At 40.5% G+C, this 70684-nt stretch overlaps 6 protein-coding genes and 3 non-coding genes across 13 annotated transcripts in view; 8 read left to right on the forward strand and 1 right to left on the reverse strand.

The window, feature by feature from the left end:
- Window positions 1-1884, forward strand: part of LOC113021661 (rano class II histocompatibility antigen, A beta chain-like) — a 9245-nt gene extending 7361 nt beyond the window's left edge. For both annotated transcript variants that reach the window (XM_026166361.1, XM_026166360.1), the window contains one exon: window positions 1740-1884. In XM_026166361.1, the coding sequence (XP_026022146.1) occupies window positions 1740-1879 (140 nt within the window). In that variant the 3' untranslated portion in view covers window positions 1880-1884. The remainder of the gene's footprint in view (window positions 1-1739) is intronic.
- Window positions 1885-4052: 2168 nt separating this feature from the next.
- LOC113021662 (rano class II histocompatibility antigen, A beta chain-like) lies at window positions 4053-6825 on the forward strand. The gene is made up of 4 exons (XM_026166362.1): window positions 4053-4107; window positions 5388-5678; window positions 6206-6484; window positions 6612-6825. Exons 1-4 carry the CDS (start codon window positions 4053-4055, stop codon window positions 6749-6751), a joined length of 765 nt encoding a protein of 254 aa, XP_026022147.1. The 3' UTR covers window positions 6752-6825.
- A 3291-nt stretch (window positions 6826-10116) lies between these two features.
- LOC113021663 (uncharacterized protein C20orf85 homolog) lies at window positions 10117-11490 on the forward strand. The gene is made up of 4 exons (XM_026166363.1): window positions 10117-10229; window positions 10503-10584; window positions 11118-11216; window positions 11291-11490. The coding sequence occupies exons 1-4, from the start codon at window positions 10171-10173 to the stop codon at window positions 11423-11425; spliced, it is 375 nt and encodes a 124-aa protein (XP_026022148.1). The 5' UTR covers window positions 10117-10170; the 3' UTR covers window positions 11426-11490.
- A 1003-nt stretch (window positions 11491-12493) lies between these two features.
- Window positions 12494-30608, forward strand: chmp4ba (charged multivesicular body protein 4Ba). Its single transcript, XM_026167322.1, has 5 exons — window positions 12494-12878; window positions 26873-27050; window positions 27449-27563; window positions 28005-28125; window positions 28248-30608. Exons 1-5 carry the CDS (start codon window positions 12695-12697, stop codon window positions 28310-28312), a joined length of 663 nt encoding a protein of 220 aa, XP_026023107.1. The 5' UTR covers window positions 12494-12694; the 3' UTR covers window positions 28313-30608.
- On the reverse strand, window positions 12889-23893 carry LOC113022183 (uncharacterized). 4 transcript variants are annotated; one of them, XR_003272405.1, is made up of 2 exons: window positions 16289-23893; window positions 12889-16140 (listed from the first exon to the last, which is right to left on the reverse strand). XR_003272405.1 is itself a non-coding variant. In XM_026167320.1 (2 exons), the coding sequence occupies exon 2, from the start codon at window positions 19664-19666 to the stop codon at window positions 16598-16600; it is 3069 nt and encodes a 1022-aa protein (XP_026023105.1). In that variant the 5' UTR covers window positions 19667-23549; window positions 23698-23893; the 3' UTR covers window positions 12889-16597. The 4 variants fall into 4 exon arrangements, 2 of the variants coding, with proteins under 2 accessions (XP_026023105.1, XP_026023104.1); XR_003272404.1 differs by having other exon boundaries at window positions 12889-15845; window positions 16066-23893; XM_026167320.1 differs by having other exon boundaries at window positions 12889-23549; window positions 23698-23893.
- A 6070-nt stretch (window positions 30609-36678) lies between the features above and the next one.
- On the forward strand, window positions 36679-46769 carry ahcy (adenosylhomocysteinase). Its single transcript, XM_026167324.1, has 11 exons — window positions 36679-36814; window positions 39706-39896; window positions 41169-41244; window positions 41502-41654; window positions 42861-42973; window positions 43369-43576; window positions 43724-43811; window positions 43913-44030; window positions 44610-44732; window positions 44909-44980; window positions 45454-46769. The coding sequence occupies exons 1-11, from the start codon at window positions 36787-36789 to the stop codon at window positions 45583-45585; spliced, it is 1302 nt and encodes a 433-aa protein (XP_026023109.1). The 5' UTR covers window positions 36679-36786; the 3' UTR covers window positions 45586-46769.
- On the forward strand, window positions 40729-40861 carry LOC113023118 (small nucleolar RNA SNORA17). The gene has a single exon (XR_003272512.1). It is a non-coding gene; the product is annotated as a small nucleolar RNA SNORA17 (small nucleolar RNA).
- On the forward strand, window positions 42043-42174 carry LOC113023120 (small nucleolar RNA SNORA17). Its single transcript, XR_003272513.1, has one exon. It is a non-coding gene; the product is annotated as a small nucleolar RNA SNORA17 (small nucleolar RNA).
- Window positions 44283-44415, forward strand: LOC113023117 (small nucleolar RNA SNORA17). Its single transcript, XR_003272511.1, has one exon. It is a non-coding gene; the product is annotated as a small nucleolar RNA SNORA17 (small nucleolar RNA).
- Window positions 46770-70684: the final 23915 nt, after the last annotated feature.

Raw genomic sequence — 70684 nt, forward strand, 5'->3', positions numbered from 1 at the left:
GTGCTTTCGGTTCGGTACGCATATGTATCGAACAATACAACATTTGTAATTTATTTTATCAATTTTCCTTCCGACGATGCTGTCTGTGTTGAGCGCTCAGTGAATCTGTGTTCGACTACTCCGCCTAGGCTGCACTGTCGAGCGCAGATCCACTGAGCGCTCAACACAGACAGCATAGTCAGAAGGAAGAGTGCAGGGCAAGCTAGCGAGACAGAAGTTAAGCTCTACTTGCAACAGGCAAATTGAACCTCATTCAGATCTGGCGTTTGGAATTATTTTGGTTTTCATGTGACGTATGACCCTGAAGGTAAGCGAGTCATGGACTAAAGTAAAACAGTATGTTGGATGTGCCATGCAATGCTCAATTACATTGGTGTGAACTAGTGTGTTAGCGCAGTTAGCTCGTTAACGTGTTTGCTGTCTAGCCCCATGCACGGAGCGATCGGCGGTAGCTCGTTAAGGAGATTTGCCGTGTTGTGGCGTTAAGGTCATTTCAACGAGATTAACCTGAAAGCACTAGTGGGAACACAACGAATATGACTGCACATTTACGCCGACATCATCCTAGTGCAAAGACAAAAACAACAAGCATGCTACTAACTTTAGCCGAGTCATTTAGACAGCTGTTAGCACATGATTCTCCTTATGCTGCTGAGAATATAGCCCAGAAGAAGCGGATAGTATAGCTTTTATTTTGGAAAGAGCCATTTCTCTGTAATAAACTCTCTTTTCCAAAGATGAGTGATTCCTCAATCAGATACAGGGCTTGCAATATCGCTAGCCCGACGTCCTGGAGCTAGCGATTTTTTCAGTCGGGCTACCAAAATCTATCTCTTCCCTGCCCGTCGGGCTATTGTAGGAAAAATATATGTCAATGCTTTTGCATTCTTTCAGAAATGTAGCTGGGTAATTATGTCATTGGCATCGGTGAGCCACTGTCAATATGTGACATATTGAAGTCGCGTTTGAATTTGCGCTTGTTTTTTTGCTTTCACTTTGCAATCGTGCGAACTGTGTATAGAGAGCGACAGCACTGATCTGTGAGTGATGATAATTTGTGCACCAATTCCTCTGACATCGTCTTATTAATCGTTAGCTTACTATGCAAACATGACGCAGCAAGCTTAAACATGTGAGAGGTTGATCGCGCAGAGAATCGCTGAGCTTATGTGAGTGAGCGTGTAAAAGCATTTCAGTTCTGCTGAGCCAAATAAGACAGGTCAGGGTGAAGAAGTGACAGCCAAAGAAAAGCTTACCACAAAACGGAGAAGTTATGACAAATCAGACTATAAGGCAAAAAGAAAGTGCAGCTTTATGGTTTCATGGACAAAAGAATTTCTGTGGCTGCAATATGATGAGCTAAATAACCAGGGCTGCACATAAGTGGTCCGCAGGTGCGCATTCGCTGTCAAAATAAAAAACACGCACAAGGGTTAGGGTTAAATTTAAATACTGTACTTTTGAGTTAAAATATATATTTATAATTTTAATAAATGACAAATTAAAAATGCATGAACATTTTTTTGTATTGAAAAAATATCGAACCGTGACACCAAAGTATCGAACCGAACCGAACCGTGAATTTTGTGTATCGTTGCACCCCTAATATATATATATATATATATATATATATATATATATATATATATACACATACATACATACATACATACATACATACATATATAAGCACTGTATTATCAATCATTATGAATATGTGTCCTGGTGTTTTGTTGCAGATTCTTCCTTGAAACAGTCCGACGGGAGTTTTCTAACTGGAGGAGTTTGTGCTTTGCTCTTGGGAGCATTAATTTTGTCTTTGGGGCTGATCTATTACAGAAGAAAATCCTCTGATCCAACATTTTTAAATACTCTATAAACTAAATCTACATATAATGATTTAAAAAAACAAAGAGAAAATTAAAATCTCGCCTTTTTTAACTTTATTACAGATATGTTGTTACAGAGTTTTTGTGGGTTTTTTTGTTTTGCTTTGTTTTTTTATTTCTTGTGTGCAGCGCTCTGATGCATTTTTAAGGGAAGTTAAAAAAAAATTAAAAAATAAAGTAAAGATATTATAAGTGATGTAAAAGTACCCTTACTACCCTTAATAGTTATATGTTATGAATTGAATTTTATTTTATTACACACTGAATGATTTTGTGTTATGTCTGTGAAGGTTCTCAGTCATACAGGTCATCGTAGTCAAAGGAGCTTGCAAAGAAAAGCGGCTGGACTTCTTTAAGTTGCTTGAAGACGTTTCACCTCTCATCCAAGAAGCTTCTTCAGTTCAGATTTTGTGTTATAAAATACACCCCAATTTAATCACTGTCCATTTACATTTTTTTCTTTGCAATTTGAACTTTCTGTGAAAAAATGTTATGTACAACTTTCAAAGCACAAGAACAGATCTCGTTGTTTGTTTCATTAGTGTTTTCCATGTAGCTTCACAAACACTGACATTATATCACATTTAAGAGTTGATTATAAATGCATTTGCAAGATGGGCATAGCTTCTGAGCCTGAAGTGTCTGAAAACTGCATTCTTTTTAATGGACAGTAGGGGGCAGTCCATCAGCACAGGAAAAAGAATGTAATTTTGTCTTCTTCAAAGATAAGACAGATGATTATTGCAATAAAAAACTGATTGCATATTTAGATGCCTGACTGTTTTAAAGTTGCAAGCAAAGGCATCACGGTGATGCTTTCACGTAGTTTTTCTTTTGTCAGAGACACCCCAAAATTGCATAGCGTATACTGAGTTTAAAGACTGATTAATTCAGAAAAATTACCTCCACAATATGAATGAATCAAATCAACCGTACACCTCTTTCATAGTGTCTTTATATATGTACTGATATGCAGTACATGACTATGATATGCACTGATATTCTTTTGTCGACTTCCTCACATACTACCACACGTTCCTCTTTTGTCACCCTATCACATGCTTTCTTGAGATCCCAAAGACACAATGCAGTTTTCCATTAACAATCTCCAAACAAACAGCAGTAGGTTCATTCTTTTTCCCATGAATCCATGTTGCTGTTTGTTTATTGGCAACTTCTCTCTTACCGGTAAGCTAGTTTCAACAATTCCTGCCCATATTTTCATTGGATGGGTGAAGAACTTAATGCATCAGTAGATACTACAGCTTTAGGCATATCATTTTTTGTTTGTTTGTTTCATCTGTACCACTAAACCTCTTCTCCACCACTAAACTTGGTGAAATTGTGTCGAACAATCTAGTTAACCACACTTTCATAGATCCATACCTCCACAGGTACATCCTACACTGTCTTTACTCCATCAAATCTCCTCTTCCTCTCATTTTATTCATTCATCAGCTCCTCAAAATACCCTTTTCACCAACTCAACATGTTTCTCACTTGCAGTCCCATCTCTATCCCTAATCACCCAAACCAGTCTGATCCAGCCACACTGATCCAAATGTGATTTAACAAAGATTTTACACCAAATGTCCTTCATGGCACAACCCTCCACTTGTATCCCAGTTTAGGACCACTTATAGGAATACACTGGCTCGTTTTTTGTGCTTTCTTCTTTTACCCCGACAACTGCTGCTTTCAAATTGTTGTTACTGGTGGTTACAATGTGGTGTGAGACGTCTGAATGTTTTTCATGAACTGGTTCATCATAAGTTTGTAGTCAATGACTGCCTGTAAAAAAAAAAAAAAAACAATCACCATGAATGCCTCATTACAATTTTTAGCAGATAAAACTAAAAAAATGAATTAAATGCATATGAATTTCACTTTTTTTTTTAATTCTTCAGTGCAATTCTTCAAAGTACTTCAGTGTATTGTTATACATTTTTAAGGTTGTTAAACTGCTTGCACTGTTACACAGTAATGTTTATTAAAACAATTTTAGGAGAAATGTCTGGAAAGAAATAGTGAACAGAACAAAATGTGGATCGGAGTGAACTGAAACTCTAAGTGTAGCTGAAAGAACAGACTCGCTCAAAAACTGCACACAGGCTGGTTTGTAATTGAATTCGTGCCTCAGTCACGCCTCATTTTGGTTTCAACATGAACCGCTTCAGGTACCTGCTGCTGATATGTTTCCTCTCTCCACTTGTGGTGGGTGAGTAATTCTTTATTTTTATCTATAGATATCAAATCACATATACATTGTACGTCATTTTTAAGTGTTTTTCATTTCATGCAGTAGTAGTGACAGTTTCAACATCTGCACGGCCATTTGATAGATTTGTAAAATGTATAAACCTGTCCTTTAGCATTTTTGGATCACATTTAAAGGCATGCAATCAATAAGACTTTACACATATGCAGCTCTGAGGAACACATTAGTGCAGCATCAACGTAAAATAACTACGTGTTTAGCAGGTACAGTGTTTAAAACCCAAATTTTGATGGTAGTTCATTCAGTTATGGTGTATTTCAGTCTAAACCACTGGTGTCAAACTCACTGTCATTCACAAGGGACCAAATGCGATCTCTAATGGGCTGAATCTACAAAACAATTGCATGAAAACCCATTAAAATATTGTGCTTTTCCTTTTATCTTAAAAAATTTTATGAGTTTCAAAACACATAGAGGTCCGCTTAAGAAATATCAACAATGTGTCTCACGTTTTCCACATCCCATCATTATTCAGTATCCGAAGAAACTTTTTTGCACAGCTTCTTGGCTTAATAGTATTTCTTTGTTAGTGAGACGACTATGCAACTGACAGTGATTCAGGCCTCTCACTCAGACTGGGTTAAAAAATCATTGTCATGATGTGAAATGTTGCCGTTTCACACAAAGCTTCTCAGTACAAAGTGAAAAGTATATTTTATTTAAAAGTCCGGCTCAGGCAGTTACGTATGTTTTCTATGCCTTATTCAGATGCACACTGACAGACTTTTCCATAATTACCTTAAAGAGAAGCTGAATACAATGCCACTGTGTACAGGAATCTATAAAATGAGGAAACGGTCAGCCTCGTGATGTACGTTACATCAACATAAAGGGGTTTTGAGTGTGAAGATTTTCTAATTTCCTATTAAAACACAGAGGGAGCCTTGTTGTTGTTGTTGTTCTTATCAGACTTTCATTAATGAACATAATAAACTGAACAGAGTGTGACTTGGATTTAACCTGTTCTATCAAATGTGAGAATATCTGAGCACAGCAGCAAAAACCAGTTTTGAATCTCAGCTTTTCAAGGGCACAGATGCACCAGCTCACTGATAAGAAAGAGAACTTGTCTCTTCTTACAGGGAACACCACCAGGTTGATAACAGTTCAGATTTAAATACGAGGAAGCTGTTTTGGCTGGAAACTTTGTTGAGGGTTGGCTGAGCTTGAAAATCTTGATTGTAGTAAATTTCTACAGCACTTCTTTCTTTTCCTTTCAGATTGCTCTGTTGTTGAAGACGGCTACTTCATGTTTGCTGACTTTTGCTGTGTTATGCACTCCAGAGACCCGAAGACAGTGGAGTATCTGATCGATTGGTATTTTAACAAAGAGTTTACGATGCAGTACAACAGCACAGTCGGCAAGTGGACGGGCCTCACTCCAGCTGGATTAATCACAGCATCTCAGTTTAATGAAGACAAATTTGATGTTGAGCAGAGAAAAGCAGAGAAACAACTGACTTGTGTCAATAATGTTGATGCAGTATTCAACGCAGTTCAGGAAAACATAGGTAAATATTCAAACACATTAAATTAGATAGTACTGTTAGTACTGGAAGTGCAGAGTTTTCTTCAAAATCTAATGGAAAAAATGTGACCTCTGACAGACAGTTTGCAAAATGTGCGCATCAACAAAGACCCTTCGAGCAGATAGTCCAGTTCATACAAGCCTGCAGAAACTTCCCGTACTTTCCGTTACAAGATCTCTCAGAGCAGGCACAACACCATTCACTTCCTCTTGCAAAGCTTTTCACAATAAAACAAGATAGTTGTACAATGAATGCTATATAATGCAAATGCTCTTTTAAGGAATTTCAAAACATTTTCTAAATACATTAACCATCATTATTTCATATGGATTATTACTATTTGATATGGATTTCAATGTTTTTAATATTTCAAAACATTTTAATAGATGATATTTTTAACCTGGTTACAACCAAATACGTTGATTAACTAAAATAAATAACCAGTTATTTATCGCTGGTTTACAGAATGATGAATTTCATCATTAAAGCTGTTGACCTTCTGATTTCAGTTGCACCCAGCATGACTCTCCAGGAGGGAGACCACACTTCCAGCCATGACACAATACTCGTGTGCAGCGTTTATGACTTCTACCCCGAACACATCCTTGTGACTTGGTACCTGAATGGTCAGGAAGTGACTGAGGGTGTGACCATAAGTGAAGTGATGACAAATGGAGACTGTACCTATCAGGTTCACTCTTATCTGGAGTGCACACCTATCCCCAAGGACAGAGTCACCTGTACGGTAGAGCATGTTAGCCTAAAGGAGCCCAAGAGTTCTTACTGGGGTGAGGACAGACAAGATCATTTTAGTCATGTGCTGTTTGCATTTTTCTATAAATTCACAGAGTCCTTTTTTATTTAAGCACTGCATTATTAACAGTTATGAATATCTCTGTTGGTGTTTTGTTGCAGACTCTTGCTTGAGACCATCTGAAAGGAGTTATCTAGCTGGAGGAGTTTGTGCTTTGATCTTTGGAGCATTAACTTTGTCTTTGGGACTGATCTATTACAGGAGAAAAACCTCTGATCCAAACTTGTCTGGTTCTCTATAAACTAATCATCTTAAACTATAAACTATCATCTTTTAATAAATCATCTCTAATAGTTGTTACAAAACAAAATTAAATAACTCAACATAGAAGAAAACTTTGATAAGTATATTGTATATTTAAAAAGTAGCCTTGATCGATGAATCTTTAAAATTTTTACTTTATGTTTATGTAACATTACATTCAGTGACAGTTAATGTGACATAGTTAAATTCAGTTTTAATCACCATACAGCTGCATGTCACTTGTTTTATGTACGCAGCTACATAAAACAAGTGACACCATTACGGTGAATGTGAAAGTCACCTTGAAAAATTATGTCCAAATAGTTAAAGCTGTTAGGTAATTGTTCAGTAATGACTTTCTGACTTTGTGTAGTTAAATACACAGTTTAATTATTATTCTTTGCTGTATGAGCTTCTTGTTAAAAAGCTTCAGTGTATTTAATTGGTTCATATAAACCTTTGATTTGTTAGAATTTACCCCCATTAACCTATATTACACAATTACTTTAAAAGTTGTATAACACAGTTATGTTTATCCTTTATTGCACACAGATATGTGTTGCAGAATAGTTTGGGATTTAAACTGTGTGACAGCCAGTGGGCTGGCCTTGTGTTTTGGTTTTTCTGTTGCCTGTTTCTTGCAGGTAGGTGGAGCTGACCCAATTATAGACGCAGCACACCTGAGAAGGCCAGTCCCAGCATATAAAGACATCTTGACTAAACCATGGTGGGCTCTCTCTCTTCGCCTGGCATCCATCATGTTTATTTGAGGCTTCAGTTATGGCTTTTATATCATTTCAATTGTGTTTAAGTTTCTTCCCCTTATTTTCATTAAATATATCTTACAGCCTTTAAAAGCCTGTGTGTGGACTCCCATTTGCTTGTCACTTCCTTTGAGCCAGGTTGTGACAACTGTTACATTCAGACACTAACAAATATGACAGGGAGAAGCCTCTTCTCTGAGGAGTTTGCGGGGGAGTGTCTGCCTGGACTGGTGGTGGCACCAGACGGTACAAAACTTTAAGGCCAGACCAAAGCATGTCTATAAATTCAGGTGTTTTGGAGTTCTCTCTCTTTCCCCCCTCTTTCACCCTTCTCTGAGTCTACAGGCCAGACACCAACCTAGAATGGTGATGTGAGAAGTGCCATCTCCTTTTAGGGAGACAGGAGGGTGCAGGAGATGAAACGTGACCTAAAGTTTTCCTCCAACTTTAAATCTGTCATGTTAACATTCTGTTTCTGTCACACAAAGTAAAAGTGTTTACTGCCTGGGTGTGGCAGCCTTTGTCTCTCGGAGCATTGTGGAGAGGCGGGGGTCCATGGCACCATGTAAAACTCATCTGAAATTCTAACCGATTGATAATAAATTGTGAAAATTTATAGTCTGAGCATATTTGTTTTCTCTCTTATAAAAATGAACATGGCAGATGTTAAAAACAGAGTTCAACCCTGAAAGTAAAAACAGCATTGATGTCAGTGCAGTTTTACAAACACTAATATGTAAAACGAAGAAGAAGAAGCAGCTAGTTTTAGCTGTTCCTTTTCACGAGTAATCACCACAGCAGGTATTTGATTTGGCAGAACTTTATGCCAGATGTCCTTGCTGGTGCACCCCTGAGATTGAGACTTCATTATTGATACAATTAAATGTCACTGGCTGGAGTAAGAAATATTATATTATTATATTATAAAGAAATATTATCGAAGCTCTGTTATCACTACTGTAAAAGATGGCCATTAGAGTTGTTTCCAGGTCTGAGGTCTTACCACTCATTTTAACCATTTTCCTCAAGTTTCTTATAAAGCCTAATAAAAACCAGCATGATAAAATATTTGTATATTATGTGTGGTATCAGAAAGTCAACAGGCTTTGTGTACAGTTAGGGAACAGTTAAGGATAAGTTTGTAAACTGTGTGGGAATTTGAATTGTCAGAAGGCTTGTTAGTTTTTTAGTTGAGGCTAACTCCACAGTGATATAATGTTAAGGGATTAGTTTGTTGAACATGTTCATGATGATATGCTGTGTAGAGAGTTGAAACAGCGGATTCTTCAAACACCAGACATGTCCTTTATTACCCTTCAAGGTATTGCCCTTAGGTTAGCTGAGGCAAGCCCGCAGGGAAGGAAAACTAGGTCTCGAACCTAATCTTGTGATGACAACTGTCAGGTAGTACATGGAGTTAACATAAATACGCACGCATACCATGGATCCCATTATGAAGCATATTTCTGTCCATTTTTCACAGCCTTGTCAGACTGGAGAAACTCCCACACCTACCTCAATGAGGCACTTTTGTTTTCAGGCCAATGTCAAGCTAGTAGCTATATTTACACCCCCGGCTAAAAGGTATAGTGGTAATGTACAGATGTACATAGCCAGGTCATGGAAGGGGGGCTCTCGGTCCCTCTGGTGCAAAGAGTTGGGCATCTGGAAAGGGGTTTACAGACTTTTGGATACTGAGTCCTAAAGCCTTCCCCATTACACCACTACAGCACATTTAGAGTGCATCCCAGTTTTTCTACATGATAAAGAAGTCTGTTAGCATGACTCTTTGTATTTAAACTATAAGAGATAAATGGGTAAAAATTACAGAAAAGGTTTCTGGATGCTCAGACTGTCCTGTAATTATACAAACTGAAGGATTTTTAAAAAAATAATAATTTTTAAATAATTCATATGTATGTGTGTATATATATATATAGTACAGAGAGAAACACTTCAATTACACTATTATTTAATTACTTTGTTGTGGTATAAATGGCCATGGGGGCGGTCTTTATCAGCAGGAAAAGTTGTAAAACTTACAAAAATACAGTTATGTCCAATCCCCTTCTCCACATAGTCCAAAACTGCCCAGTGGACCAGATTGGATATTTTGCTGGGTAAATTCGGGGCCTTATGTTTGACACCTTTGCTCTAAACGTGACCTGCTCCCAACAAGTTATGTGTTCAGCATAAGTTACTTTAGTGATTAAGCCAGTTAAAACTTTCGTGACACAAAAAACGGTTACTTTAACTCCAACAGTAACTCACTAGCTTATTAATCTGGCTTCTTGGTAGACCCCTGGGGTCACTTTAGCTCTTTGCAAGAACAGCATTTTATTTGAGAATGTTAGCATGCTCATGTTAGGTACTTAGCAGCTTAACCTAGTATGATACTAAAAACGAAATTGTCTGAGCTTGCAGCAACCCTCCAAGGCTTCATCCATCCCACTGTCACCACGGTTACACACACACTCACACACAGCCGCACGCACACAGAGAAATCTGCAGAGGTATATGTGTCAGGGAAACCTGTCTCCATGACCACAGTAAACAGGCCTATCAGCAAGGCTTACACACAGATGAAACATTATCTGGACAGAGCGAAAGAAGCCACACAGTCTGACACACGAACACTCGCTGGTCAGGAGAGATGGCAGAGCCGCAGCGAACATCTGAACCCATCAACTATGTGCATCAGGATGAAATCTGGTAAATCATCACAGTATGTTATTTATGTTTGATTTTACTCAAATTTTATAAAAATATGTTCTTGCATATCTGCTGAGTTACTAGGAAGCTCTTCTTTGAGCAATGGCATGTAAAGCAGTCATCACTCTGACTGGAGTGAGACCTTCAGCTCTTTCTGGATTTGCAGACAGTGCTGAAACTGGAGGAACGACTTGTTTCTTTCCACTGGTGTATGATGCAGGGTACCACATATGATTAAAAAAAAACCCAAACGTATTTGTATTTGTGTGTTAGGAAAGCGCATGTAAAGGCTGAGAAACACTCGGCTGAAGTTTGGCCTAACAAGTGGGGCTTCCTGTCTGAAGCCTACAAGGAGGTAAAGACAGCCACAGATAGCACCACTCGTTTTACTGAATGAAGGGTGACCAGTGGAGCACAGGACCTTTAACACTTGTCCACTGGTTAGGGTACAATCATAGATCCCCTTCTAGTCCACAACATGTGGAAAAGAACTGACAGAAATTCCAAGAAATACTCCCTCAAGTCAGACATCAGTTAAATGGACATCAAATAAAACTAAAGTAAAGGGGCCCCTCTCCTTTGGTGTCAGATTGCATTCTCTCATTAGGCTTTTTTTTTTCAAGCTTGATTTCTCAGTCAGATCCATCTTTTAAAAACAAACACATACACACACACACACACACACACACACACAAACACATAGCTTGAAATATCACGGAAAGGGGGGTGACTTTTTAGTGCCTATGTCTATCTTTTATATACAGTTAATTATTACAAACAGTCCCACAAATTACAAATCAAATGTTTAAATAAACACAACATTCATATTGTTTAAGGTCTCCGGATTCCACATATGTGGATCTAACTTCTCTCTTATGTGTATTTTAGTATGAGGTGGAAAGTGTGAAGCTGAAGAAGGCAGTCAAAGTGGAGCTTCCCCAGCACCTGACTACACAACCTCTGACCCCTCCAGAAAAATACATACATGTATGACCTGGCTATCTATCTGTTTATCTGTCTTTCTCATGTATCTGACAGGTTTTGGGTTTTTTTCCCTTCAGGTTAGCCCCTCACCTCCTGTTCCTCAGACAACTCAGGGCATGATTGGTTGGCGTTCAGGTCACTCACATCTCCAGCTGGAAAAGTACAACACAGTGCGTCATAGGAGGCGTAGTTTTTTGAAGGATTTGTGCTGACCTTTTATAGCTTGTATTTGAGTACTTAAGTCCTCGGCCACTGTTGTCTCACCTAATAAATGACTAATGACTGGAGCATATTTGGCATATTTCATGGTCTCTTTGACACTATTCCACATTAATAAAACAAATAAATCTTTCACAACTCTGACTTCAGACTCAGCGTAGGGCATAAATTTCGCCAGTCGAAGATCAACTACCACAGATGATGAGATGACAAGTGGTTTACAAAACTGTCCATTAATTGTCCATTGAAAATGTCCTTGAAAAAAAAAACAATGTATTATTTATTCTTCTAATTTCAATAATGTCCATATACCACTTGCATCAAGCTCAAGTTTTGTATAGTCCATTTTCTTTAAACTATCCCAAAATGATCTAAGAAGACCATGCATGATGATTCTTCTTCTTTATATTTTTATTGGCGGTTGGCAAACAGCAAAATGGTGCAATACCGCCACCAACTGGTGTGGAGTGTATACATGATGATATCCACTCATTCACAATGATACAAGATTAAAAAAGAAAAAGAAAAAAAAAAAAAAAGAAAAAAAAAGAAACATTTGCCTCTGTCCCATCTCATCACAGCTGAGCACCACTGAACCTTGATTAAGTGGCTGTTGAGACAGTGCCAAGTGGCGTTACTACTCCCTCTTGTGTTGACAAGTTGCAATAGCATCAAAAACATAAAATGACTAACATAAAATCACTGATAAATCTACACCTGTGTCACAATACTGCCCCGCAAAGGCAGAATACTGTAACTACAAAATTAGCCAATATTACCAGAAGTAATGAGACGGAACGAAATTTTTCTTGTGTTTTGATTTTCTTACTACTCCATCGGCTCTTTCTGAGTACTTTGGATTCCTCTCTCGGTCCAAAGACCTACATGTTAGGTTAACTGATGATTTTAAATTGCCCATAAATGTGAATCTGATTCCGAATGACTCCCTGTCTCTATATGTTAACCACTCTTTTCCAATTACAGTGTTTTAAAACAGGTTATGTAACGTCTGACTGGTAATAACCACAATGAGCATTTATTAGTTTGCTCAACTGCGAAATTCCCCATAGTTCCACGCATGAGTCACGCTGACGTAATGACATCACGAGGCCTGCTTTGAAAGCGGAAGAGACAAAAACAACAACAGCCTCGGCAACAGGGAGGGACGCACATTTTATTTTTTTACCTGTGTGGTATCAGAAAGTCAGCGGACTTTATCTACGGTTAACCCACCAGCTAAAGTTTACATTTAAGCTAGAAACATGTCGCTATTTGGCAAGATATTCGGAAGCGGGGGTAAGGGTGGGAAAGCGCCGACACCCCAAGAGGCTATTCAGCGACTCAGAGAGACCGAGGAGATGTTGGCCAAAAAACAGGATTTCCTAGAGAAGAAAATTGAACAGGAGCTCGTGACGGCGAAGAAAAACGGCACGAAAAACAAACGAGGTGAGGAAAAGCTCTTAAACTGCGTCGGATTTAATGAAATTGTCAGAACGGCTAGTTAGTTTCTTAGTTAGCCTGAGGCTAACTCAACAGAAGGAAGAGGGAAGTTGTTAGTTGACACGCTGCTTACCTGAAAACAAGTCTGTCCACCCGGCTACAAGACTCCATATTTAAATGTCTAGTTTTTGGCTGGCACGTATAAAACAACTGAAGGGAAGAAACAAACTTTAAGAAATGAAATAAACAAGAGACAAAAAGTTTGTAACGTTTAGGTTCGAAGACTCAGGCAGCCAAATATTAAACTGATGTTTATGAGCGTAACTAAGTTTGCATGCATATATATCCAGGTATTGTTCTAAATATTTACAAAACCTAACATATTCATATTGTTCTCTCTTGACAGACAGTGTCTTTTTTTTAAACAACTGCTTAATAACACCAAACTTATAAAATGGAAGCTTTGCCTGGAGCTGTTTTTGGAACAGGTCATACCTTACAATTAATTTCTGTCCATTTTTTTTCTTAGCCCTGTGTCCTTTTTTAATCTACAGTATATCACCCTTCAGTCTTGGGCATGTAACGATATAAAGCGCATTGTCAGTCATAGATTCATTCCCATACTGCAGTATGCGCTGTTACAGTTTAAGTTATATCCACATTTTAAATACATTACTTTTTTTAAGACTAGTATCTTTATCTTCTCTGTAACCATCCTATTACAGTGACAGACTTGGACTTTTCACAGTTTTGTAAATTTATACTGTGGTTTTAAATACGTATATCAAATGGATGGATATTTGAAGGACAGAATTATTAGTGAGTGAGTGAATGTCTGTGCAGCCATTACACTTAAACTGTGTCAACCGCATGTGTGCCTGCTAAACTGAGTAGCAGCAGAACAGTTAGACAAATGACAGGTTGATCTGACTGTCATGGCGCAAAGACCCAAGCAGATCCTTACATGCTTGCAAATACAGAAAGTAGACTATTGGCTTAACACTAGTTACTATCACTGTGAGCTTGTCACCTAAAAGTAATTTTTAAAGTCTTAGTGTGATCTAAATCGGAAAAATCTTTCCATCTCCAAAACCTGATTTTCAACATAGTTCATCCCATAAGTCAGCCTCCGTCTATCTTTGGGGTGACTGATTATACACAATACATAAATTCCTCATGACAATATACCAACCCTGCTGTAATTTTGGCAGCTTCAAGATTCATGGTCTCTGTTTTCACTGCTTGGTTTTACTTTTTTTTTTTTTTTTACTGTACTTCAAGGAGGACCTCTGACTTTTTCTTCCACATTTTCTACTTTCTATTACTTCTTTATTTGGTTTACTGGCAGCCTACCACTAAATGGATGTTTCTACCTATTAACATTACTGAAGAATTAGTGATTTAATTCACCACGTCTCGTCTATAATACTCAGGATGTCGCTTTTCACACGGACACTTATGTTTTTTCATTGAAGTAGCCATAGACCAAAATGGACTCGACATTGTACTTGTTGCATGAAAACTGCTGATGGTCGCTAAAAAGGAGCAGAGTGGCAGGAAAAGCAAAACGTCACCCAATTAGAGCGACCTCTGAGACTGAAACATGGAGTCTGAATGCATTTCTGCAACCCACATAATGTGATAATGATTTGTGTGATGTTGGCTAATGATGTTATCAGTCTAGGAATAGGTCCGGCTGCTGATATAATCTGATCAAATGGAAACTGTCAGCTGCTGTCTGGCTGCTAGTGGAAAAGGCTAGGCACAAAGTAGATTGCTAAAGGTGTGCATGTGTGTGGATGTGGGTGTGTGTGTGTTGGTGGTATATGGCAGCTGTGGTCACGAAGCAAGGTTTAGTGGATTATAATTGACAGGCTTTTCAAAGAAAAGAGGTGGACAGGTGGTGAAATGTTCCTGTAAAATGTAGCCTTGCTGTCTGTGTGTCATATAATCAATTTTTGTATTCAAACCTACATAATTTGATTGCATACTATGAATAGTTCCTGTCTTGCTCTGAAGCTGTCCTCTCCCACTTTTTTCCCCCCAAAAGTGAGGAAATATTACATTCACATTTTGCATAAACTTCTAAATCTAGATTACTACCCATCATTATCATCATCATCAAAGTGTATCTCATGCAAAAGAGCCCATAAAACTAAATTGTCACATTAACAGTTATATGGTTTTAAAGTATGTTGACTGATTTACACTCCCAGTGCATTTATTAATGAATATGCAAGAAATATCCCCCTTTAAGCAGAGCCTTCATCTACTCTAATCTGTAAGTTAAGTAGTAAAGCTGTAAAGGTAACAGGTATTTTTCCCTTTTTCTTTTATTGTGAAACAACGATTAAAAGTATCTAGACACCAGCCCCACCTCTATCATATTTGGCTGTGGTATGTAAATGTGCTACCGTAGAAACAGTGGTCACGTAACCTTAGAAACAAACCACACCTTAATGCGTCATAGGTGCACTTCTGGAGTTAAATAATAATGTTTGCTGAAATTCATATGTCTTGACCAGTTCTCTTATCACATGGTTTTGTCATTTGTTTTTATTTTCCACAAAACAAAGTTGTGTTCTTCGAAGCCTCTTACATTTCTCTCATTGTTGTGTTGAAGAAAAATTCAAATGTTCTTAACCCTTTAACGGTTCATTCGTCAACCAACCCACTGCGTCCTCACTCTCAAACCACAAAAAGAAACAAGCAGTTTAATAATGACAAATCAAGAAAAGTTATTGTGGGGTAAATTTGATTTTTTTGGAATCCCAGATTACTGTTAGAATTGATTCTATGAGAAATATATGAAAATGTTGGTATTGTGCTAAATCTTGAGTATTGTACTAATTACTGTTTTATTTTGTATGTGTAGCTGCCCACTTGGAATTACCACTCGTGACGCAGAGAGCTTCGACTGATGCAACTTTATTCTCTCCTCTTTAAACCACCGACAATATGGCACCGTGAAAACTATAAAGATGCACAAACAAATACCATTAAACATTTACGTAAAAAGTGCAAAAATGTTCACATTTTACCATAGAAAATTATTTTGATTAACTCAAATAGTGACATTGACATAAATCAATAGTTTTTAAACTACTTATGTTACAGCATTTAATAAAATGAATTAACAACAACCATTCTGTCTCTTAAATACATAAACAATCATTTGCAATCATTAACCAACCTCTTTCTGCTTCCAAGGGTGCTAATCATGCTGAATCAGCTAGCCAACCTCCTCCATGCACATCTCTTAGCCAGTCTTTCCACACCACAAACAAATGACATGCATACACAATAAAAAACGAATTCAACCACATTGAGTAAACTTTCAAAGTTATAGCATGTGACAGATAAATAAAACACATAGTTTTGCATGAGTACCCTCAAAAACAAACGCTTTTACTCACTCTGAAGCAACGTGTTTGCGTCGCCTCACCGAGAACAGAACAGGAAGTCTGACACAATAAAAGAGGAAGTGCTAAGGTACTCTTCAAAATAAAGGTGCAAAGTAAAGTGGCTTTGCCGGCATTTACACTCCCACCAAATCCTGATACAATGAACGAACAAATTCACAAAGCAAGTGAGTTGTACAGGATTTCTTATACTAATAGATGGATGACTGAATTGAACTATTAGAGGTATACAGGTAAGTGTACTTTATGCATTGAGGTAGTGTATAAACATAACTATTATTGTCTTAACATATTTTGTTTTATTTAATTCTCAAGGAGTAGTACTAGTTTTTGGATTGGTCTCTCAATAATTGAAGGTTTAGAAGGGGCATCTTGCTTTCTTTGAGGCTTTCTCTCTCCAACTCGCACTTTAACTCGACGGACTAAGCCATCATTGTCTTGAAAGGTCTCCACAACTCGACCTAGTTGCCAATGGTTTCGTGGGAGATTGTCGTCCTTGATAACAACGATATCATTGACTTTGAGGTTACGCCGAGGTAAGTGCCATTTTTGCCTTGTTGATATGTTGAGCAGATACTCCCTTTTCCAACGGCCCCAGAACTGTTCAATAAGGTATTGGACTCTTCTCCATCTTTTTGTAGCATACAAATCTTCTTTCATGAACACTCCGGGGGGTGGAAGAGCAACCTTTGTTTTCATCGTGATGAGATGATTCGGCGTTAAAGGTTCCAGTGCATGAGGATCGTTGATTCCGTCAACTGATAATGGGCGACTGTTGACAATAGCCATGGCTTCATATAGCAGCGTTCTGAGGGAGGCATCATCAAGCCGACCTGGGCACTGTGCGAAGGTTGCATTCAACACATTCCTAACCGTTCTTATTTGCCTTTCCCAGACACCTCCTGCATGGCTGGCAGAAGGGGCGTTGAAGACAAATTCGCACTGTTTTTCAGATAAGAAGGTCTCCAATTGCTTGGCGTCGCATTGCTTAAGTGCTTCCTTGAATTCGTTCCTGGCACCAACAAAGTTAGAACCTTGGTCACAGTGTAATTGTTGGACAGCTCCTCTAAGACTGATGAAGCATCTCAATGCATTGATGAAAGAGTCTGTTGACAAATCTTCAAGCATCTCAATATGGACAGCTCTTGAATACAGACACGTGAAAATCAGACCATATCTTTTGTGTTCTTTGCGTGCTGTCTTCACAATGAACGGGCCAAAGCAGTCCATGCCGCTAAATGTGAAGGGTGCTGAGGCTTCAAGACGTTCTTTAGGGAGTTCAGCCATTCGCTGGCTCTCTGTAGGTCGTCGAAGTTTCCTGCAAAGCACACAGGTGTGTATCATTTTGGCCACCAGCTTGCTCCCACCAATGACCCAGAATCCATTTGCTCTAAGCTCCATTTGTGTCTGGCTTCGACCTTGATGGCATGTCTTAGCATGGTAGTGGGACACAATGAGCTTGGTTATATGACTGTTGCTTGGTACGATGAGTGGATGCTTCACTTTGTGGCAAAGAGACGACCACTTTAATCTCCCACCAACGCGCAAGAGTCCATCAGACCAGATGGGGTCAAGACTGAAGAGAGAGCTTGAGTTTGGAAGGTCACCTTTGGCTTGAAACGTTTTTATTTCATGAGGGAAGGCGTGCTGCTGTACGATCTTTATCACTGCTTCAGCAGCCTTCTCACGCTCCTCGATCGTCACATGTTCAGTATGCTTTTGTTGAGATCTCAGTCTTTTGATTCTTGCAACCACCTTTATGAGTTTTGTCCAAGATGAAAACTGATTCAGACGATCGAGAATATCATTGAAGGTACTGACGTCAGTTACGAGCACCTGAATTGTCTTGACTTCGGGATCACCAACAAGTAACTCAGCTGGAGTGCTAGGTGTTAGACGTAACTCACGTTCCCAGAGAAACTTTGGTCCTTGCAGCCAGTTTGTAGAGTGGATGTCTGAAACATGAAGCCCTCTGGATGCATGATCCGCTGGGTTTTCTGAGGTGTCCACATAATACCATTGATTGGGATTGCTGTTGTCTCTAATGAGTTGAACACGGTTTGCGACAAATATGTGGAACCTGCGAGCGTCATTGTTGATGTAACCAAGTACCACTTGGGAATCGGTCCAGAAGAACTCATCATCAATTTTCATGTCAAGCTCAGCCTTTAACAGGACGCTTACTTTTGCAGAAACCACCGCTGCTGCGAGTTCAAGCCTCGGGATACTTGTGACCTTTGAGGGTGCCACCCTTGCCTTTCCCATCACAAGGCTGCAATGAACCTCGTCTTTGTCATTTTTATATCTCAGGTAAGAACATGCACCATATCCTACACAGCTGGCGTCCGAAAAATGGTGTAGCTCTACTCTGACAATGTTTTGGAAGTCGTGTGGGTGGTAACATCTTGGAATTGAGACCTCCTTCAACTTGAAAAGACCATTTATCCATTTCTCCCACCGTGGCTTCACATCTTCTGGGAGTGGGTCGTCCCATCCAATGCCTCTGTGACAAAGCTCTTGTAGGATAAGTTTTCCACTTAGGCTGAATGGAGCGATAAATCCAAGTGGATCGTAGAGTGAGGCAATGACGGACAAACAACCACGGCGAGTCGAAGACTGATCTTTCAGGCTGATGTTAAAACTGAAGGTGTCGTCCTCTATCGACCACTGAATGCCAAGAGCGCGTTCTGAAGGGGATGGGTCAAACCCACGAGGTTCAATGGTTGCTGCTCTTTCAGAAGGGTCTAAGTTGGAGAGAGCAGCTTCTTCATTTGAGTTGAATTTGTGAAGGCGCAGGCCTCCTTTTCTGCACAACTCTTGTGACTGAATGATCAGTTCTTTGGCTTCCTCAACTGATGAAACGCTGGCTAATCCATCATCAACGTAGAAGTTTTTCTCCACAAAGGCTGATGCTAGAGGATAGTCGGTTTGATGTTGTCGTGCAAGATGCTTTAAACCGAAATTGGCGCATCCTGGAGATGATGCAGCTCCAAACAGATGAACTGCCATTCTGTACTCCTGAGGTTCTTTCTCCAAATCACCTTCTTTCCACCAGAGGAATTTCAGATAGTTTCTGGATTCAGGGGTGACAGCGAATTGATAGAACATTCTTTCAATGTCACAGATTACGGCCACGGCTTCTTTCCGAAATCTGCAAAGCACTCCAACCAGAGGGTTGATAAGATCAGGTCCAGTTAATAGGGTATCATTCAGAGAGACACCATGGGATTTGGCCGAACAATCAAAAACAACTCTTAGTTTGTCCGGCTTCCTGGGGTGATAGATTCCATGATGTGGTAGGTACCACTCGGTCTGCCCCTGAGATGCTGTTGGAGCAGGCTCTGCATCACCCCTGTTGATGGTTTCTTCCATGAATGTTCGGTACTGATCGTAGTATTGTTTGTTGGCCTTTAGTTTTTTTTTTGAGACACTGTAGACGTACCGTGGCTAACCTCTTGTTGTTTGGCAGGTTGGGTGGGCTGTTCCCTTTGAAAGGGAGAGGCATTTCATAATGTCCGTCTTTCCTTTGTGTGATGTGATTACTGAGGAACTGTATGAAATGGACATCTTCTTGGGACACATATTTGTTCTCATAGGTTCTCTCAGCAAAATCTGATTCCAGGGCTTTTAGAACATCTGTCGCTGATGGAACAGGCAACTCTTTTACTGTGAGCCGATGCACAAAGCTTTGGTTTCCTTGTCTGTCTAGGTGGGGGTTTGATGAGCCAATTATACTCCATCCTAGTTCTGACCTTTGTGCGAAGGGTTCATGCTTGTCACCTATGATGACTTCAAGAGGAGCCAGCGCAGATGGACAGTCATATCCAATCAGGAGCCCTACATCACAATCTTGGAGAGGCGGCAACTTTTCCGCCAAGCTTCTGAGATGAGGCCACAGTAATGCTGTTTCCTTTGTTGGGATGTACGACTTGTCCACTGGGATAAAGTCGCGGCTATAAGCCTGTTGTAGTTGGATACAACTCTCAGAGTGGAGTCCTCTAACTTGTAAACCATGAACACTCTTACTCGAGATGACTGTGTCAATAGCCGTCATGGTACTGAGTTTCAGTTTTACTGGTTGGACATCCACATTCAGCTTATCAAGTATGTCCTCCAAGACAAATGTTGAGTCACTTTGTGTGTCTAGCAATGCATAGGTGAGTATTTCTCTCTGTGGTTCTTGTACAGAAGACACAAAGACTGGGACAATACTTGAGGTAGCCGAAACGCGTTGTGTTGATGTATGAGACATGACCTTGTGTGTTTCCTGGTTTACAGGTTCTTCCTTGGGAGTGGAGCTATTTGTTACTGCTTCTGCAGGGTTTCGCTTTCTGTTTTCGTGCAAGCAGGTTGGATGACGACGTTCACAAATGTTGCACGTGTGTCGCCTTTTGCAATCTTTGGTGATATGACCTTTTCTTAAACATCCAAAGCAGAGCCGGTTTTCATGGATGAATGCCCTTTTATCTTCAACACTCTTAGCTGTAAAGATGGGACACTTTGAGATTCCATGAGTTTCACTTTTACAAACAGAACAAGGTGATTTTGGTTTACTAATGTTTGTGTCTTGTTTCTCCTGAGCGGAACTCTTTGGTTGCATGTTTGTGTTGAAGACTTTGGCTCTCTTTGGGATTCGATCATCTACAGGTTTGAAATTCATCAACAGTGGAGAAGCTATCGGGTTGCAAGCTATCCGTGCTTCTCTACTCAGGAAGTCTGTGAAGCATGCAAGATTTGGATATGTGCCACATTCGTCAAGTTCATCTACAACAATTCGACTCCACTTGCGCACGATCCATTCTGGCAGTTTTTTGAGCAATTTGTGATTTTCTTCACAATCGTTTAGGATAGCTAGTCCTTTGACGTGTGGGATTGCTTCAGAGCATCCTTTGAGGAAATCAGCAAACTCTCGTAGCGCTAGTGGGTCATTTGCACTGATTTTCGGCCATCTCATGAGTTTATCACGAAATGCTTTCTGTATAATGAATGGGTTCCCATATCTGTCCTCTAAGACCTTCCATGCTCCCTTGTATGCATTTTCTGAATCTTGGTAAAAGAAACCTTCTACCGCTTTGCGTGCTTCTCCTGCGAGATAATTTTTCAGATAAAACATCTTCTCGCTTGCTGGAAGGGGTTTTCGGTCAATCAGATTAATGAATGACATTTTCCAATCGGTGAACTGCAAAGGCTCCCCACTGAATGTGGCAGGCTCAGGAACTGGCAAGCGATTCATACTTAATGAGCTAGCGATTGCTTGTGCTAAGCTGACAGACTCCTGGGTCGTTGTCATTTCTGGAATTGCTTGGTGGGGTTGGAATGATGCGGCATTTGGATTCAGCTGAGGTTCAATTTGCCTTCTGTAGCAAGCAGAGCTAATTTTACTATCAATTTCCCCGTTGTGGTTCTCAAACCCTTCAAGGCTGTTGTACGCCTTCACGCGAGCTATTGCTATAGCAACTTCTTTGTCTGCTTGTAACTGCTGTAGTTTTGCTCTTTCTTGTTCCAACTGTTGTTGCATTTCCACCTCTTTTAGTTTAATTTCTGACAACATTTTTGCCTCTTTGAGTTTCCATTCACTTTCTAACTTGTGAAGATGTGCTTGCTGTGCTTGAATTTCTTCCATAGCCTTTGATTGCTCCAGCTTGGCAGCAAGCTCTGCTTCTGCATCTACTCTACTGTTGCGGGTACAGGATGAGCCAGAGTGACGGCTCAATTGCTCTGACAACTCTATAGAGCTTGCAGTTTCTGTCATGCTGTTGCCAAAAACAGACCCATATTCGTTCTTGCTTAACACTTCTCTTACTCTTTCTTTCTCAAGATGGTTATTATATTCCTCATGAACGGTCTTTAGACGGTCACTTATGAGGTTACATACCTCCTTTGTTAGCGTAACACAGGCGTCCATTTTGTTGACAATGTCAGGTGTGGTGTTACTGTTACGCAGGATAGGTTCATACTGTGAACTTACAGCGTCGTGCTTTGCTTCAATGTCTTGCTGCAGTTTATTGAGGTCTTCTGCTGAGCAGAGGGATTTTAGTTTTGTTCTAGTTTCCCTTGCTACGAGCTTCCAAGAGTCATAAGTCTTGTTGAATGATTTTTCACGCTTTCTGATATCATGCTTTTGCATCTCTAGGCCTTTCTCTGTTAATTTTCTCTCACGTGAGCTAGATTTGCATGGTGCGTTCATAGGGTTGCCTGTTTCTTCTTCTGATGAGCTGGATTCGCATGGTGCGCTTGTGGGGTTGTCTGTTTGCTCTTCTGGTAGTGACATTTTGTTTCCGTAGCTGCCTTAAGTTGATTGTAGCTTTGATTGCCTTACTGCCTGACTATACTTTAAAGCTGTAGTTAATCTTTACCACAGAGTAACGCTGTGTCAAACATTTACTGATTATGGACATTCAAAGGTATGTTTAGCGTAAGACAGCAACAACAAATGTTCATAAATTAGCTAATGAGCTTCACCTTTTAAACCTTTTCATAAACAGACATCCTGTGAATTATTATTCCACAAAAAACACATTTCGCTCACCAAGAAACATTAACCAGATTCAGGGATATTATGTGTTGGCAGTCCATGAATTATTTTGGCCTCGTAACATTATTTAAAGAGTTTCTAGTTATGCATTAAGCTTGTGCATGTGTGTAAGCAGTCTCGTGTTTCTTCTTGGTAGTCAATGTCTCTTTCAGTATCTGGAGTCTTGAGTTTTAGTATGCTGTTCTTTCTAACCTTGCGAGTGCAGTTTGTGGATGCGAGTGGAATCAGCTGGCTGGTAACAGGTTGGTAGCTGGATCTCTGATGAAATGGTGTCAGGTTCTTTGCAGGGATGGCAGGTCTCTTGCAGTCAGAGAGTTTTCACTGTAGCTGCCCACTTGGAATTACCACTCGTGACGCAGAGAGCTTCGACTGATGCAACTTTATTCTCTCCTCTTTAAACCACCGACAATATGGCACCGTGAAAACTATAAAGATGCACAAACAAATACCATTAAACATTTACGTAAAAAGTGCAAAAATGTTCACATTTTACCATAGAAAATTATTTTGATTAACTCAAATAGTGACATTGACATAAATCAATAGTTTTTAAACTACTTATGTTACAGCATTTAATAAAATGAATTAACAACAACCATTCTGTCTCTTAAATACATAAACAATCATTTGCAATCATTAACCAACCTCTTTCTGCTTCCAAGGGTGCTAATCATGCTGAATCAGCTAGCCAACCTCCTCCATGCACATCTCTTAGCCAGTCTTTCCACACCACAAACAAATGACATGCATACACAATAAAAAACGAATTCAACCACATTGAGTAAACTTTCAAAGTTATAGCATGTGACAGATAAATAAAACACATAGTTTTGCATGAGTACCCTCAAAAACAAACGCTTTTACTCACTCTGAAGCAACGTGTTTGCGTCGCCTCACCGAGAACAGAACAGGAAGTCTGACACAATAAAAGAGGAAGTGCTAAGGTACTCTTCAAAATAAAGGTGCAAAGTAAAGTGGCTTTGCCGGCATTTACAGTATGCATAACTTTAATTTAGTCAAAGTCAAAGTCAAAGTCAGCTTTATTGTCAATTCTGCCACATGTACAGGACATACAGAGAATAGAAACTACGTTACTCTCAATCCCTAGATAAAATAGCAAATGAACATTTAAATATAAGAGTGATTAAAAATGCAAGTAAAATAATTAAAAAGTAAAATTTAAATAAACAAATACAATACAATTTTTACATATAACAAGAAAGCTATACAATATACAATATAATGAGTAAATGACATTGAGTGCAAACCAGGCAGAGTAGTGCAAATGGGCAAATAGTGCAAATGGAGATTTGGTAATGTACGGTAATACATTTAAGATGTATATCCAAGGTATCGGAGGCCCTTTTTTTCCTGGGCAATGTGACCAAGAATAGAATTATACAGGTGATAGAAAGACTAATGGTTTTAACCTAAACATTCTCATATGTGGACATTTTGACCTATTACTGTGGTTATCTTCTGCTATTTAGAGGAACATTTAGCATGTCTTAGAAATTGTCCAATATTGATGTTATTGTTGTCATTATTATTTAGCTCAGAAATGAAAAAATGCTAAGAGGAAAGGGCTTATTTTCATTTTTTCCTGTTTATATGGTTCCTTATAGTGTAATATAGCAGCAATATGATTATATTTACTTAGGATATACTATGACTAAATATGAAATGACTAATAACAATGAAAAATAGACTAATTAGATATATTAGCTAAAGTTGGGAAGAAGATGAATTACCATCATGCTTCCTGCCTTGCAAAACATGGGCAGAAATCTTGAATAGTTTTTTAAATTATTAATTTTGTAATGTGTTACAAAGAAAATCTCAAATCCTTTCCATTATAGGGATTATTCTACTTTGCATCAGTTGTAGTTTGTTCAAAAAGTCTGAATATACTCAATAATTTTAAGATTGTTTGACATTAATTATAATTTTGAGGGTCTTGGAAAGGCCCTTAGTATTTCAATAATTAAATCACTCATTCATTCAATTTATATTTATAAAATAGTGCAGGACCTCTTTCAGATTTCACAAATCTGTGATCACCAGTTTTTGAGATCAAATTGAGGTGTAATATGTATTAAACCTGCTGTAATTGTACAACAGCAACATTTCAGTTTTGTTGTGTAAGTAATAAACACATTTGGACAACTTTGTTCAACATTTTGAATTGATATGAATGTGTTTACTGCTGAGTGTGCTTTTCATGTGGATGTTTTGTTTTGTTTTTCCACTACAAGTGCAGTTCAATTTGATATGCACTTGGAAAAAAGGTCCTGAAATTTTTTGACCTCTTTTCTTAGTTCCTTGTGACTCAGCAGATTTGAGTCAGTTGTAAGTTTCACTTGATCCATTGTTAAGGTGATTTCCTATGTAAGCACCTAAGGGGAATTCCCAGTATAGGTGTGTGGCTGTAGTGTTTGTTTGTTTGTTTGTATTTAACCCCCACTCCCTTGAAGAACACAGGAACCAAAATACACATTTATAGTCACACACATAAATGTATATATTTTTTTTTTAATCCTCTCAGCTAGGGATGGGCTATATCATACCGTTCATGGTAATACCGGTGTAATTTTGGGCAACGATAGGAAAATGAAATATCGCGATAGAATATGGGTAAAACGCGCATGCGCAGTGCCTATGTTTACAAACGCACATGACGGTGACGCAGAATGAGAAGAGCGAAAGCGGATCGTTAAATGAAACGGATGAACCAGAACTGGTTTGTAAAAATGCTCCAACTTGAGTGGTGTGGAACTGGTTTAGCTTTCGTCCATCAGATACACAACAAAGCACTATTTTTGGTAGAGCATGCTAGCGGGCCGTCGTTATTACCATGTTTTTTGGAAAATACAGCACACTTAAAATCAAGCCTTTGATTTTTCTGAAAATCAACAGTGGCCCTTATAATCCCGTGTGCCTTATGAATGAATTCTGGTTGTGTTTACTGACCTCGAAATGATTTTATGTACACGGCGCTCGAAGTTCTGTCAAATGTTTCAGTACGACTTTGCTAAGCCACGAAGCCGCACCGTTTGATGGATTGTCGGAGCATTATGGCTATCGTAGGCAGGCGCCTCGCGGAGTGATACGTACTGTGCTTCAACATAATGTTACCGTATTGTGTGTGTGTATAACCTCTTTTTAAGTTTTGTGGATATTATACATGGTTATGCTGAGGATATGTCGGCCAGTTTCCACTGGAAATGCCTTTTGGTTAAACTGTCAGCAAGGAATTTGCATTTGCACTGTTACATTTTTATGTAACTTTAATGCACATAAAAAACAGCTGCTTGTTTAAGTGAAAATACATTGATGGGGTTTTTTGCACTAATAAAGTTGTGGAGTTGTAAAGTATTTTGTCTATTTTGTCAATTATATCGTCAGTTATATCGTTATCGCAAATTTTCAAATGTATATCGTGATAAATATTTTTGGTCATATCGCCCTGCTCTACTCTCAGCTAATCAAAGAACCATCACCGGATTTCCAAATGTTGTACTTTCCAACTGAGTTTGATCCGGGCCTATGTGAGCTTGATGAGCTGCAGGACTTGTTGAAATTCAGTGAGTTACAAACCTAAAAAGTCTGACTGAAGCATGTTGTGACTTCATGCAGAGATTTGGCTGAAACAGGATTTTATCCGTTTGAGTCTTGTTTCGTGATGACAGCATGAAACCATTTACTGCACTTCAGCACAAAGCAAGCTTTTCTGCTGCGTGGTTGATTGTAATGTTGAATGTCATGGGATGGTGGTAAGGTTTCAATGATACCGATTAGCTAATAGTGACTCTGCTTATAGGTCAAATTCTTTATCGATCCCATTTGTGATTCATGATCAGTTGTGTATAGGAAGAAAAAAAGGCCTGCACAGTAGTATTCGGCAAATAAGCAACATTTATATGTTTTGTACTTTTCGTTTTTCGTTTGTTTTTTAATTTTAAAAAAAGAATAGAATACTGATGAGCATTTGTGCTGCTTTCTAAACGAAGTTTATTTTCCCCTTCTTGTTTTTGCATGTCCAGCGGCTCTACAGGCCTTGAAGAGGAAAAAGCGTTACGAGAAGCAGCTGGCTCAGATTGACGGAACCTTGTCCACAATTGAGTTCCAGAGGGAAGCTCTGGAGAACGCCAACACTAACACAGAAGTGCTCAAGAACATGGGCTTTGCAGCTAAAGCAATGAAGGCCGCACACGAAAACATGTATGAGAGAAGTTCTGGCAGTATCTCAAAAGAGTCTTTTGTTATTTCATCATTTTTTTCCCCATTTTTTTAACTGTTGTTCTAGCTTTTATTTGCCACAGGATTTCTGTTAATTCTTTATTTTTATTTTTTTTTACTTTTCCCCGTATGTTCTGTCATGAGACTTTATTTCTCCAATTTGCTTCCCCCTCTTTGTTCCCTTCAATAATTCCTCCTTTTTCCCTTTTCTTCAAATTTGTGCCCTCAGATTCATTGATAGTAAAAAGTGTGTCTGAGTTGTACTTGGCAGTGTAAATTTAGTTCTTTTTCTATTATTAGCGGCTACATGGTGGTAGAATGTATAATTATATTATATTTACTAACATTTACATGCCACCTTTGACTCGCCTGTTTCACAGGGACATTGACAAAGTAGACGATCTGATGGCAGAAATCACAGAACAACAGGAGGTTGCCCAAGAAATCTCAGATGTGATCTCTAGACCAGTTGGCTTTGGGGAAGACTATGATGAGGTGAGAGCAAAACAAAAAACAAACAACAAAAAACATGAGGCCTACAGAAACTAAAAGCCTAAATTTAGGCTGATGTTTTAGATTTTTCTTTCAAACGAATGTCACAGCAAAATGTTACAGTAATTATAGATACAGTGTCCCATGAAAACATTAATAAAAAAAGTCAAAACACACTTACTTACATTTTTACTGTGACAATGTGACTACGCAGTGAGTGACTTGCCTCTTTCCTATAATGTCTCTGTAGTTGCTGCCTCATTTAAGCAGTGAGTTGGAGCCACTGCTGATAGTTACTGGTTTTTAGAAAATAAAACTGAGATCTTAAATGATTTGTAAAGCAAATATATACATATCTTACATCTGCTATCTTACTAAATGGCTTCTGTCTAGTTATTTTTGATCTACATAAATCTGATTCATTTTGTTCTTTTCTCTGTTTAGGATGAACTCATGGCTGAGCTGGAGGAGCTGGAACAGGAAGAGCTGGACAAAAATCTTCTCGAGATTGGAGGCACAGAAAATCTACCCAGTGTACCGTCTACATCACTTCCATCCAAACCAGGTATAATGGCACATAAAAAAGCAAAACTAGTTTTAGTTCAGTTTAGTGCACCATCCATTTGACTAAAATATACTTTTTTCAAATTAAAATTGAATTTTTTTTTTTCCTTTTTTCCTTTTTAGCCAAAAAGAAGGTGGAAGAAGACGAGGACGAGATGGCAGACCTCGAGGCCTGGGCGGCTAACTGAGCTGGCTCGCCCTGCTAGCTAGCTAGTGGCCTTCTCCCTGCTACCAGACTGATCCCAGGCATCTGGAAGAGAGATGGGGACTCTGGGCTGCTGAGCTGGCTGCTGGCATGCTGCTCTGTCTTAAAGCCTACTTCCCAATATCTAACCATACCCCAACTTTGAAGTATGCACTTGTGCACATATTTTTATGACTTCAAAAGAAATGAACCCAGGCTTTTTTTTTTCTCAGTTTAATGTTACAGAATGAATCTCTTTGCTCCAGCTGTGCACTCCTCTTTTTCTAAAGGGCATAGAGGGAAAAATAACTTCATGTCCAGCAGCCTGTGGTTATGTATCAAAGATTGTGTATGAGCATTTGGGTGCATACTTTTTGGGAGGGTGTGTGGAGTAACAGGCTTAAAGGCTTGTTTCGAATGTGAAAATTCAACACATTTTGGGGGTGAAAAAAAAAAAGACAATAAATAATTTTTCTGCTTCCTGCATCGTCATCTCTCAGCTCTTCTACAAAGATGACAGCAAGCCATTGCTGCTGCTACCAAAAGCAGCAGAAAAGTTAAAACGTGTAGGCCTTTCTCATTAAACGTCACTGTGAAATTACAGACCTGCTACTGTCGTAAACTACATTAAATCCTTTAATGGAAGGATCCAAGATTTGATGTCTTTGTCCCTCTGTCTGCTGAAGTGTAATAAGAAAAACATCTGGGTCATCTAATCAGTTGCATCCTACTAATAACGGCATGTGGTGAACACCCCACCACCACCACCAAAAAAAAAAGAAGGAAAAAAAAAAGTTCTTTAGAGGTCATAAGCTACCAAGCATGATTTACTGCTAGTGCTACACAGTTTATGCTGCTGCTTCTTTTTTTTTTGCTGCTGCTCATATTTTACTCCACTACTTTCCATCTCTGTTTTTTGTTTTATCCTATACTCTCTTAGCTTGATGTCATTGCTTGTATCCAACGAAAGCAGTCTTTCATAACACTATTGCATCTTTGGTTCTGTTTGCTTTGTGGCTTTTTCAGCTGGGGCATGAGAAAGGACAATGTGTCATATGTGCTCCAGGGACATGGCTGATGTTGAAAGCATTTGAGTTGTGTGCTCGTGCACAGTAAGAATCAAACCAGATGTTTACACCTCTAAGCTGGTTGGGACACACTAAAATAAATCATGCCTGAGCTTGATAATCAAGCAAACTGGGTACTGAGGGCCAAACATGCAGGGCGAATGGTACAGATCACCCAGTGATAGCAGTAACAGTAAAACCAGTAAATCAGATCAGTCAGCCCTACAACAACAAGTTCCAACTTGCCAAACTGCAGTTGAATCCATTCAGTTCTCATAAGCACTCTTTATATTTCCTCAGTCTTACAAATTAGTAGCTACGCCCGTAATAATGACCAATATTCAGGACACCAAAGCTTCTGCTGCTTCTGCTTAGTCTGGTCTTCATTCTGAAAAAGCACACATAAGGCTGCTCTAACTTCATAACCAGTCATTCAGAAATATGTAGTCAACTTGTTACTCCAGTAAAGCTGCCAGAGGGCACACTACAACAACTTGGATCCGTTTGTGCCTGATACCTTGTACTGTCTGTGGTTTCACAGTGACTATATCTGAAGTCCTACGCTGGTTGAATTTAAAGATGATGTGTGAGTGTGATGTTTTTTGAGACTTGACACAGTGACCTCTTTAGTCAAATTAAGATGGTGAGGTACATTCCCACCCCATTTAAACTCTCCTGTAGTACGAATTGATTTTTCAGCACTGTGTGACAAGCATGGGGTGCATCTGTTCCATGTTGGTCATCTTGATTACAAATGTGACATAAGGAAGTTCTGCTCACTTGTCCCTTGACTTATAGCTGCAGCTACATCTCCTTCTTTCTCTTGGGGAAACAGAATTCTCAGTGTACAAATTGGGGTTGATCATGACTGGCTTTCTCCTGTAATTCAAACATAACTTGCACATTTTAATTAAGAGGTGAAACTTTTAGTGCTCAGTTGTTATGCATTTAAGAATGGGTCAACCCCAATCCTTACATGTAAATAAAATAAAATAAAATTGGGGAAATAAAACTTGCATATGCCAATGCTTGTTTTTGTTTATTTTTATATAATATATATATAATTTTTTTCTGTTTACCTCAAATATCAGAACCACAATGTGACCTGTAGCCATCTTAGCTCAGCTTGGCTGTAAAATACAGTTGGACATTGAAAAATTTCCATGTCACAAACATGACTGTTGTTTATGTGGGAGGTTACATACATTTTATCTTAATAAAGTTGAGACTCAATGTGTCTGCACTGCTGTATTGGAATTAGTTTACCTTTTATATATTTCTCAGGCAGCAAACATCTGGAGTTTATGTCACCGTTCTATTTTTCCCCTTCATCTTTCAACCTGTCCCGTTTTGTAATGTTTAAAACCTGTGGAGACCCTGCCTTCCCTCAAAAGTTGTTTATTTTACCTGACTGCAGTAACAATGAGTACATTAACGGTTTGAGGTACATGTATCACAGTACACTGCCTGCCTTCTACTCCATTTCAGTGTATTTATGTTGTGTTAATCATATTTAACTTTTAGTTACCATGCAGGTAAACCTTTACACAGATGCATGCAACAGATGTATTTGGGATCAACTCCTGAGCCTAAATGCAACTTGCATGTTAGCAATTTGCACCGAGGGCTCCAAATTATTAAGTATAAAAATATATCACTTATGTTGACTCTCTCTGTGATAGAGTGTCACTTCCTGTTCTGTTTTTGTGTAGGTTGTCAGCGTAGCCAATTAAAAACTTCTAGATAATGTCTTATTTCATAGTGTTTTTTAATTTAATTTTTAATTTTCATACTTCATTTGCTTTATCCAAATCATACTCTCTGTTGAGTCACTCACTAATTATATTCGCAGTGTTCACTCACTGTTTCTTTTGTGACTCGCTAACAGCATGGCCTCTTCACCTGTCGCTGCTGCACTTTCCTGGTCTTTGTGTCAGATGTGTAGTTACTGCTCAGCCCCCTTTAGCAACAAATGTACTTGTAATAAATATAGTCTATTTGCAGCTTTGGAGGCCAGGGTCACTGAATTGGAGACTTGGCTTTGCACCCTCGAAAAACCCGTAGCTAGCCAGGCCCTTATAAACGCTGCAGCCAAAGGTAGCGTAGGCACCGTTAGCTCTCCACCGGGAACACAGGACGGCTGGGTGACAGTGAGAAGCACCAACAACCCGTCTGCTTCTAAATTCAGATAAAACTAAGGTTATTGTATGTAGTCCTAAAAATCTAGCCAGATGCTTACTCTGGATGGCATTACCATTACCTGTGAGGAATCTTGGAGTCGTTTTTGACCAGGATGTTTCCTTCAATGCGTACATTAAACAAATATGTATGACTGCTGTCTTTCATTTGCACTTTCTTCAGTGGCTCCCTGTTAAATCCAGAATTGAATTCAAAATCCAGCTCATAACATACAAAGTTGTGATTATTCAGGCTCCATCTATATACCTTATAGTACTGCATCACCCATTAGAGCACTTTGCTCTCAGACTGCAGGCTTACTCATGCTTCCTAGAGTTTTTTAAAGTAGAACTGAAGGCAGAGCCTTCAGCTTTCAGGCCCCTCTTCTGTGGAACCGGCTTCCAGTTTGGATTCGGCACTGTCTATACTTTTAAGATTAGGCTTAAAACTTTCCGTTTTGCTAAAGCTGGATCAGGTAACCTTGAATCGTCCCTTAGTTATGCTGCAGTAGGTCTAAGCTGCTGGGGGATTCCCATGATGCATTGAGTATTTCTTCAACAGTCACTTTTTCCACTCACTATGTGTTTATACACCTCTATGCATTTAATCATTAGTTATTGTGCATCTCTGGCTCTCTTCCACAGGATGTCTTTTGTCATGTCTTCCTCCCTTCTCCCCACCTGGTCGCAGTCCTGCTCTTATATTTGGTTTTTTTCCTTATGTTTCTTGTATTTTGCACACCTCTGTTGCTTGTGTAGTGTGCACACAAGAATTTCACTCACATGCGCTGTACCAGTGTACCAGAACATGTGATGTGACAATAAAAGTGATTTGATTTGATTTGAAGATGGCCACCGCTCACTGACCTTGGGTCTGCATGAGGTTTGTTCCTGTTAAAAGGGAGTTTTTCCTTCACACTGTCGCCAAAGCGCTTGCTCATAGGGGGTCCTGTGATTGTTGGGATTTTCTCTGTTGTATTATTGTAGGGTCTATCTTACAATATAAAGCACCTTGAGGCAGCTGTTATTGTGATTTGGCACTGTATAAATAAAAGTAAATTGAATTGAACTTTACACTGGAAAATGATGCAAAATGACACAGAAGGAATTGGGGTTAGAAAATGAGCGTGGTATCAAAATGTTGGTAAAACTGAGATTTGTGATATGTTATAAATTATCACACTTTGTGATATGAAACTTGAAAAAAACAGTTTGTTATGTTAAATGTTACAGTTTTCTCTAGTGAATTAGCAAAAAACAGATAAAACATCCAGGGTTATAATGCTTGCACCTGTTATTCTGTGTCAGACATTTAATGGTGCAGTACTGCTACTGAAAATATGAGATATCCATTGATAACCAGATCGGATTGGATCCGATCTGGTTATGTATTGTGGACAACCCACAATACAGGTGACAGCTGTTGGCCTCCTTTCACAAGGTTATCTGTTAGAAGATTAAACCTCAGCCATGTTCTTTGTGTCATGGGCTGGGTCTGTGACCCAGTGTTTGAGTTCTTATATGTATCTTTTGTATTCATTTGTGCCCTAGTTTAGCTCACCTAGTTAATTTCTAGATTGCTGTTTAGTCTTGTTCCTTAGTTGTTTATGTCATCTCCCCTGTACTAAGTCTCCCTGGTTCATGTGTCATGTCTGCGTGGTTATGTTTAGTTCATGTCATGTCTAATCTCCATGTTTCCTGTTTTACTTTGAAAGTCTGTATTCGATGTCAGTGTATTTATTTTCGCCTCTCCTGTCCTGTCGTTAGGTTCATGTGTGTCAGCTGTGCTCCCATGTGTGGCCACTTCCCCTGATCATCCCTCATGTGTATTTACTCTCCGTGTTTCATACAGTCTGTGTCGCGTCGTCTGTGTTTCCACCCTCCATGTTGTCACAGCCAGTCTTAGTATTCATAGTTATGGTTTCCTGTGTCTTCATAGTTTTTCCTAGTTTTACTTTCCCAGTTTAGTCATAGTTTAGTTTGTCACTGCGTTTCTGCCTTATCTGCACTCCTTGTCACCAGCCACAATAAAGGCTCGCTTTCAGTTAAGTTTACTCCAGTCTACTCTCGTGTGTTCGCACCTGGGTCCACCACACACACCACCGCACGGTCTGCCTCCTCAGATCGTGACACTTTGAGCTTTTAAGCCACTCATCTAGTCACAAGCTAATGAAATCAAGTGGTATTTCTATATGCCAGTTATCTAGTCATCTTATATTATACAAGTCTGCGTCTACTATACAGGTCTCAAAATGAAAAATGAATCATCCATAATATCTGGATGTATCACAGGAAGAAAGTGCAAAACAGAAGAAAATTATTCACCTAAATAGTTCTTTAAAGAAGGTTTTATACATTAGGCAAATACCAAGAGATCCCAGACATCCTATATCATGACATGAACAAATTATACAGGACTGTAGACATGCACTAAATGTTACCAGAACAAAACAAAACAAAACTATAGTATCAGCTACAGAAGGTGTTTAGGTCCTTGCTTAGTGACCAGTGCATACTGTCACGTCACTGCCAAGTCAGAACAAAAATGTATGGCTCTCACAACATTAAACTGACAAATCTTATCATAAACAAATATTGTATAGTATGAATCCAGCACACTCTAGACCTAACATACCTTTAAACTGCAGTCAAATTCTCTGCACGCATAAGCAAAAAGCTGCTTAATCAGGTCTAATCTGCACTATTGGAATTTGTTTTCCTCACAATACAAAGATGGCTCAGTTGTTTGTCCTCCATTACTGCTTCTCCAGCTCTGGTTGTGCAAATATCCTCTAGTGAACCATGCACAATCTGTGATTGAACAGCTATGGCCTTTTTCCTCTTAATAACCAAGTGCATGACTATCAGTACCTACTTGATGACACTGTCTGAAAGCCTATTGTCCCTACTTTTAACGGGCAGTTTCCGTTTTCTCTGACACGCAGCATTTGGCAATTGAAGTGGTTAAACACTTTTGACTCCTGGTTTTGTCTGGGAGTGGTTGTATGAACTTGCTTTATGGGTAATCCAGTCTACAGGCTGTAATACACTGGGTGGCTCCACTGACCTGACAGATTGTCATCTTACATGTATATTACACTCAAAAACAGACCAATTCTTTATGGTGTGAGAACCGTACTTGAACTATGTGGGACCTGATGTCTAACTACAAGGTTTTTCTTGAGTTCTCATGCTGTATATTATTACTGGGACCCCAGGTATTGTTAGTATGGATCTGAACTGGTGTTCTGTGTTCAGTTTGCTTGTTTTTGTTTTGTTTTTATTGCTGTGAACTGTACACCATATTATATTATTTAATTAAGGGTTGTTTGTGAAAATTAAAATTAATAAAAATATTGTTTTTAAAAAAAAAGATAGACCTGAACAACAAGATACAATGAAAGTAACATATTTTCAAATTAAAGTGTAATTAACTGAATAAAGGAAACATCTCACACATTTTCATAGCATGCAGGGTTTAAATGTCAACAAAGATGTCAGGACTATGGTGGATTTGAAAGCTAGTCAAAGTTTAGGAACCAAAGCATACATATGATCCTACTGACCACTTGATCTCATTAGTAAAACATTTAAAAAACACATCTTTTACCTAACCATATTACATTTTTTAATATTAATTAAAATTATTAAATATTATAAAATATTGTGTGAATAAACCAAAAAGTTGAAAAACCTGTGGGATAAATACACTACACTGCCAAAAGTATTCACTTACCTGCCTTAACACTCGTACGAACTTGATTGACATCCCATTCTTAACCCATACGGTTTAATACAATGTCGCCTCACTCTTTGCACCCATAAGACTTTCAACTCTTCTGGAAAGTCTTTCCACAGGGTTTAGGGGTGTATTTTCAGGGATTTTTGACCATTCTTACAAAAGTGCATTTGTGAATTTAGATGGATCAGAAGGTGTGGTTCACAGCTCTAATTCATTCCAAAGGTGGTTTTATCAGGTCAGGAGTCTGTGAAGGCCAGTCAAATTCTTCCACACCAAAGTTGCTCTTTATGTCTTTATGGACCTTGCTTTATGCATTGGTGTGCAGTCATGTTGAAACAGGGATGACCCCTTCTTGTTTCAACATGTTTCCACAAAGTTGGGAGCATGAAAATGTCTTTGGATGCTGAAGCATTATGAGTTCCTTTCACTGCACCTAAGAGGCAGAGACCAACTCCTGAAAAACAACCACACATCATAATCCCCCCTCCACCAAATTTTAGACTTGGCACAAAGCAGACAAGTTCTCCTGGCAACCACCAAACCCAGACTCATCCATTGGATTTCTGAACAGAGAAGCATGATTTGTCACTACAGAGAACACGTCTTAGTGGTGGCATGCTCTATACCACTGCACCCAATGGTTTGCATTGTGCTTGGTGATGTAAGGCTTGGATGCAGCCACTCACTCATAGAGACCCATTCCACAAAGCTCTCCATGCACTGTTCTTCAATTTGAAGGCCACAAGAAGTTTGGAGGACTGTAGGGATTAAGTTTGCAGATAGCTGGTGACCTCTGCGCACTATGCGCCTCAGCTTCCTGCTCTGTGATTTTATGTGGCCTTCCACGATATAGTATATGTTTGCCTCCAAAAAACCTACAACTTTGTTTTCCCATTTAAGCATAAATTCATAGTTCTTGGAGACTGAGTTCAGCTGTTAATGCAGCCTTAAATTGACCCAATACAAAAATTATATAATTAAAAAAAAACATATTTATTAACAAAGGAAAAACTTACAAGACGACCCTATTGAAGGTGTTATATAGGAAGAACACCGCAGTATGTGTAGGAATAACCGTGAAGCATCTGCCTGTGTGCAAAATGTTATTCAACGTTCGCAGTCTGCATTACACGAATAAAGTAGTTTACACTGTCACTTATCTAGAAACCAGGAAACCACCGACAGATTCCAGCCTGAACTTGCTTACACACTCAAACTTCTCGCCTCAAGACCTCATTTCACAATTGACTCGACGTCCCACATCACCCGTTACCCAATCAAGTCGTTTACGCGTGGGGCGGGAGCTGCTGCAACCAATCGGAGTTCAAAAGAGAAGCGCGTTGTAGTCGCCCTGTCGAGTGAACTCGCCTGGATGAAGCTTCGACGATAAAAACCGAGCCGTCATGTTTTCGTCCCTCCCTCTCTGCCTCTGTCCGTCGGCCAGGCTGCCGCTTCTCTCAACCTTACCGGAACGTAACACCACAAAACAACCATGTCTGAGAAAGTCCCCTACAAAGTTGGTCAGTGTCAATGTTTATTTTTTCTGCCGTACTTGTATATCAAGTTAAGCTAAGCACGTTCGCGGTTAGTTAGCTAGTAATGCGTTAAGTTTGCAGGTTGGGTAACGGTTCCCATAGGCGTTTAATTTAGTATAGAAGCCAACCGTATACCGAAATAAATGTTTTATATGCCTTAGACTATTTTTTTTTTACTTATCCCAGACTTTGCAGGGCTTTCTGGACTCTATTACTGCTAACTTGCTAGCATGTGGTGAAACGTGTTATGTTATTACCGCAGTTTAGCAAGCTGTCCAGTTAATTTGTTGGTGTTTCTTAGTCATTTTAGCAGTAAACTTTTAGATTTCCTTTTCCCGGTATGTGAATAAAGCATACTTTGATTCATTTCTGAGAATGAATCGACATGTAACAGCCATACTTGCATCGGGCATGGGCTGCTCCGTGAACAGAAAGCTCACCCAAAGCCTCTGGGAGTTGTAGTCTATCAGTGGAACCGTAGTCGCTAAGAACCCTTGGCTCAAGCTGTGTTTGTAAACTGCACCTCCCGTGATGACTTGCGCTTCACCGCCAGTTTCTGCGTGAGTGACAAGAACAGGCATAGACAATGCTGCACTGAATGCGACTTGCAAACTAGTAACGGAAGCACTACACGTGGTGTTTGCCTAATGTTGATGTCAGGCCTCTCTATTGGAATACAGGTTTTTTGTTTGTTTGTTTTGATAGTTTTGTTCCCGAATTAGACGTGGTTCTCAGTCACAATTTGCTATAAATGAGCTGTTAATAAATTTGAACTGTGCTTCTATGTCTGCCATGAAAATGGACAATTGGTCTATTGAAATGCACCAAATGTGAACCACACCTGTCGTGGATGATATTCTGCAGCTGACTAGAAACAGAAGCTGTTAGGCAATGTCCCGCTAATTGATAGGCATGAGACGAAGTCCGCATGCAATCCAAGGGTCAAGAGTTTTAACACAATAGCCGAATCTGTTAATTTGTGATATAATAATATATGCAATAACACTCATTTACTACAAGTACAATTACAAATGGTTAATCAGTAGTTAACTACAAGCATTTAATCAGTACTGTCTTTTGTATTGTACACTGCCTTCCCAAGTGCTGCTTGATTACAAAAAAAATCATAACCACAGTCATTGTGGTCAGTAATTATATATAAATAACAATTCTTTTACAAACATACATTAAGTTTGGAGGAATGGTAAGTTTAATAAACGTATGAAAGAAGAAATGCACGTTTTAAGTTATTTCCTTGAACTACTAATTATAATTAAACAGAAAAAAATAGATTCATGACCTTTATGGGGAAGCCATTGTCAAGTAAAAAGGTGTATTCATAGTTGAAACAACGAATTGTTGCAAAACTAGTTTTTGTGTTGTAGTATTCAAAATTAATGTATTGTTTATATTTGAAGTTAAAATGTGATTTATTGCACAGCCCTAACCAGAAGGCTATTGTAGTGGGTCGGCAGCTATGATTACAGTAACAAGCCAAAGCAGCATGTTTCTGAGAGCAAGGCTGGTAGTGCTGCCTTATGTTATTAAATTATTATGACAGTGGTCAGAAAATGTATTTATAGATCTGGAATTTTTGCTGTGTATTTAAGTCTAAAACTAAAAGCAAGAAAAATTAGGTGTATCAATAAGGTCTTAACTAGTGGTAGGTTTCAAATATGCAGATGGCATTGTGGGGAAAACAAATCAGTGAACTTAATTTTAATGCCACTTGGCCATCATTGTTGTTGTCCCTCACACATTTTACACACTTAAAAATTTAGTTGCTTTCTTAATGGTAAAAGCAACAAATAATAATAAAAAAAACCTCCAAAAGCCAAAGATTTAATTTACTGTTGTCTGTGGCAAAGACATGTATCAGATTCTGTGTAAGAAGTGCTCCACTTTTGAATAACCTCATTGTTGAATCCTAATATTTATGCATTGAGTTGTCAGAAACCATATTTATTTTACATGTAATGTACATGACATGACACATTCTACTCTTTGTAGGAATGGTTTGATATTAATATAGGCACATGGTTGTTCTGAAAGTGCACTTCATACAAAGCAACAAGAGGCTGAAGTGCTAACAAAGAAACAGGATTAAGAACAAACAGACTTTTTGTAGATTTACGTGCTCTCTGTAAAGATCTGGCTTACTTGGCTCATTCCAATTTGAAAAGGATAATCACACTTCCCTATTGCATGCTGTTCATGACATGATTTTATTTCCTCAGTGTGGCCAACTTGTGCAACAGCAGCTGTTATGAAAATGAAAGAAGGGAGTGTAGAGACAAACTGTCAAATGTGCAAATCTGTTATGTCACAGCTGTGGTCATGTGAATTCTCCACCTACAACAAGATTATTAGAAAAGAAGATTATACAATTTTATATAAGAAATCTGTGCAGACAAAACTGGGTATGCACAGGGTGTTAAACTTGCACACAATTTTGCTAGTATTTTGGACAGTACAATTAAAACTATTAGATTTGCCTTTTTGAGACTTGTAAAACTGCAGTTTAAAACATAACAGAGTTGCTGATTTGCAAAACCACATCCTGATGATGTGGTTTTAGGCATTTACCCCCCCAACTAGTTCTTTTTGAAAAATGGAACACTCCAGACAAATAATGTATGAATGTTATGAGTGTCTTTTATTTTTTATTTATTTATGTTAACAGGCATTTTGCTTAAAGAAAAACACTCAAGTTTTAAACTTTTGGACTTGAATAAACAGACCAAGTCTGATGCATATATGAGGCTTTACCTGACAAAAAAACATCCACCTGAGAATGCCAGACCAGAGAACAAGCTTATTGCATTAATCAGTTTTATATTTGTACTCCTTTTGACAACCTGCGGTCTCTTTTCTAGCTGACATCAGCCTGGCTGAATGGGGACGTAAGGCCATCGACATGGCAGAGAACGAGATGCCTGGCCTCATGAAGATGAGGGAGATGTACGGTCAGTCCAAACCTCTAAAGGGAGCCCGTATCGCCGGCTGCCTCCACATGACCCTGCAGACTGCTGTTCTCATCGAGACCCTCACTGCCCTCGGAGCTGAGGTGACATTTAAAAGCTGCCTTTTAGTATTTATTTATCAAGAGAGCTTCCAGTAACTTCGCCTACATTGTGCGAGGGCACATATGCCCTCTTACTTTCTGCATTTAGACATAGTAATGTCTTTTTGAGAACAAACTGTAGGTCCCTTTAAAGTTGATGCATATAGATCTGTCAAAATCCTTTATGTTGTTTTTCGATAAGACTGTGCAGACCCTCCAGACAACTACAGTAGAGGACACATTAATTGATTCATTTATTGGTACAACCCATCTGGAGTCTGGCTTTTCTACCCCTCTGTGTGCCTCAAGGCCGTGGTATCTTGTTATCATGTTGGTTTTATCTCTCTGACGGGTAGTTATTTAGCTTACTGAGCCAAACTCATTCTCTCTGACCACAACTGGTCTTGTCCTGCAAGAACCTGCACCCTGAGACCTAGCAGAGAACAAATAACAATCTCCCCTCCCCCCCCTTTTTTTTCTTCTTCCCTGAATTGGTTTTACTCTGTCTGCATTGGTGGTGACTTGACTTACAGTCAACTTTGCATATTTAAAACTGTTAGTAAGGGTATTGAACTGTAGATGGCAGCATTGAGTGACATTTGTTCATAAGGTAATAGCCTTAAGGTTTATTTCTAACAACTTGACTTCAGGAAAAATCATGTTTTGTGTGCACAAAAAACCTACCCTGATTTATTATGTAATGTTACATTATGAAAGGGTGAATGTGATGATTGGAAAATCTCAAGTTAAAAATCAACGAATGCTGCTAAAGTTTATCTAGATGTGCTGAATGATTTTCTCACCAGGCGTCATTGCATGTCATTGTGACTGATTTACTGCCCCTTGAGGCGTTGCAGCCCAACTGTTAGTGTTGCAGCTGTGTCATAAGGTGGCAGAGAGAGACTGGTGGTAGTTTACACTGAGACTCTAAAACACATTGGGGACTCAGGGTTATTCCCACCGACAGTTGAGTACACAGTGTGCTGTAGCTTGCTTTAGTTGGACTTTGGTTTCCGTTATCTACACATTTCTGTCCAAGTAAGAATCCTGCCAGAAAACCAGTTAAATGCACTCAAAGCCAGCAAGCTGTTATTTATTAACATGTCACTTTACACGTTGTTTATAAAATCAATTAGCACAGAGGTTCATCAACAGCTAGGTTACCTGGGTTCATGTAAATATTTATTTCATAGATTGTGGTGATTTCCTGTTTAGTGTGTGTGATTGTAGCTTCATTTGTTTGTGCCTAAACTGACCCAGATTCTTCCTCCTCAGGTTCAGTGGTCGAGCTGTAACATTTTCTCTACTCAGGATCACGCTGCTGCTGCCATCGCCAAGGCTGGCATTCCAGGTAACACACACTGACAAGTTGAAAAATGAATTGGATAATTAGTCTCAGAACTGACTCATTTTCTGCAAGCATTCTTAAATCTTAGATTTTTTTAAATCTTGGAAGTGACAGTTAGGAGGAAGTACATGCTCTTAAGAGCTTTCCAAAGCACCATGTGTTGTTTTAAATACATGACAAAACTGCCAGGACCTTTTAATATACACACCTGAATTTTAGAAATAAAGCACGTTACTAAATATATCTCTGTCCATCTGTAGTATATGCCTGGAAGGGTGAGACAGATGAGGAGTATGTGTGGTGCATTGAACAGACCCTGTACTTCAAAGATGGTCAGCCCCTCAACATGATCCTGGATGATGGAGGAGACCTCACCAACCTGGTCCACACAAAGTACCCTAAATTGCTGGCAGGTTGGTTTTATGCACCTACACTCACGGTGTAAAATGAAGCTGCTATTATTATTCTTAAGAAATCTTGCATGAATCAATCTTTCTTTGAGCTTTTGGCCACTGCATACAGCAGCTGCGACACATTATTATAATAATATGAACACTGATGGGGTTTTTTTTTGGGTTTTTTAAGCATTCTTATTTTTCATGCAAGTTTTCCAAGCTCTTAAGTTCTTCATGTAGAACTCCCTTGGACTTGTTTGCTCGTGGTATAACAATAGTTTTGCTCTTGGTATTGTGCAAGACTTGTTTCCAGTCAATGATCCATTATCTTAAGTGTAGTGGGAAAATGCTAAAACGGGAAGGGGGGGGGCTCAAGCTCTTTTTGCACTTTAATGCACGTAGTTTTACTGCCCCTTGAGGCGTTGCAGCCCAACTGTTAGTGTTGCAGCTGTGTCATAAGGTGGCAGAGAGAGACTGGTGGTAGTTTACACTGAGACTCTAAAACACATTGGAACTCAGAGTTATTCCCACCGACAGTTTCACATAAAGGTGTACTGCATGACCAAACATCCTGTTAAAATCCAGCTGTCATGTATATACAGAATAATAGTGGCTTTACAACTAAAGAACTGAGAGAGGTACTTTTACCCTCAAAGTCCCAATAATGTTCTATTTGTTGTTTGTGAACATTTTTCTTCATTGTGTGTTCATTTTTCACCACAGTAAAAAAATCCTACACTTCTATGGTAAAACATAAAGGAAAATATGTCTTTCATTCCTGCTGGTGGGATTTGAAGATGCAAAAAAGACTACTGGTCACTTGATATATGACCTTTCAAGATGAGTTTATGGTATCTTTCACTAGTTTCAGGTCTTGTTTTAAAACGGCATTAGGTTAATGAACCTAATGTTCTTTCAAAGTGTGAATCCCTTCTGACTGATTGTATTGTTTTTGTATAACCATGCAGTGTCCTTAATTTCTCAGTGATAGCCAGCAGTTGCTTATGGTTATGGCCAAAATTCTCAAAAAAATCTGTAAACTATGTACAGGGTACACCAAACCACTTAGAGGTTAGTTATTATGTACATTATTTGTTACTGTTCTTTTGTGGCTTGAAAACATCTATAATAAGTCTAGTGCATGACCAGTTGTGGTCATGATTTATTCGTCACGGTCAAAGTTTATATAAAGTTCCAGGTTTTTAAGCAATTTTGTATTTCTAGGTATCCGTGGCGTGTCGGAGGAGACCACTACAGGTGTCCACAACCTGTACAAGATGTTGAAAAAGAGCGAACTGAAGATCCCTGCCATCAACGTCAATGACTCTGTCACCAAGGTGAGCAATCCTGAGCTTTTTAATCTCCAGCCTATCATGTATAAAAATATAAACATCCCTCCTAGTGGACTTATTCATTCATGCAAATATAAATATGTTAAGTAGTTTATAAATATGCTTGATTGAATTGGTCTGTAAAATGTGTGACCTTGTGAATATTTATCTGGTGATCTATTTTTCTCCATCCTATAGATTTGAAGATAATGGAGTAGTTGTAAAATATTATCTGTTTATGAGGTGAATTACTTTGTATACAGTAATGATATGGCTAATTGAATGAGTTTGAACTAGATTTTCAGTTAATAACACCAGCCTGTCAACTTGTATTCTTCTGCCTCATTTCAGTCTGGAACAGCCTCTTTATTCCATGTAATAACATTGTTTCCCACCCACAGAGTAAGTTCGACAACCTGTACGGCTGCAGGGAGAGTCTGATCGATGGTATCAAGCGAGCCACAGATGTGATGATTGCTGGTAAAGTTGCAGTGGTGGCAGGTTACGGTGATGTGGGTAAAGGCTGTGTCCAGGCTCTGCGAGGATTCGGCGCTCGTGTCATCGTCACTGAGATTGACCCCATCAATGCCCTTCAGGCTGCTATGGAAGGTAGATGAGGATGACAAAACTGTGCAGTACTTAAATAATGGGAGCAATCATTTTTAAGCTGTTGGGAAACTTGCATATTATATATGTTTCCTTTAAAATAAACAGGTTTCTGTAATTGAAACGGTGCTTTTCTCCTCTGTCTTGCAGGTTATGAGGTTACAACCATGGATGAGGCCTGTAAGGAAGGAAACATCTTTGTCACCACCACTGGCTGTGAAGACATAATCATGGGACAGTATGTTTGACCAACTCTCGTGTCTTTCAAACAGTTTAATTGTTTTTGAGTTTTCTTACACATTTAAAAAGTGGCTTATAAGTCAATGTGTTTACCTTCAGCCACTTTGAGCAAATGAAAGACGACTCCATTGTTTGTAATATTGGACACTTTGACTGTGAGATTGATGTCAGCTGGCTCAACAAAAATGCTGCTGAGAAGATCAATGTCAAGCCTCAGGTAAGAACAATGACAGCTACTTAAAGATTCTAGAGAATTCTGTGTTTTTGGTTATAGAGTATATACTAAAATGTATATTAAGATGGCATTACTGTTAATAGGATGTTGGTGAATGTTGAAGTGTTCTGTATTCTGTTGCTTTGTGTGTTAGTCATGAGGGGGGGTGGCCAAAATAGTTCTCCACATGGAAAACAAGCACACAAACAAACAAACAAAACCCAATATGAGTTAGGTTTTTTTTTGTTTTTTTTTACTGCCCCTTGAGGCGTTACAGTCCAACTGTTGGTGTTGCAGCTGTGTCATAAGGTGGCAGAAAGAAACTGGTGGTGGTTTACACTGAGACTCTAAAACACATTGGGGACTCAGAGTTATTCCCACCAACAGCTTAACATAAGATGTACTGCAGCTGTTATTTTTTTAATCACCCTGATACATGTGTAGTTGTAGGAGCTGGCTAAATATTCAGGTAAAGCCTAAGCGAGGACAGGGAGAGGTTACACAACACAAAGGATGAGCAGATGTCTCCTGCTGTGTCTAAACTGTCCCTGCACAGCTGCTGATTCTCCTCCGACTCCTCAGGTTGATCGCTATCGTTTGAAGAACGGTCGTCACGTCATTGTCCTGGCAGAGGGCAGGCTGGTTAACCTGGGCTGTGCCATGGGACACCCATCATTTGTCATGAGCAACTCCTTCACCAATCAGGTACTAAGGCTGAGTCAGCGATGCTACAGAAAAAAATTATAATGTATGCTGTAAACTTTCATCTGTAACACTAGAATTCTATTAACATTTGGAACTTTGAAACAGAGTCTTTGAAACAAAGTGATAACATTATAATTGTTTTGTAGTCTTTATTAAATCCAAGTTCTCTACTGTAGGTGCTGGCTCAGATTGAGTTGTGGACAAACACTGCAAAGTACCCTCTGGGAGTCTACTTCCTGCCTAAGAAGGTCAGAACATACACTGATAATACTGCTTAAGCTTATGCAGCACTTGCATTGTATCTGGTTTGTACTTTGTTGGACATGAATAGGAAATGTCAGATATTTACTTAAACTAGAATCTTCTTTTTTTTTTTTCTTAAGTCAAATTTCTTTAGATGTGTAAAGACATTGATTTTCAAACAGAATTTATTTTTATTTATTTATTTTTTTGAGTGAAGAGCAATTTTATATACCTTTATTCAGTAATTTATTATATCTTAAGATGTGATCAAAAATGACCTCTGGGACTAAATAACCACTGCAAGAAAATTATCTCTTCTGAAATTCTAAGTTTCTGCTTGTTAATATTTTCAGGCAGACATTAAAGCATGAAGGATAAATGCAAAAACCCCCAAAACTGAATAGGCAAAAAAGAAAAATAACTGGAATCTTTATTTAACATGTTTTTGCTCATTTATTCTTTATTTGTGTTCCTGTAGCTGGATGAGGAGGTGGCAGCTGCCCACCTGGATAAACTGGGAGTGAAGCTTACCAAGCTGACAGAAAAGCAGGCCAAGTACCTGGGCCTGCCCACCGAGGGGCCCTTCAAACCGGACCACTATCGTTATTAAGCTCCCCTGCAAGTCTGGGGAAGAACAGAAGAAAGAGGAAGAGGTGTGGCCAGAATGGTGTTGGTGTTTGGTGGGTGGGAGCACTTGAACCATGTTGCACTCTGGGTGCTGTGTTTGGTTTTAGGCTGGACAATAGCTCAGTGATTCAGGGATACAGAGACATTTTTCTTCCCCCCAGCCTGTAAATGAAATGCTAAAGACATTAATTCACAAGTTGCATCTGGCAATCCATTTGGTGATGCTGACGTTTGAAAACGGTACCCTTAACGGTAGCTTCTGCTAACTAGCGAGCGTTGAACGACTCGCCTCTGGTTGAAGCTAGACTTTAGGTGGATGCCATTCTACCACCAAAGCTTCCATCAGTAGCTTTAAATGGTTAGTTTTTTTTAAAAGAATAAATAGATGAAGCTGTGGAAGCTTTTTTTTTTTTTTTTAATCTCGTCTTATTCTGCTCTGACACACCAACACACGCCAAACTCTTCGGCTATCTCTCCTCTTTCTCGCCCATACTCTTCCGAAACGCCATCAAGTGCTACTGCTGTTAAAGAGAATTTCTCTTGCTGGTTGTCATTCCCTCTCTGTTTATGGAATAAAACAAATCCTCATGCTTTTCTATCTAAACTCTTCTCTCTGTCTCATAGCGGCTCAAGGTGGAACATGATGGGACAGGTTTTTCTCCCGCATCTTAAGCCAGGCAAATGTTTGGCCTAATTCCAGTGTGTTCACACTAATAATGACATGTGTTAGCACTTAATTGAAAACTGCACTCAAGCTGTCTTAACAAAACTGGGATCGGTCCTGAAGCGATAACCACTCATCCAGACTAATCACTGAAGTCAAGAGGCAAGCCGCAGCCAAAGTAATCAAAGTACCACCAAAGCACGTAACGTTTTTGCCTGATTTAGGAGTCCTTTTGATGCCTCATTTTCTTCCTTTTGATGTAATTAATGTAATTCAACTCGAAGGGCCAAAGTGTTTGCAGTGCCCCACCTTCTCAACTCTTTTCGTTACGCACTATGGCCAGTTAGGTTCTTGCAATGCTGGGTGTAAATGGATCACGGTGAAGGTGAAGTGCCCGTCTTTTCCCCTCAACGGTTAAAGCCTCAATGCAGGCTTTACCTGCTTGTAAGTGGATTAATGTTGAAACTGCCAAGTGACGATTAAAAAAACAAAAAGGAAAAACATGCCGACTCTGAATTCTTTCTCCTCGTATGGTTGTAAGGTGATGCATCTCTCTGGAGGGGGGACTTTTTATATTGGGTTGAAAGGTCGGGTCAAGAAAACATTTGGCTGAAACACCCGATGGCTTGTTCGTTGCCTGTTTTAAATTGATATTAAGCCTTTTTCATAACCTTATCTGTGTTTAATATTGCAGCTATGACAAAGCAGGTTCTAACCATAACAAAGTTCTTAGTTTAATCCATGCTGTGATCTTTCACTAAACTGAAACAAACCTTTAGGGTTATTCTTGGCTCATTCAGAGTCAGGAGGGTTACCACACACAAGCGCGATTGATTGATATACAGTAAAAGCAACAAGTCCTTTTTGCCTTATTTGACAAGTACATTTTTCACTCTGGCCAACTGATAGCCTACTGTATTACCATGTTTGAGTAGAGCAGCAGATAATTAAAAAATTCTTCACTTGTGTGTGTATATTACAGTCCTGAGGATTTTTCATAGGGTTGCTAAAAAATTCCCAAATGAAGATAAAACTGTCCTCCTACCATTGTCTGTGGTATAACTCCGGTTCATATTTCTAGGGTCTTAGCAGATAAATTGCTTGTGACCTAAATGAGGTTTAAATAAATTTTTAGTTGTATGGCATAAATACTGTGATAATCTTTCCTAACAGGTTGGCAGGAATGACCAGTTAAAAAAATAAATGAACGATAAATTCAAGCCTCATAGTTAAAGCAATCCACGTCCCGACGCAGCTCATTGCCCCGAGCACAGCTAAACCACAGGCATTCGCTCTAAAATTTTCAAATTTGCTTACAGGCTAAAGGGGCGACCTGGGGTGTGGGTGTCCAACCCCAAAAAATGAGTGTAGTTAGGAGTCACACAAGGAGGCCTGATCCCCTTACCTGGGAAAAATGTCTTCTGCATCATTTTAAATATATGTAATGTGTTGAATATAATAACCAGTGACAGCTCTTGTGCTAATCACATATCTGAAACACTTTTAAGTGATAGAAAAACCCCTCCCCTTTCAACTGCTTCAGTGCCTGTCATTCTCTAGGTCCTTTACTTTTTAAAGGTGAATTTGCAGAATGCAATAGTGCCTAGTCTGACAGCTGTGGTTGGCTCCACTATCTTGTTGGTAAATCTTTTGTTCCTGCTAGTAATGGACATCATTGCAGAGCAGTTGTTTTATATTATAACATGATGAATTTTTGGAAAAGACACTGTGTGCTCTGGCCTCACAGTCCAAACATGCTCCCTACCAGCTGAAAATCCAGATAAGATCGTCTGCTGTACAAGTCCTCAAGGCATCAGTCACAATGTTTATAAAAAAAAAAAAAAGACTATAAAATTGAGTTAGCTGACACAACACAAGCCAGATGTCAGATCAGCAGACCTAATGCAGATTTAAGTACTTAAATCATTTTCAGAGTCACTTGACTGATTGGATTAAAAAAAAAAAATCAAGAGGCAGGATAAAAGGACCTTAAGGTGACTGTTGGGGCAAACGGGGATGAAGGAAGCTCAACATGTATAATGTCAGTCTGCTGTTTTGAATGTCTCCTGAGGTTTCACCTGATCTGCTTTTAAAAAAAAAAAAGAAGTTCTCCAGTGGCGTGGAAGAGCTCATTTAAATCTGTTTTATGGAGACCTCAATCTCTCTCGAGGCCAAATTGTGACACAAGATAACACATGACTTGAGATATTATTGGAATAGACTGTTCTGAAAACACGAGCTTGGACTGATAAAACACACAGCAGTAAGAGACACTAAAGCCCTCTCCAAAGTAAACCTCACATTAAGAATTCAGTGTGTATGAAACGGTTTATACGTTTTATTCAGTTGAACCAAAAGCGACCATATTCGGGGTAAATAGCTGATCTAAGTTTACAGCTAATGCCTGCATGTTGCCTCCAAGGGTGCGATGCACATATGTATACCTGTTAATTGGTACGAATAACAGTCTGGTAAAATGCCAGAATTTCACTTAACCAAAACTGAAGCATAAACGTCCTGTGTGGTCTGTACCTTACAGGAGGCCAGAGTATTTGGCAGATAACTCCATGAAAATGCTCTAAAGATGCCAACAACACATATATGGTGGAGAGTTCCAGTTCAATGATTTAAATTAGGGAAAGTGGAGCACTTCAGAAGCACTAATGAGGACGGCTATCCCCTGGGTCAATGCACAAAGCACCCTTTACTTCTGATATGCTTATTCTACTTTTATTGCATGGTTGGATATTTTTACTATTCTTTTTTTTATCCTGTTGTATAGTTGCAAGTATCTGTACTTCCTGGGTAACAAATGTATATGTTGCTCTTCTACTAAGTGGTATTTGATAGATTAACAATAAAGTATTTTATATACACCCACCAGCTGTCACGCTTCATGTGAGACTAAAGACCAGTTTTACCCATTGTCCCTCATCCCACACATTGAAACAATGTCCCACATTTTGATTTGCTCTACTTTTCAATACTTTTATAACATCTGGCTTTAATCCAACAGTTGTGAAGAAAGCCAGGAAAGCTTTCATCGCAGGTTAACCAGTCACTGATTTTTGTTGCCAATGTTATGACCAGCAGGGGAAATTCACCACAAAGTCACAAGCTCTGCAAATTCTAACACAAAGAAAAAGGAAATGTAGCGACATCAAAGAATTGTAAACTGTTTACAACTGGGTGATTCGACTGAAAGACGATTACCAAAGCATTTGTGGTCTTAAAGAGATGTACAGATGCATCCCTTCTGAAGCCCAAATATTATTACCAGATAGAATAAAAGCTTTAATAACACTTAGCAGATTTAACAGTTGCTGGTACAGAAAAAGAGCAGAAATAATTGGAAGAAGACATACCCACAAGAATAAATGCTTTCCTTTAATGCTTATTGTTTTATATTATTGAGATGGTAAGGGCTTTAATTGTTGCTCAAATGAAATAAGCTTTAGTTCAGGTTTGCATGTGTTTATTTTATTATTGTTATTTTAGCGTTTAGTACCTACATTTTTTTTTAGCTACTAACCTGATTTCACCAGCAGGTGGCAGTGTAAGTACTCTATAACATGTTAAATAAATATAAATTCACCTTTGGAAATGTTGGTATGATGTGATGTTTTGATCTTTTGTGCATAATTTTATATTTATTTTATTTTTGAAGAATTGGAAGCTATCTTAACAATGCAGATTTAGAAAAGAACGGAGAATCAGGTTGTTTTTTTCATGTCTGTTGGTGTTTTTTGTGATGAATCGTCTTCGATTTTTCTATATTTCATCAATATTAAAGCCCAGTATCAGAGCCCATGTCACTGGATTTTTTTAAGACCACAAATTAAATAAAAGAGGAACTGCCTTCGAACAATAGGCAACACCAGATGCCAGGCAGCAGGCATGTGTGCAGAGATTAATGCTATACCTGTAATTATGCTGTTCTTATTCTGTGAAGCACCCTGCTTCTGCCTTTCATGATAACTGAATAAGATGTTTTTCACACAGCAGTTTTCTCATGGACTATTTCCTCTGGAGGATACAGTTCCAACGAAAACCGCTACGTTTGAAGTATGTGGATAATCCAGAATAACTAGCACATCGTTCCATTCAAAACATTTTGGGCATTTCAGTTTTTTAAATGCTTTCCTAAAAAAAATCTTTAAAAAATGACATGCTAATTCCAGTCATCTGGATTATTAGAATTTAAATGTTTGTGACAGATATTTACCAAACTATGCAAACTGGTGTGTTTTCGGATTTGTGATCGCTATCATTGTTCTCCCTTGTGAGTCTAAGCATGTCATTATGACATGTGGTCTTAGAAACACACATTGTTGCTGGAACTCCCACAAAGGCAGCTCTGAGTACTCTGACAGGGGTTTATAAGTCTCTCTGAATCTGCGGACAGATTTTGTCAACATAAAAGCATCAAACTCCAGCGAGACGCAGCCATGAAGCTTGTGGAGCTGAGATCAAAACAAAGGTCGATAGGGGCAAAAAAAAAAAGGTGTCGTCACTATGTAATTTTTTGAGAAAGAGTAAGGGGAGTTTCTCCTCGAAAAAATTACAAATTCATTGTGGTGTAAAATTAAACAGAAGTGAATTGAAAATTCAAAGTTACAGAAGGAAAAATAGTAAATGGCTATTTATATATCACTTTTGTAATCTAAAGACCACCCATAGCAGTCTTACAAATGCAGACTCATCTAGAGATTGAACTATCAACCTTCTAATAAGTAGGAATCTTATTCTCCTTAGCCACAGCCAACCAAATTGGCTATAGAGGGTGAAAGCTGTGGCAAAGCGGTGTAGTGGTTAGCACAGTGCTGGCAACCATGTGTTTGCGTGGGCTTCCTCAGCTTGCTCTGGTTTCCTCTACAACAAAGATGTACATGTTAAGTTAAACAGTGATTCAAAATTGCCCTCAGGCCTAAATGTAGAAGTGTTTGGATGTCTGCCTCTCTGTATTAGTGATGGACTGACAGCCTGTTCAGGGTCAAGCCTGCATTGTGTCCATTATTACCTGGGATCAGATCCAGCTCCTCTCTGACTTTATTTGGATACTTGTTTAAGGAGAAGGGTCGATAGAAGATTAAAGCAAGCCCCTTCTTTCTCCATTGTTTCCAAAGACTGAATTGCAGCCTATGATCCTCTCATCAATCATGAATTTCATTTCTGAAAAAAGGAGCCCTTTAAAATGTCTGTGAAGGTTGTCAGTCATCCAGGTCATTGTAGTCTATGGAGCTTGGAAAGACAAGCATCTGGACTAAGTCTCTTGAAGACATGGTATGGGTTGCAAAAACCTTGGCTGATTGTGAGCCGCACCCGTTTTCATACCTTGGCTTGTGTGATTAGGCGGAGGATCCATTGAGACACTCCCAATAGGACTGTAAATCTGGGACTCTCAACCAATTGCTCTAAGAACTGAAGAAGCTTCTCGGATGTGAGGTGAAACCTCCAGACTCTTTTCTTTCCAAGCTCCTTAAAGCCCTTTAAAAAAGCTGCAATAGTTTAAAAAATGTGACATTGCTTAGTCTTCAGTTTGAGCAAAAGTGCAAAGGTTACATGAGATCCTGAGTCATGTAAAACATTTTATTTATGACTAAGCAAAGTGAATAAAAACGGATGCTCTTCCTGATGCTCTGCTTCATCGCACCAAATGATGTGTAACAGAAAAAATTCACAATTATGCTGAGGTGCCAGAAAGTATGGCCAGCTCTTAAATGTTTCATTAAGCATTACAATTTTTACTCCACTACATTCGTCTGACAACTACAGTTGCTTTTCAGATTACAGTTTTCCATACCTACGCTGTCCAGCTACAAAATAAATAAATAAAAATGTGCTGACTTTCAATGTTTGTTATAAATTGAACCAATAAGCTTTCCGTCATCGGTACTTAGGTTGTTTTTTTTCTTTTTGTAATGTAGGACATTTACTTGTAGTGAAGTATTTTTGTTGAGTGGCAAGTACGGTTCTTGAACCACAGTGTGGTTGACTACAAAGGAAAAAACAACCCAGCTCTGTCAGCATTGTATACGGTCCTTGATCTACATACAACATGCAATAAAGTCACCACTTCTGGGTTGGAGAAAAAAAATCGATGCTTTTAACAGGAAGTAACGATGCACAGATTGGATTAAACTGGTGGCTGTGAGAAAATTCGCTTTGCCTCTTGATTTGCATGTTTCATACGTCCTCTGTGCTGTCTGTCTGTCTGTCCTTTTTTTGTTTTCTTTTTCCAGTTCATCATATTTATTATTCTATGTTTAGAACAGCTGCAGTAAGTTATTTAAAGATATGAATTTGTTTCATTTTTCTGACAGATCTCATAAATTTAAACAGAACCTGATGAAAATAAATGTGACATATCGTGGTCTGGAGTTACCTTTGCCAGAACAAACGACCGTGTCATCTGTTTGGATTTATACAGCCTTCTTGCCTGAGGACATGTAACATAATTTTGTAAACAATCAAGTGCGCCAGGACATCTACGGACACGACAGAATGTTTTTGCTATTCCAGTTAATGTCTATAATGTGGAAAAACAGACATCAGACAATGTTTCTTTAAGTGATTGGAAGAAATGTCTCATCTGAGCTCTCAAGTGATCCACTTGATATTGAGATTGAATCAAAGGATTTTGTGTAATGTAAAAGAACTTGTGCGAAGCCTTGAAATCTGAGGGAATTGGCTGCAGAGTTGATGATGATAACATCATCAACTCTGCAGCTTTAAAGCACTTCTAAACTACTTTTACGCCTAGATTTGGTTTTATGGCTCATTTGCTGCTCAGGCACTCTTCTCAACTTCATTTCTGGCAGGAATGGCAGGCAGCTGTTTTTGGCAAACAGGCACTGAAACACCCACAATATTCCAGTAGAAAGACATGTTTAGAGGCAAGTGGGTAAACAAAGTCAGCTAGCGGCTAAAGAGACAGATTCCTTCCTCAGGATGTTGGACTGCGTACTTAGACTATCATTCATAAAAGACGCAAGACTGAGCCTGAGTATCCACTGAGTCTCCGGCTTGTATCATTGAGGGGTAGAAATTCATATTACTCAGAATGCACAAATGAATCTTAAATTTTAAATAATAAAACATTTGAATAGTAACAGATATATAAAATATCATGTGATGCATGAATTAAAATGCAACAATTTGTGAAATACAAATGAAATGTACCAGACTACTGAATAATTCTGAAACTCATATCTACCTGGATATGAGTTTCAGTTTTTCCAGTTTTAAAATGTGAAAAAGCTGACATTTTGAGTGGTGTAGTGCATCGATCCTTCCGAGCTTTAGAAGGATCGATGCACCATCACCAGGAGGCAGCGTCAAAAATATGAACAGCAACTTATTTGTGGGGTATTATTGTCTGTGTTTGCATTATTGGTGGTCCTTTAGCTTGAAGAAGTCAAGACAGAAAAAACTGAATGTTAAAAACTGTCTCCTGCAGCTTGTCTCTACTTTTAATGTTGCTTTTTTTGGTCTTTGGTGTTATTTTTTCCACCTTCACACTTTCTTGAACCATTTCCTGTTTAAACCCACTTTTCTGCCATCTCTATGTGCAGCACCATCACTGCACGTTGTTGTTTTTCTTAAGAGGACCACATGGAAACACATCTTTATGTGTTGCATATGAACAACCATCCACTCTGTGGAGCCAGATACCTGTCCAAATACAACCACAGTACCATCACCTCATATTGCCTGTCCAAATACAACCACAGTACCATCACCTCATATTGCCTATCACAGCAGATACAACAGTTTTAAGCCAAGATGAGTCCAATAATTTTTTTACACTTTCTTTGGTGTGACTGTTAGACAAGTTGTGTTTTACATTGTTGTTTGGTTAGGTCGGGAAACCACAATGTCTTTGTTTGAAATAAAATTACTCGGTTTGGCACTTAAATTATTTTGTTAGATTTATGCAACCAAAGCATCTTAATGAGCCTTTAGTATTATAATAACTATACTAGTATAACTTATTGGTATGGGGGAAAAGTACCTGGTTAGGGATAGACAATAAAACTACTACTAGTTTAAGTTTGGTTGTAAAATGCTTTCAATTTGAAAATCTAATTTATGCATCTTTTTGTTTCAGATTATTATTTTATAATATGTAATTATAATCAGTGACATTCTAGCACATCTGGTTCATGGCCAGATTAGTTAAAAATACATTCTGTTGTGAATCCTGTAAACCACATATGTCGAACTCCAGGCCTCGAGGGCTGGTGTCCTGCAGGTTTTAGACGTGTCCTTGATCCAACACAGCTGATTTAAATGGCGAAATGACCTCCTCAACATGTCTTGAAGTTCTGCAGAGGCCTGGTAATGACCTAATCATTTGATTCAGGTGTGTTGACCCAGGGTGAGATCTAAAACCTGCAGGACACCGGCCCTCGAGGCCTGGAGTCTGACACCCCTGCTGTAAACCAAGGATCCCTATTCCAAGTATCCCATCATCATGCTCTAATTTTTTATATTTTCTCTACAAGCAGAAAGATAAATGGTCAAGCTGAACTTTAAGGCTCTCACTTTAAGCTTAGATCTTGAAGGCTTCTTGCCAGTTCTTCAACTAACAGCAGAACTTTGGCTGATGGATTTTGGTATTTTGACAAAAATTGATGCTTTGCCCACAGTGCGGGCCGTCTCTTGGCTATGTTTCAGCTCCAGTCAGGTTTTCTCTGAATGACTGATCAACCATGAAACTTACCACTTATGCTGGTATGGAGTGAAAAGGTGTTAAACTGACAGAATCATAATAACATGTGTCTGATCTGATGTTGTATATCTGCTTTTTCTGCCGTTTCAGTCTTTTTTATTTTTTATTTTTTTTATTTTTTTAAAATGAGTTTTCAACTTTTAATAGAGATGCTACACAGGTTTCAAGAAAATCCTTGACAATGTTTTTTTACATTTTCCACAAAACTGAAATGACTGTGATTCAGGTTCCAGCTCTTGGCTGCCATCAGTTCTGGTTTGTACTAAGCCGTTCCACTTGGTGTCAGCCAAAAAAACATTGGAAAGCAGACAGCCTCTTTTATGGCACCCTACCATTAGCAAAAATGTCATAACAAAGACTTAAACTCAACCTCACAGCCAGGTTCTTTTTGTTTAATACACTTCTCTCTGATTGTTAAAGAACATTATGAGGAGAAATATAAAAAGGTTGCATTCAGGTTACGGGCAAACAAAATCCATTGACTGAAAAATGCAAATAGCACTTTACAGGTCAGGGTTTGTTCTGAAAACGCTCATGTGAAGCCATGATGATAATAGAAGACGTCAGTTTAAATAGAGTAAATTACTCTGCAAAATATTGAGTTGTTCCTTTAAAGGCTTACATATACTCACGCATTTACTAGCACACACAGACACACACATTTGAACAAAAACACATGCACATGAACACACACCAAATGTGCCTCAATGAGGAGATACAGTTATGTCCGGTTCTGTTTTTTCTCCTGCTAATGAAAGGAAGCCTTCTAAGAAAAGACTAAAGGCTGTTTTATTTTATGCCTTAATTTAATTGAATCTGTACTTCTGATTATTTATTTTTGGAATTAAGAACATATATTCTTTAAAAATGCAATTTTAATATGGCACGTGAGCACAATAAAACTGTTTTTTGAGATATGTTGTATGTAGTTAACTTACAGTTTTGCAATTACAGTTGTGAACATGGAAACCAATGAGCAGTACAATTTGAAAGACCCATTTTTGTCTGTTATTTTATTCATTATTGCTCATTAATAAGATAAAAGTATTTCTTATCTGATTACTCGATGGAAAAAATAATATACTCAATCATTAAACTAATTAATATCTAGCAAAAGGAATGAATAATGACTTTGGTTATTTCATTTTGTGTTAGCTTAATGCTCTGGATAAGTCCTGAAGTTTGTCTTTTTAAAACTGTCTCTGATGTGCACGTGTGGGTATTTTTCACTTTATTAATGGCGACGCTTGGCAGGAATCAGTCCACCCTGCTGATCCCAAAATGTTTCTCCTAAAAGCATCGTATTCTACATCCTGCTATTTGATCTCCGCTGTGGTGACACATGAGTTTTCTCTACTGTGTAGCTGCCTTTTTATTGGAAACCGAGGACCTGGTAGTAAAGTGCAGCCTCTTGGCTGTTTGTTCATAGAGTCAAATTATACTTGCTGTATCATCAGTCATTTCTAGATTACCTGCCACTGCACTTCATGGCCCGTAACAGCTAAACCCTTTTCCAGTCATTTCTATATTGGTTTACTTTGTTCTTGAGCATTATTCCAACAGTGCTGTCTATAACTGTTGTTTCCGCCCTATAATCAAACCATTCCATCAGCCTTGTGCCCAGTGGATCTGGTTGATTTCTGCTCCATTTAAAAATACTCTTCATATTTAAAGCTAGTCTGAGAAACTCACAAACTTCTTTTGGTTCAGTTTGCAGGTTTGAAGCTTCCCTGCTGTTTAAGACACTTTGCAATTACAGGCTTGTTTGGAAAAAAAAGGGCTATTAAAGATTAAGGTAATGGTTTAAAAAGTTACATTTACAATGTCAACCCCCCCCCCCCCTCCCAATATATTGTTATACAAAACTAAGAATATGCCTTGTTTGTTTTTTTTCTTATGTGTATGTGTGCTGGAGTCAGCTGACACTGGGCAAAGGGCAGGGTTCACCCTGGATAAGCTCCTAGTCCATTATAGGTCACAGAGATAAAATAAATGACTAGAGATTATAGCAGGAAACTGGAGTATACATACAGAAACAGGGAGATCTAATCTAGCTGTGCATTCATGCTGTGACATATGAGCATTAATGTGCATTCACTGCTGTGGGGCATACAGCAGAAACAGAAACGGCAACCAGGGAAGGTCAGAAAGATGCAAAAAAAATGTTTTGCAAAAAATAAAAAATAAAAGAAAGGAAGAAATCATTAGGTGGCAAATACTTTTGTTTGGTTGGTTAACTCCTGATCATGTAGGAGACATTTGCAGACAGACAGAGATTTTTGTATTATAGTAAGACTAAATATTAAAAGTTCAATTTTCTTGCACAATTGTTAAGGCACAGAAGGATAAGAGTAATCCTTGTATATCAGTCATGTGATCCGATTATCATGATCACTTAATGTTGTAAAGCTAGACTCACAAGCCAAAGTATAATTTCAGAAAAAATGAAAATGATATATTTTGCTCAACAGACCGATTCAGTCGTGAGAATATGTGCTGCATTCAAGGAAAATTCAGAAATTAGAACCACAAATGCAGAACAAACCGTCTGTTTAAAAAAAAGAAAAAAAAAAAAAGAAATGTTGGCGCAAAAGGGACCAACAACAACAAAAAAGACAAACAGGAACAGACAAGCTGAACTTTGAAAAACAGTGTGAACAGAGCCCGCAACTTCACAGTGTGTTTCGACTTCAAGGTTAAACAAAGACAAAACATCTGCTGCTTTGTTTGGTGTGCTGAGGTCCAGAGTTACCTCAGGTCATTCAGCAACAACTACTTTTTGGACCAACTTCAAGCACAGCTGTTAGCCATCCTAACTCAACAATACATTATTTTAGTGGTGTGAAGAGCAGCTTAAGCAGGCGCTGGCAACCTATTAACTGAACGCTGTCAAAAAGGACCAGTTAAAGGAGACACCTCATTTTTTATTTAAAAGCTTATTTAAATTTTGACATCTGTGATGGATGCTAGACAAAACCAGAGAATGATATCAGCAGTGTTTGATAGTTTTTGAACCGTGTGACACTCTGGAGACTCGTCTCAGTGTTACTGCTTGGAACTCTGCTTTTGCAACTAGACTGTATCCTGACCTTTTACAAAGTCCAAAGCAGACAGCCGCGCTGCAGGAGCTGAGCCAAGCCTCCAATCCCTGCTGAAAAGGCTGTTCCTGTCACGGACCGCCGGGGCAGACCGTGTGGAGAGTGCGTGGAGGACTCAGGTGCAGACACGAGTGACACGGGAGTAAACTTTAAACAAAAGCGAGCCTTTTATTGTGGCTGGTAACGCAAGAGAAACAAACAAGAATAAGGGCAGCTCAAAAGCAATAACTAAACAGAAACCTAAACTGGGAATGAACTAAGGTAAGGCTATGAATACAACAGACCGGGCATGGAAACATGGAGGGTGGGAACACAGACGACGCGACGCAGACTACATGAAACACAGAGACTAAATACACATGAGGAATGATCAGGGGAAGTGGCCACACATGGGAACGCAGCTGACACACATGAACTTAACGACAGGACAGGAGGAGTGAAACTGAATACACTGACAGTGAATGCAGGCCTTCAAAGTAAAACAGGAAACATGAGACATGAACCGGGGAGACGTAGTACAGGGGGAGGTGACATAACTGACAGCATGAACTTGACAGTACAAGACACACAGACATGAACACACGAAGGGCAAGGGAGACGTAATGCAAGGGTGGTATATACAGATGGCTGGACTAACTTAATGAACCTAAACAATCAATAAACATCAAAATAGACTAAACACAAAACACTGGGTCGCACGACCCAGGACCATGACAGTACCCCCCCCCACAAGGGCTGGCTCCCGACAGCCCAAACCCAGGAACCAAAACACAAGCAAAACAGAAAACACCCCACCCAGGGCGGGAGGCGGGGGACCAGGACGGAGGGAACAAAACGAACCAAAAACAAGGAGCACGAGAACAAAACTGAGTCCACAAATACACAAAAGAGTCCAGAACAGGAAGGCGAATGTCCAAAGAGGCCCGAAGGCCAACCCGAGAGGCGACAACACAAAAGTCCAGTCCAACCGTTCCGGAGGCCGGCCACGGGAAAGGTGGCCACGGTGACAGAACAGATCCGGAGGCCGGCCGCACGGAAGGCAGCGGCGGCGGCGAAGGCGGAGCAGTTCAGGGGGCCGGCAGTGCGCAAGGCAGCGGCGGCGGCGACGGCGGAGCAGTTCAGGGGGCCGGCAGTGCGCAAGGCAGAGGCGGCGGCGAAGGCGACGACGGAGCAGTTCAGGAGGCCGGCCGCGCGGAAGGCAGCGGCGGCTCTCCAGTGTCAGGCGCAAGGCAGCGGCGGCGGCGAAGGCGACGACGGAGCAGTTCAGGAGGCCGGCCGCGCGGAAGGCAGCCGCGGCTCTCCAGTGTCAGGCGTACTGGCCGAGGCCCGGTGGGCACAGGACCAGTCGAGGCGGGACCAGTCAAGGCGGGACCAGACGAAGCACAGGCTGAGGCGGGGCCAGGCGACGACTCTGAGGCGGGGCCAGGCGACGACTCTGAGGCGGGGCCAGGTGACGACTCTGAGGCGGGGCCAGGCGAAGCACAGGCTGGAGCTGCAGCAGGCGAAGCACAGGCTGGAGCTGCAGCAGGCGAAGCACAGGCTGGAGCTGCGGCAGACGAAGCAGAGGCGGAGGCTGGACCAGGCGTGGCAGAAGCAGGAGCTGGTGCTGAGGCTGGACCAGGCGTAGCAGAAGCAGAAGGTGGCTGGATGGGCGGCTCGGGCCCCCCAGCAGACGTGGCATGGTGCTGGACGGGCGGCTCGGGCCCCCCAGCAGACGTGGCATGGTGCTGGACGGGCTCCTCGGACCCTCCAGCGGAGACAGGCGGCCGGACGGGCCCCTCGGACGCTCCAGTTGACGAGGCATGAGGCTGGTGCGGTTCTCCTGAACCCCCAGCTGACGTGGAAGGAAGCTGAACGGGCTCCTCGGGCCCCCCAGCCGACGTGGAAGGTTGCTGAACGGGCTCCTCGGGCCCTCCAGCTGACGTGGAAGGAGGCCGGACGGGCTCCTCGGGCCCTCCAGCTGACGTGGAAGGAGGCCGGACGGGCTCCTCGGGCCCTCCAGCTGACGTGGAAGGAGGCCGGATGGGCTCCTCGGGCCCTCCGGCTGGCGTGGCTTGAGGCCGGACGGGCTCCTCGGGCCCTCCAGCTGACGAGGCATGAGGCCGGACGGGCTCCTTGGGCCCTCCAGCTGATATGGCTTGAGGCTGGACGGGCTCCTTGGGCCCTCCAGCTGACGAGGCATGAGGCTGGACGGGCTCCTCGGGCCCTCCAGCAGGAAGAGACGGCTGAAGCAGAAGGCAGTCTGAGGCGGAGAGAAAGCTCACGCCATTCCTAGCAGGCTGAGAAGCAACCTGTACAGCAGACGTGGCATGAGGCTGAACGGGCTCCTCGGGCCCTCCAGCTGGAAGAGACGGCTGAAGCAGAAGGCAGTCTGAGGCGGAGAGAAAGCTCACGCCAGTCCTAGCAGGCTGAGAAGCAACCTGTACAGCAGACGTGTGGTCCCCTTTCGCCGTCTCCTGAACCTGGGCTTCATGTGGCGCGACTGTGAGAGCAACGCTAGAAAAAATCCTGGATCCTACAGAGTCAGGAATATGGTTTGTGATTTCATTGTGCGCTTCATAAAAACTGTTACACACAATCCTTTCATTATCACAACCCAACTCTGACTGGCCCTTAGTCTTAACCAGAGGTAGGTCGGCCACAGCATGGATGTTTATGAAATCATGGTTAATGGTGGAGCGGTCTTTGGCACCAGTTTCTTCGTAGCTGGGCCCAAAAAAGGGTAACCCAGTACACTCCACTATGACAGGCTCATGAGATGAGAAAGCACAGTCACTCACTTCCGTCATAGGAGGAGCCTGGGACAGAACTAGGACGGGTGCGGACTGGACAGCTGCTGCCCCCTCCTCTCCAGAGACCTCAGCGCAGTACAAACAGTCTTTAGTTGCTCCCTGAGGAAAGCTAGGCAGTCTCTCTTCAGACTCGGTAACTTGTTCACACAACGTTTCAAACCTGGCATGAGGTGGCGTAGCATTTGTTAAATTGTCAGAGGTAACAGAAGTTACTTCTCGATCACCCACACAACTAGGGCTGCTCGCTGATGGTTTCAACACATTAATTCGAAAGTCACATGACACAGAATACTTCGAGTCTGAACCTTTACTCCCAGCATCCGACGTTATTTCAGAGAAATCCACCGACTGCAGGTTCACTGTGTGAGACTTAACGTCCTCATCACTAGTTAACTCAGTAAACCCCTTTGACGTGGTAGGAAGACACAACACAGAAGTACAATGGTTGGTGGCTGTAAACAATGGTGGGTTGGTTATTACAGCGTTGCACTTTACAGACGATCTGTCCTGTACTGCGCTAAAAACCTGTGTAGAGCTAGGTGCTAGGTTAGTGCCGGCGGGCACAGACACATCTTCATTAACGGCAACATTAGAACTGTTGCTCATAGTACCAGGGTTAAACAACTCAAGAACAATACAGTTATTGTTTGCATCAGCACAACATTTAGGTTCAGAAGTCATGATGCTGAGGACACAGTCATCTTTATTGCTGTTAGGATTGTTAACTGGTTCATGGATGCTGTAACCTGCCGAATCAGCCGGGTCACAGTCAGACAAGAAGTCTTTATTCACAGCTGCCCCTGAAACACTCTCCTTTGACTTAAGGTCTTTGGCTATGGGGCTAGATACAATGTCAGAAACTGAGGCAGTGGTACTCACGACTGGATGGCTGATGGAAGTCAAAGCCTCAGATGGCAATAACCGAGGGACCTCCTTGGGCTGAGGCTCAGAGCGCCAGCGGCGAGAGTGCCGCTTCTTTCTATCCGTGGAAGCGGGCGGGGTGAGCGGTGGAAGTCCCTGGCAGCTCCGGGGACCCCCAAGAGCCAGTCGAGTTCCCCGGAAAGAGCGCTCGTCACGATCAGGAGCGAGCCACGGCTCCCTCCCGAACTCTTCCACTAGCTGTGCGCCTGCGGCGTGCTGCTGCCCCACGTGATCGACGTCCAGGACCCCCACAGCGTCCGCGGGATGCTTCGTGGAGGGCGAGACAGGACGTAGCAGTGTGCGACGGCGGCGAGAACGCCGCTTTCCCCTTGAAGCGGCTGTGGACAAAACCTGACTGTCCCTGGCGACCGGCTCCTCGTCCTCCAACCACATCCGTGCTAGAAAGACAGCAGGGGACGAGTAGTCCGATCGGGGCGGCGAGGGCGGGCGGCAGGTGCGAGGCGGGGCAGTTGGCGAGAACTCCTCCTCGGGGATGAGCCAGGGCTTCCAACGGAGCTCCTCCTCCCGATAAGCCCGCAACACCTGCTGACGCTCATCGTCACCAAAATCTATGGCCTCCATCGCCTCCGTGTGCTGGTCAGTGCAGCTTGACTGTGGCGGAAACGAGGAAGCCGATCCACGGTGAGGCGATGGCTGAGTGGAAGTGGACCTCAGCGTCCCACCTCTCACAGCCTCTGGCTCATGAGGCAGCGGCGATGACACCCGTTCACGGGACGGAGGTGTGGGTGCTGAGGCGGCATTCAGGACCCTCTGAGCCAGCGCACGGGCACGAAGCTCCTCCTTAAGGGGGCCCAGGGAGTCAAACGCCTCGACGAGGTGGGGGAGCTGTCGCAACCGTGGCTCCCGCAACAAAACGGCGTCCACGGCCGCCAATCCTGTGGAAACCACACTTGGATCCGCGCATCCGATGATGCGATCCATAATGCGGCAGAGCCGGTTCAGCTCCTCCCCTACCTCCTCTGAAATGTTTTGGTGTATTTGGGAGCAAGTCTCTCATAAGGATGGATCTGAGTAAAATCTTACATCAATGGAAGTAGCTGATGCATTACAACCATTATTTTAATGGCCAAGGTAAGAAAGGCTGAAAGACGACCACCACTGAACAAGACACACAAGCTGAAACATCAAGACTGGGCCAAGAAATATCTCAAGACTGGTTTTTCTAAGGTTTTATGGACTGATGAAATGAGAGTGAGTCTTGGTGGGCCAGATGGATGGGCCCGTGGCTGGATTGGTAAAGGGCAGAGAGCTCCAGTCCGACTCAGACGCCAGCAAGGTGGAGGTGGAGTACTGGTTTGGGCTGGTATCATCAAAGATGAGCTTGTGGGGCCTTTTCGGGTTGAGGATGGAGTCAAGCTCAACTCCCAGTCCTACTGCCAGTTTCTGGAAGACACCTTCTTCAAGCAGTGGTACAGGAAGAAGTCTGCATCCTTCAAGAAAAACATGATTTTCATGCAGGACAATGCTCCATCACACGCGTCCAAGTACTCCACAGCGTGGCTGGCAAGAAAGGGTATAAAAGAGGAAAAACTAATGACATGGCCACCTTGTTCACCTGATCTGAACCCCATTGAGAACCTGTGGTCCATCATCAAATGTGAGATTTACAAGGAGGGACAACAGTACACCTCTCTGAACAGTGTCTGGGAGGCTGTGGTTGCTGCTGCACGCAATGTTGATGGTGAACAGATCAAAACACTGACAGAATCCATAGATGGCAGGCTTTTGAGTGTCCTTGCAAAGAAAGGTGGCTATATTGGTCGCTGATTTGTTTTTGTTTTGTTTTTGAATGTCAGAAATCTATATTTGTGAATGTGGAGATGTTATATTGGTGTCACTGGTAAAAATAAATAATTGAAATGGGTATATATTTGTTTTTTGTTAAGTTGCCTAATAATTATGCACAGTAATAGTCACCTGCACACACAGATATCCCCCTAAAATAGCTAAAACTAAAAACTACTTCCAAAAACATTCAGCTTTGATATTAATGAGTTTTTTGGGTTCATTGAGAACATGGTTGTTGTTCAATGATAAAATTATTCCTCAAAAATACAACTTGCCTAATTATTCTGCACTCCCTGTAAATAACAGAATGACTGCTGCATCATTAAGCCAGCAAAGGGTGCAGCGGAACAATGTGCAAACTATTCCTGATGAAAGTGCACAGGTCCATTTGGAAGTAGTCAGTGTGTGCATCAGTGTGCAATTTTCTCCATTTGAAAATGGCCACACAGTGGTGTGGATTTTGCCATATTCTCCCCAGGTAGCCTGGCTTGTTCCCATAGTTCAAAGAGATGCATCTTAGGTTAATGGTGATTCTAAATTGGCTATAAGTATGAATGGTTGTCTGTGTTAGTCCTGAGATCAGAGCCGTGCAGAGATGTTTGTAGGGACAGGTGCTCAAAGTTAAAAAGGGGCCCATCGAACCAGGCTCAATACCAACAACCCACATTCATCAAGAAGCTAATATGGAATCACATCATACTATACCACTTTTTTATGTGCTGAAGGGCAGGGCTGTGTTGATCTGAGAATGTAGACATTAAAAAGTCCAAAGGATAGATGGTAGCTTATTAAATTATTTATTTATTTATTTTTAGCTAGAAAGAATACATCTTGATTCATTCTCAATCATCCAGGGAAGTAAATCTCCAAAAGTTGATTCTGTTCATCTGGACGTAGCGTTTTGTGGGAGAAACCTTTCGTCACTCATCCAAGTGACTTCTTCAGTCTCAGCTGACTGCAGGTTTCCCCAATCTTATAAACAGTACATTTGCATAATGACTGAAATCAGCCCACTGAAGGAACAATGGGCTGGGAGGTCAGTTCCTTAATCTTAATTATGCAAATTCTCATGACCATTGATCAACAACCACTGACCAAAACCCACTGATCAATGGCCATGAGTACCATTCGCTACTTTAATGAGGACTAATCCTTTTGAGCCAAAGGTTCAGGTTTCAGCCTGCTCTAAATGCTCAGTTACTCTTCATAAAATGAACATGGTAATCTCTGATACACAGCTCTGGCTGTATAAGTATAGAGGCCACACCCACCTTCTGCTCAAGGCTTGTGTTTGTGAGGGGCAGCCAATCAGAAGAAAGGGAAAAGGAGAAAACTATATTATTTCAAGAATGAACTGAGGGGCTGAAATCAAGACCCAGTTTTTTATTTATATATGTCCAAACCTTTCCAGATTTAAACTCAACCCTGGCTGTTAATAGATATTTAAATGTTAGTAAAAAGCCAAATAGCAAACACTGTATCAGGTCACTTTTTTTTAAACGTTTGTTACAGATAAGAGCATAACGTCTTACAGAATGGTTTGTAGTCTGGCAGATCAGAAACAAGCAGATTGCTGTAGGCAATTAGAAGATATATGATTACAGAGAATACAAGAAATGCTCTTAAAGCAAGGTGTTTATGAATGTGCCCATGTTTACAACTCATTATTAGCACAGCAGACACAAACTAACAAACATTAAAGTATAAAAGAAGACTAAAGAATGCAGGGACAAACAATTTTTTCCTTTTTTTAAAATTTTACATTTGATTTGCACTTCAGCTCACTGATGTCCAAACATCAGAGACCTCATAGCTGGCTACAGGCACAGTGGTTACGCTAAGTGCAAACAGAGCAGTTATGTCATTGTGTCCATTATAACCAGAGGTGTGCGACTGAGTAAACAGAGGTACTGCATTTCATGTAATCTTCTTGGAATTTGCAGTTTATTCTTAAATTAAGCCTTAATTTACCTGACATGTTTCTGTCAAACAACTTATTTGAAAAAATTCAAAATCTCCGAGAATTGTAAACCAGGTTAGATACATTTACCATGGCAATGACTTACATTTTTAAAAAAAAGTTGAGCTTGACTATTGATCATTTTGCTTTAAAAATATAAAATAATCTTAAATGGCTTTGATAATAAAACAGGATCAGTTGATCCTATTAACTCTCTTCCCGGAAGTCTTCTGCCTCAGCCTGTGTGTGATTCGTGTATGATATTTCAAAGAATTCATACAGCATTTCTTGGTCACTGTTACTGACTTTGTAAATCTGAGTTTACAATTAATACCATTCCTTTTTAAACTATAATTCCAGTTTATGGCCCTCAGCCACTTTAGTGGAGCAACAAAAACTGTGACCAGAATAAAACTGGAATTAATTTGTAACAAGACTAATCATATAATGCTGATTTCACTATAGCACATCGCTTCATGAAACAGTATATTTACCTGCATGTTACTAGTGGTGTACAGAAAGCTCCCCCTCGATGACAATTGCTGGTAGAAAAACTAAAATGTGTGTTAGATTTATGCAGTAGTTATGATTTATCATGCTAACCCTTACTGTTGATTGTTCTGGAAGTTGTATTTAATGTTTAGGGTTAACCTAAAAACATCTGCAGGACAGGTGGTTCAATGAAGGTATGTGCTACTCCAGACTAGACCTGGAAAAGTGCTGAAATCCATTAAGTACTGAGGGCTGCACTCACAGGCACAGGTGTTTTTAGTTATTGTGATCAGGGCGCCTCTCAGGATGTTGTGGGCGGTGGACTTAGGATTGGTGAAATAATTGGCATGATGCATTTTTTTTCTGTTTAGATTGAAACTGACATGTGTTAGTAATATACATTACTGGTATGATATAAGCCCTTTATTAGACATGCACAGGCCCCTGTAGCCATGGCAAGCAGTTTTAACATTTAATAGCAGCACTGGTAATATTTTGAAGATATCTGTAGGATGAATATCATTTTAGACATGTTGAATAGGGCGTTCAGATTCAAATATCCACTGTTGCATTTTTTTCCTTCTCGAAACTGCATTCTGGATGGCTACAAACGAATTGTTACGGATTTCCGATAATTCCACTGTGTATTTCTACCGGCTCTCATCTTCAGTTCAGATGCCTTAAGTCTTGATGTCTGAAATTTAAACTAAGCTATTAAAAATAATGTTGTCAGTATATGAAAATGGAATTATGATTAGTCATAAATGATTCAAAAGTTCAAAAATGATGATTGTAATCAGGCCCAGTGTAAAGGTAATTTGAAATATGTACCACAGGCCTTCAAGCTGGCAGTAGTCAAACCATTACTTAAAAAGCCATCACTTGACCCAGCTGTCTTGGGTAATTATAGGCCAATTTCCAGCCTTCCTTTTATCTCAAAAATTCTTGAAAGAGTAGTTGTCAAACAGCTAACTGATCATCTACAGAGGAATGGTTTATTTGAAAAGTTTCAGTCAGGTTTCAGAGCTCATGACAGCACAAAAACAGCTTTAATGAAGGTTATAAATAATCTTCTTATGGCTCTGACAGTGGACTCATCCCTGCTAGACCTCAGTGCAGCGTTTAATACTGTAGCCGATAACATTTTATTACAGTGATTGGAGTATACTGTAGGTATTAAAGGTACTGCACTGCAGTGGTTTGTATCTATGTAATCTATCTAATAGACTCCAATGTGTTCATGTGAATGGGGAGTCCTCTTCACACACTAAGGTCAATTATGGAGTTCCACAAGGTTCGGTGCTAAGACCAGTTCTGTTTACATTATATATGCTTCTCTTACGCAGTATCATTAGAAGAAATAGCATACATGTTCACTGCTATGCAGATGACACTTTAACTTTATCTATCCGTGAAGCCAGATAACATATAGGAATTAATTAAATTGCAGGAATTGTGCATTGTGTTTCTTCTTCACTCACCCTTTTCACTCAATATGTGTTTCCTGTGGCTCTCTTCCACAGGATGTCTTGTGTTCAATCTGCTCATCCCCAACCGAGCTCAACTTGGTTGGGGATGGATTATTATGGTTTTTCAATAAAATTGAAAACCATTCATTTCAGTGCCATATATTCTCTGATAACAAGATCTTTCTTGCTATCACATCTAGAAGAATTGTGTTATCGGACAATAATATGAACCATACCCAATTTAGAGTACTGTAAAAAAATCTAGAGCCACGCCCATTATTATCTGTAACAAGGGAAATTGGAGCAATGATTTAATGAAAGGTGCAAATATACACGAAAATAAAGTATATAAGGTAAAAACAACCCATCTCCCCCTTCTCGCTGGCTCTCACAGGCCTTCACAGTAATCTAATGACACAAATGGATGAAATTTTCTCTAGTTTGACCAAGCTGATTTTATGTCAAAGTTAAAATATAATCATGGTCTCAACCTTGGAACAATCTGGGTTAAACAGTGATTTAGGGTGAACCTACTTTCATCAGGCAGGAGATGCCGCAGTATCCGGTCCCGAACCAGCAGACTGAGAGACAGCTTTTTGCATCAGGCCATCAGACTGCTGAACACTTCATAGACACCTCACCTTCACTTACCGGAACACAATATCCAACTGCTGACCTCTATATATTTAATTGAATTTTATACATATGTACACACACACACACACACACACACACACACACACACACACACACACACACACACACACACACACACATACATATTCAGTAATGCGCATACATTCTTATATTTATACTTATAAGTCTCAGCTTCCCATTCTTATATTGTGCTTGTTCTTATGTTATTGTATTTTGCACACCTCTATTGCTTGTGAAGCTTGCACACAAGAATTTCACTAGCATGTGCTGTACAGTGTACCTGCGCATGTGATGTGACAATAAAAGTGATTTGATTTGACCTGTTCAATCAGTGAGGCTTAAAAGACATATACATCTGAATTTCATCTACATAGAAATGATAAGAAAGACCATAGAAGCATAGCCTGCAATATAAAACTTGTTTTGGTTCAAAGTCATTAAACTCTTTAAGCAGTTATTATTAGATTTGATTAACAAGTCTCTACATACAGTTTCCATGTCCACAGTGATCATAAAAATTTGTGGCTCTCTTCCCATTCATTTAGTTAGAAGGTTAGTTTTGGTAGTCCTAAACATCTGTCGGAAAACATTTCCAAGCTGAGTGACTTTCCTCTGGAGGAGGAATGTCAAGCAGGCGGCTCAACAGAACCAGTGATTCAAAGGTACAATCTGGATTTGCAAAGGGCAAAAATAGTCAGTTTTCAGGTTTTCTTCTTTTGCAGATACATTATGATGTGTTGTGCTTAAGTAATAAGATACACTGTTGAAATTTCACTTTTTAAAGATAACTTGCTCTCTTTATTATCTGTTTTGTAAATGGACCGCTTACTAGATATTAAAATTCCATCCATCCATCCATCCATCCATCCATCCATCCATCCATCCATCCATCCATCCATCCATCTTCATCCGCTTTATCCGAGGCCGGGTCGCGGGGGCAGCAACCTAAGCAAAGAGGCCCAGACCTCCCTCTCCCCAGCCACCTCCTCCAGCTTATCCGGGGGAACTCCTCCCACACCCGAGTTTTTGCTTCAGCCACTGCTGAGCCGCATTCCGCTTGGCCAGTCGATACCTGTCGGCTGCCTCCGGAGTCCCACAGACTAACCAAGCCCGATAGGACTCCTTCTTCAGCCTGGTGGCTCCCTTCACCTCTGGTGTCGACCATTTGGTTCAGGGATTACCACCACGGCAGGCACCAACCACCTTGCGACCGCAGCTCAATGCAGCAGCTTCGGCAATGGAGACGCTGAACATGGTCCATTCGGACTCAATGTCCCCAGTATCCCTCGGAATGCTGTTGAAGCTCTGCCGGAGGTGTGCGTTGAAGATCTCGCGGACTGGGGCCTCTGCTAGACGTTCCCAGCACACGCTCACTACACGTTTAGGTGCACCAGGTCTGTCCAGCGTCCTCCCCCGCCACCTTATCCAACTCACTGCCAGGTGGTGATCAGTTGACAGCTCAGCCCCTCTCTTTACCTGAGTGTCCAGAACATATGGTCGCAGGTCTGCTGATACGATTACAAAATCGATCATCGACCTATGGCCTAGAGCGTCCTGGTGCCACGTGCACTTATGGACACTCTTATGTTCGAACAGGGTGTTCGTTATGGCCAAACTGTGATTAGCACAAAAGTCCAATAACAAAGCACCGCTCGGGTTCAGATCAGGGAGGTCGTTCCTCCCAATCACGCCCCTCCACGTCTCGCTGTCGTTACCCACGTGAGCATTGAAGTCTCCCAGCAGGACAACAGAGTCTCCAGGTGGAGCACCTTCCAGCACCCCCCTACCCCCCACCCCCCCACCGCCCAGGGACTCTAACAAGGCTGGGTACTCCGAACTGCCACTTGGCGCATAAGCGCAGATGGCAGTCAGGACCTGTTCCCCGACCCTAAGGGGCAGGGAACAAACCCTCTCATCCACCGGGAAAAACCCCAACGTACCGGCAGCAAGCCGAGGGGATATTAGAATACCCACCCCAGCCCGCCGCCTCTCACCAGGGGCAACTCCAGACTGAGACAGAGTCCAGCCCCTCTCCAGGAGACTGGTTCCAGAGCCGGGGGTCAGGGCCTCCGCTCCTGGCCGCCACCTGGCACACAATGCACCTGACCCCTATGGCGCCTCCTGCGGGTGGTGGGCCTGCGGGAGGATGGGCCCATGTCTCCTCTTCGGGCTGTGCCCAGCCGGGCCCCATGGACTAAGGCCCGGCCACCAGACGCTCGCCCTCGGGCACCCCCCCCGGGTCTGGCTCCAGGGCGGGGCCCCGGTAACCCTATCCTGGGCAGGGTAAACTGTTCCCTCAATGTTCTTTTCATAAGGGTCTTCTGAATCGCTCTTTGTCTGGTCCCTCACCCAGGACCAATTTGCCATGGGAGACCCTACCAGGGGGCAAAAGCCCCCAGACAACATAGCCCCTGGGATCCCTGGGACACACAAACCCCTTCACCACGATAAGGTAGCGATTCAAGGAGGAGATATTAAAATTCTGA

Source organism: Astatotilapia calliptera, chromosome 5 (genome assembly GCF_900246225.1).
Source record: "Astatotilapia calliptera chromosome 5, fAstCal1.2, whole genome shotgun sequence".
Lineage (NCBI taxonomy): Eukaryota > Metazoa > Chordata > Actinopteri > Cichliformes > Cichlidae > Astatotilapia > Astatotilapia calliptera.

Bases quoted from the DNA above. Each gene is read 5' to 3' on its own strand.
- LOC113021662 (XM_026166362.1), top strand. From the start codon at position 4,053: ATGAACCGCTTCAGGTACCTGCTGCTGATATGTTTCCTCTCTCCACTT. The intron at 4,108-5,387 runs GTGAGTAATTCT...TTTTCCTTTCAG, and splicing joins CCTCTCTCCACTTGTGGTGG to ATTGCTCTGTTGTTGAAGAC. The intron at 6,485-6,611 runs GTGAGGACAGAC...GTTTTGTTGCAG, and splicing joins GCCCAAGAGTTCTTACTGGG to ACTCTTGCTTGAGACCATCT.
- LOC113021663 (XM_026166363.1), top strand. From the start codon at position 10,171: ATGGCAGAGCCGCAGCGAACATCTGAACCCATCAACTATGTGCATCAG. The intron at 10,230-10,502 runs GTAAATCATCAC...TTTGTGTGTTAG, and splicing joins GTGCATCAGGATGAAATCTG to GAAAGCGCATGTAAAGGCTG. The intron at 11,217-11,290 runs GTATGACCTGGC...TTTTCCCTTCAG, and splicing joins CTCCAGAAAAATACATACAT to GTTAGCCCCTCACCTCCTGT.
- chmp4ba (XM_026167322.1), top strand. From the start codon at position 12,695: ATGTCGCTATTTGGCAAGATATTCGGAAGCGGGGGTAAGGGTGGGAAA. The intron at 12,879-26,872 runs GTGAGGAAAAGC...TTGCATGTCCAG, and splicing joins CGGCACGAAAAACAAACGAG to CGGCTCTACAGGCCTTGAAG. The intron at 27,051-27,448 runs GTATGAGAGAAG...CCTGTTTCACAG, and splicing joins AAGGCCGCACACGAAAACAT to GGACATTGACAAAGTAGACG.
- LOC113022183 (XM_026167320.1), bottom strand. From the start codon at position 19,666: ATGGAAGAAACCATCAACAGGGGTGATGCAGAGCCTGCTCCAACAGCA.
- ahcy (XM_026167324.1), top strand. From the start codon at position 36,787: ATGTCTGAGAAAGTCCCCTACAAAGTTG. The intron at 39,897-41,168 runs GTGACATTTAAA...CTTCCTCCTCAG, and splicing joins TCACTGCCCTCGGAGCTGAG to GTTCAGTGGTCGAGCTGTAA. The intron at 42,974-43,368 runs GTGAGCAATCCT...TCCCACCCACAG, and splicing joins TCAATGACTCTGTCACCAAG to AGTAAGTTCGACAACCTGTA.